We start from the raw sequence: 72,089 nt of genomic DNA, 5'->3' as shown, positions 1-72,089 counted from the left end.
TGGAGGGAAGGGGGGCGGGATCGGGGGCGGAACCGTTGGGAGCGCGCATGGGAGAGCGCGCGTGCATGGGGGGCGGCGGGCGGGCGCGTGCACGGGGCGGGAGCGGGAGGGAACCGCTACACTACAGAAAAATAAAGCTGGTAAAAGCTAAAAAAAAAAAGATTTCAAAGTTATAAATAACAGCTAAGGGATCTGGAAGGGGTGGGGGGTTGGTCTTGGGGGGGGGAAGCTACACTACAGAAAAGGGTATTTTTAAAACAAAAAAGGCACATTTGTTACTAAACTGGGTACTGGCAGACAGCTGCCAGTACCCAAGATGGCGCCCATTAAGGCAGAGGGGGAGGGTTAGAGAGCTGTTTGGTGGTGGTTCAGTGAGGTTGGGGACTAAGGGGGGATCCTAGACAGCAGCATATGTAAATATGCAAAAAAAAAAACAAAAAAAAGCCCAAGTATAGCTTTTATTTTAGTACTGGCAGAGTTTCTGCCAGTACTTAAGATGGCGGGGACAATTGTGGGGTGGGGGAGGGAAGAGAGCTGTTTGGGAGGGATCAGGTGGTCTCATGTTTCATGTGGGAGGCTGAGCTCTACACTAAAGCTAAAATTAACCCTGCAAGCTACATAATTAACCCCTTCAATGCTAGCCATAATACAAGTGTGAAATGCAGCGGCATTTGGCGGCCTTCTAATTACCAAAAAGCAACGCCAAAGCCATATATGTCTGCTATTTCTGAACAAAGGGGATCCCAGAGAAGCATTTACAACCCTTTGTGCCATAATTGCACAAGCTGTTTGTAAATGATTTCAGTGAGAAACCTAAAATTGTGAAAAATTTAACGTTTTTTTTAATTTGATCGCATTTGGCGGTGAAATGGTGGCATGAAATATACCAAAATTGGCCTAGATCAATACTTGGGGTTGTCTACTACACTACACTAAAGCTAAAAGTATCCCTAGAAGCTCCCTACATGCTCCATAATTAACCCCTTCACTGCTGGGCATAATACACGTGTAGTGCGCAGTGGCATTTAGCAGCCTTCTAATTACTAAAAAGCAACGCCAAAGCCATATATGTCTGCTACTTATGAACAAAGGGGATCCCAGAGAAGCATTTACAACCATTTAAGCCATAATTGCACAAGCTGTTTGTAAATAATTTCAGTGAGAAACCAAAAGTTTGTGAAAAAATTAGTAAAAAAGTGAACGATTTTTTGTCTTTTATCGCATTTGGCGGTGAAATGGTGGCATGAAATATACCAAAATGGGCCTAGATGAATACTTTGGGATGTCTACTAAAAAAAAATATATACATGTCAATGGATATTCAGAGATTCCTGAAAGATATTAGTGTTCTAATGTAACTAGCGCTAATTTTGAAAAATAATGGTTTGGAAATAGCAAAGTGCTACTTGTATTTATGGCCCTATAACTTACAAAAAAAGCAAAGAACATGTAAACATTGGGTATTTCTAAACTCAGGACAAAATTTAGAAACTATTTAGCATGGGTGTTTTTTGGTGGTTGTAGATGTGTAACAGATTTTGGGGGTCAAAGTTAGAAAAAGTGTGTTTTTTTCAATTTTTTCCTCATATTTTATAATTTTTTTTATAGTAAATTATAAGATATGATGAAAATAATGGTATCTTTAGAAAGCCCATTTAATGGCGAGAAAAACGATATATAATATGTGTGGGTACAGTAAATGAGTAAGAGGAAAATTACAGCTAAACACAAACACAGCAGAAATGTAAAAATAGCCTTGGTCCCAAACGGACAGAAAATGGAAAAGTGCTGCGGTCATTAAGGGGTTAAATAAAGCAACCCAAATCAAATTCTAAATTTAATCCACTTGGAGTAAGGGTCTTGAGCTCGAAAATCGATTTCGCTTCTAATTTTAAAAGTTAATTTTGTATATTGTACCCTCTCCAATTTGGTTTAACCTGATCTATCACAGTATAATTTAGATGTTTGGTATTGCCGTTGTTACATTTCTTAAAATGTCTGGGGATAGGAAGATCTCTATTCCTATCAAGATCCATATTTTCAGTCGAATTAATATGCTCTCTAATTCTGTCCCTCACTGGCCTTGTCGATTCCCCTATATATTGAACCCCGCACAAACACTCTAGAAGATAAACAACATTAGAATCTGGGCACCTATAGCATCTATTAATCTTAAAGACTTTTTTAGTGACTCCTGATTTAAATTCTTTACTTTTCTTTGAGTGTTTGCACGCCTTGCAGCTATGACAAGGAAAAAAACAGTGATATTGTTTCCTGTCAAGTCTTTATCTTTAAATGTACTCTTTTTTTATCATATCAGTGGGGGCTAAATAGCTTTTTAGATTCCTACACTTCCTATATACCATATTTGGAATACGTGGAATAACTGGGCTTAATATCTCATCAGATTTTAAAATGTGCCAATGTTTTTTTTATTTATTTTTCTAATATTGTAATATCATCATTGTATTGGGTTATGAAGGGGACCCTAATTTCACCATTATTAGACATATCTGGATTAGTACTATTAACATTTTTATTTTTATTTATCTTAGGTTCAAGCAAAACTTCTCTATTATTTTGGATGCTTCATCCCTTGCATTACTTATCAGTTCTAACTTATATCATTTGTTCAGAAATTTATTTACTAGAACTTCTGATTGTTCAATATAATCCTAATTGGTCATACAGTTTTTTCTGATGCGCATAAATTGACTTTTTGGAATGTTCTTTTTCCATTTATCCAAATGGCAATTTTCTGCATGAATGTATCCGTTAGCATCCACAGGTTTAAAAAAAGTTCTAGTTACAATTTGATTAATTCTAATATCTATTTGTAAATCTAAAAAATTGATACTATTACTCTTTATTTCATAAGTGAATTTTAAATTCTTGTCATTTGAATTCATTCTTGAAAAGAACCATTCTAGTTCTTCTTTGCTACCTCTCCATATAATTAGAATATCATCTATATAGCGTTTATAGGAGACCAGATTTGCCCCCAGATCAGTTGAGTCCAGGAAAATTCATTCCCATAGGCCCATGAAAAGATTAGCATAACTAGGGGCAATTCTGGTCCCTATAGCTGTACCACACAATTGTAGATAAAAATTCCCAATAAAATTAAAATAATTGTGTGAGAGGATGAATCTAATACTATCAATTAGAAATGTGTTTTGCTCTTCCAACAGATTAGTATCCTTCTTCAAATAGAAATCTATTTCTTCAATCCCAAGATCATGTTGAATGCATGTGTACAAAGCCGAAAAACATTGCATGTGGCCAGTAAAAAATAGGACTAGGCAAACCCATTTTTTAGAGAGGGACCAAAATTGGGGAGACGGAAATTTACATCATCCCCAACAAAACCAAAGAAAAAGAAGAGCTTCAGAAAACGGGGGGGGGGGGGGGGGGGAGGAAGAGGGAGAGGATTACAGAAATCCAAAAACTAAAAGATTTTAGTTAAAGATAAAAGTAATATTTTTAACCTTAGTGATGTTCAACTAACTGATAAACAGACAGAAGGTCTTAACAAAGGGTCATCTTTTGCCCCCCCACATAGAGTAAATAAATTCAATGCATTCATAGATGTGCATAAATTTGTGAGAAATTTGACAATCAAAAAATGTTTTTTGAAAAATCCCTATGAAAGAACCAATACGTTAAGATTGTATACGGATGATACACCCACTTATAAACATTCAAATCTAAGAGAGAAATCACGGTTTTACCCGAAACATATTAATAGAGGGCCTCTTATGAAATAGCCTATTGGCTTTGCTACATTGTCCTATTAAGGAATTACCACACAAGGTTAAAATGAAACTTACAATACTGCACACTATTAAAGCATGGCAATTCATTAGGACTTGTATGAAGGACACCCCACTAATTTCAGAATTTGTACCCATCGTAGGGAATCCGTGTTTTATTCCAGGTATTAGGAACAAATTATTCAGTAGATGGTTTAGGTTGGGTCTGCAACACTTAGTACAATTTAGGGATCCAGAAACTACTGGGGTACACACCTTCGCAACCTTAAGAACTCACTACCAACTTAAAAACACTGCTTTTTATGCCTATTTACAGGTGCGGCATTGGTACACTGTGATCATCAAAGACCCAGCTAGAGATCACTTGCATCCGGGTATCAAAATGGGTCTTGCCCTGTTCAAGGCAGGCAAGCATGCTATTAGTTATTGGTATAGGATGGTGCTTCTTGAGACCGGAGAAGCAAATCTTTTAGATATTCATTCAAAATGGAGTAGAGATATTCAAACCCTAGATCCTGATAAAATTAAACATAGCATAATTTTGGTGGAACACGCTACCCTATCTGTGTCTTGGCGAGAATCACACTTTAAACTCATAAACCATATTCACATAACCCGGCCAACCTAAATAGATGGTTTGGGAACTCGCTTCACTTGTGCCCTCGATGTAGCTCCTCTGATGCCGACCTGGTCCACATGATGTGGCGTTGTCCAAAGATCCAGCATTTCTGGCGAAAAATCCAATTCTGGTTGAATAGAGTACTCTCTATCCAGATAGTCTTAGAACTACAACATATTATTTTTCTAATAGATTGGAGCGATCTTGCGGAATATGTCCCCAATATTGAGTTAATAAATACAGTAATTTTGGGAGGGAGATATCTCATTTTGAAAAACTGGAAATCCACTAGGGCACCAACAATTAATAACCTAACCTTCCTACTACACTCTCAATATATAATAGAACAGCTTGATAGCTCTAACAATGGAACAACTCACCAAGATAGATTTGAATGCAAGTGGTTAGACTTTATCAGAAGCTACAGAAATAATTTAGAAATTTAGTTGAAAACGCCTTCTTTTTTTTTTTCTCTCTCTCTCTTCCTCTTCGTTTTTCTTTTATATTCCCTCCCTCCCTCTCTCTCCCGGCCAAGCGCCTCCCCTGCCTCCCTTAGCCCAACATGATTGTCTAACAGGTTTAGTATGAACATGGTTAGAAGACAATAGTCAATATTCACATCTGGTTTAACGAATTTTGATGCAGAAAATACTTGGTAGTAATCTTATGTCGAACAACGAACTAGCACAATACAAAGCTAACTTCTTGTTTTTTCTGTTTTGTTGTTTTCTTTTTAAATTTAATGAGGTTTGTTGTCTCTGCTATATATAAGAATGTCTATAACACTCTGTGGTGGAATTGATTGAGGATGTCCACGCAGATTTTTTGTTAGATTTATTAATATTTCGATGTAAGGATTTATACTGTGTGAATTTTGTTGACATTTGACAACGGTGACAAGGGTCTGTAAACCTCGAATAAACAATAATAAATTAAAAAAAAAACATATTAATGGAGGGCCATTAGAAACTTTTGAGAAACGTATTACTAATGATATCCAAAATTCAAAAATAGACAAATTAGGTAATAGGCGTTCTAATATAACAATAGCACAAGTAACGGATATAAAAGAACTTGAGGAAAATAATATGGTAGTGGTAAAGCCGGCGGATAGGGGGGGAATAGTTTTGATGAATAGAGATCTTATTTAAATATGTGCAATTTTCTTTTAAATGATAGTGAAACATATAAGGTTTTAAAAAAGAACCCTACTGATGATTTTCGAAAAGAACTAAAGCTTCTAGTCAATGGAGCCAGAGATTTGGGTATATTGAATGATAAAGAAACTGGCCAAAAATCCGAAAATTCCCCTTCTATACTGTCTACCTAAAAGCCACAAAAGTATAGAGGACCCCCCAGGGAGACCGATTGTTTCAGGCATCGATTCAATTACTGCAAATTTGTCTGAATATATAGATTTATATCTGCAAGAGTATGTTAAAGGCCTCCCCTCATATTTAAAAGATTCCACAGATGTCCTCAGGTTATTAGATAATGTAGAGTGGGATGACAATTTTTTACTGGCCACATGCGATGTTTCAGCTTTGTACACATGCATTCAACATGATCTTGGGATTGAAGCAATAGATTTCTATTTAAAGAAGGATACTAATCTGTTGGAAGAGCAAAAAACATTTCTAATTGATAGTATTAGATTCATCCTCTCCCATAATTATTTTAATTTTAATGGGAATTTTTATCTACAATTGTGTGGTACAGCTATGGGGACCAGATTTGCCCCTAGTTATGCTAATCTTTTCATGGGCCTATGGGAATGAATTTTCCTGGACTCAACTGATCTGGGGGCAAATCTGGTCTCCTATAAACGCTATATAGATGATATTCTAATCTAATGGAGAGGTAGCAAAGAAGAACTAGAATGGTTCTTTTCAAGAATTAATTCAAATGACAATAATTTAAAATTCACTTATGAAATAAAGAGTAATAGTATCAATTTTTTAGATTTACAAATAGATATTAGAAATAATAAAATTGTAACTAGAACTTTTTTTAAACCTGTGGATGCTAACGGATACATTCATGCGGAAAGTTGCCATTTGGATAAATGGAAAAAGAACATTCCAAAAAGTCAATTTATGCGCATCAGAAAAAACTGTATGACCAATTTGGATTATATTGAACAATCAGAAGTTCTAGTAAATAAATTTCTGAACAAAGGATATAAGTTAGAACTGATAAGTAATGCAAGGAATGAAGCATCCAAAATAATAGAGAAGTTTTGCTTGAACCTAAGATAAAAAATAAAAATGTAAATAGTACTAATCCAGATATGTCTAATAATGGTGAAATTAGGGTCTCCTTCATAACCCAATACAATGATGATATTAAAATCTTAGAAAAAAAATTAAAAATACATTGGCACATTTTAAAATCAGATGAGATATTAGGCCCAGTTATTCCACGTATTCCAAATATGGTATATAGGAAGTGTAGGAATCTAAAAAGCTATTTAGCCCCCACTGATATGATAAAAAATAGTAAATTTAAAGATAAAGACTTGACAGGAAACAATATCACTGTTTTTTTCCTTGTCATAGCTACAAGGCGTGCAAACACTCAAAGAAAAGTAAAGAATTTAAATCAGGAGTCACTAAAAAAGTCTTTAAGAGTAATAGATGCTATAGGTGCCCAGATTCTAATGTTTTTTATCTTCTAGAGTATTTGTGTGGAGTTCAATATATAGGGGAATCGACAAGGCCAGTGAGGGACAGAATTAGAGAGCATATTAATTTGATTGAAAATATGGATCTTGATAGGAATAAAGATCTTCCTATCCCCAGACATTTTAAGAAATGTAACAACGGCAATACAAAACATCTAAATTATACTGTGATAGATCAGGTTAAACCAAATTGGAGAGGGTACAATATACAAAATTAACTTTTAAAATTAGAAGTGAAATGGATTTTTGAGCTCAAGACCCTTACTCCAAGTGGATTCAATTTAGAATTTGATTTGGGTTGTTTTATTTACATGATAAATAATAATTTTTTAATTTTTTTTAATGTTTTTCATTTATGAGTTTTTAATAAATAAAATAGTGCTCTGAAATTATATGTCTTTTATAGAAATTTTATAATATATTTGATACATTATTTAGGTTGTGATAAAAGTTTTTTAAGTTTTTTATGAAGCTATTTGTGAACTTTGAGTTGAATAGAGTTGACCTCGCATTCTATTGGCTGATCCAATCAGCCAATCGGAATTCGAGGGATGCCATCTTGGATGACGTCATTTAAAGGACCAGCCATTCGTCGGGTAGTCGTCAGCCTAGAAGGATGTTCCACACCGGAGGTCTTCAAGATGGAGCCGTTCCTCGTCGGATGGATGAAGATAGAAGATGCCGCTTGGATTAAGATGTCTGCAGGTCCGGATGTCCTCTTCTGCCCGGATAGGGTGAAGACTTCTGCTGGTCCGGATGTCCTCTTCTGCCCGGATAGGATGAAGACTTCTGCCGGTCCGGATTTCCTCTTCTGCCCCATGACCAATGGTGCCCGGCTGGGTGAAGACGGCTCAAGGTAGGGTGATCTTCAATGGGGTAGTGTTAGTTTTTTTTAAGGGGGGATCGTGTGGGTTTTAGAGTAGGGGTGTGTGGGTGGTGGGTTGTAATGTTGGGGGGGGGGGTATTGTATTTCTTTTTTTACAGGTAAAAGAGCTGATTACTTTGGGACAATGCCCCGCAAAAGGCCCTTTTAAGGGCTATTTGTAATTTAGTATAGGGTAGGGATTTTTATTATTTTGGGGGGCTTTTTTATTTTATTAGGGGGTAGAAACGATCGTCTGGGGTTGTCATGTTCCTTGTTCAGAGGAGAATTGCCTGGTATTTCGGGGCTGGACTGACCTTACTTGGCGGATCAGACTGATATACTTCAGGAAAGTTTTCTTCTGTGAAAAGCACACTGGTCTAAAAGAGGCTGCCTCCGGGTGGTAAATCACCATAGAACAAGCCACTGAGCTGTTGTTCGTTCCTGGTAGAGCACTTCTCTCTTTGTATGCAAATTATTATGACCCTGGGGAAGTCTCCCTATGGGTGATGAGGGAAACCAGACGTGGACTCCTTGCCCAGTGTGCTTAGAGGAATGTGGCTGCACCTCACTGACGAGGCCCATAGGAGGCCAAAACGATCGTCTGGGGTTGTCATGTTCCTTGTTCAGAGGAGAATTGCCTGGTATTTCAGGGCTGGACTGACCTTACTTGGCGGGATCAGACTGATATACTTCAGGAAAGTTTTCTTCTGTGAAAAGCACACTGGTCTAAAAGAGGCTGCCTCCGGGTGGTAAATCACCATAGAACAAGCCACTGAGCTGTTGTTCGTTCCTGGTAGAGCGCTTCTCTCTTTGTATGCAAATTATTATGACCCTGGGGAAGTCTCCCTATGGGTGATGGGGGAAACCAGACGTGGACTCCTTGCCCAGTGTGCTTAGAGGAATGTGGCTGCACCTCACTGACGAGGCCCATAGGAGGCCGAAACGATCGTCTGGGGTTGTCATGTTCCTTGTTCAGAGGAGAATTGCCTGGTATTTCGGGGCTGGACTGACCTTACTTGGCGGGATCAGACTGATATACTTCAGGAAAGTTTTCTTCTGTGAAAAGCACACTGGTCTAAAAGAGGCTGCCTCCGGGTGGTAAATCGCCATAGAACAAGCCACTGAGCTGTTGTTTGTTCCTGGTAGAGCGCTTCTCTCTTTGGCCTAGATTTAGAGTTCGGCGGTAAAAGGGCTGTTAACGCTCCGCGGGTTTTTTTCTGGCCGCACCATAAATTTAACTCTGGTATCGAGAGTTCAAACAAATGCTGCGTTAGGCTCCAAAAAAGGAGCGTAGAGCATTTTTACCGCAAATGCAACTCTCGATACCAGAGTTGCTTACGGACGCGGCCGGCATCAAAAACGTGCTCGTGCACGATTCTCCCATAGGAAACAATGGGGCTGTTTGAGCTGAAAAAAAACCTAACACCTGCAAAAAAGCAGCGTTCAGCTCCTAACGCAGCCCCATTGTTTCCTATGGGGAAACACTTCCTACGTCTGCACCTAACACCCTAACATGTACCCCGAGTCTAAACACCCCTAACCTTACACTTATTAACCCCTAATCTGCCGCCCCCCGCTATCGCTGACCCCTGCATTACACTTTTAACCCCTAATCTGCCGCTCCGTAAACCGCCGCCACCTACGTTATCCCTATGTACCCCTAATCTGCTGCCCTAACATCGCCGACCCCTATGTTATATTTATTAACCCCTAATCTGCCCCCCACAACGTCGCCGACACCTACCTACACTTATTAACCCCTAATCTGCCGAGCGGACCTGAGCGCTACTATAATAAAGTTATTAACCCCTAATCCGCCTCACTAACCCTATCATAAATAGTATTAACCCCTAATCTGCCCTCCCTAACATCGCCGACACCTACCTTCAATTATTAACCCCTAATCTGCCGACCGGAGCTCACCGCTATTCTAATAAATGTATTAACCCCTAAAGCTAAGTCTAACCCTAACACTAACACCCCCCTAAGTTAAATATAATTTTTATCTAACGAAATAAATTAACTCTTATTAAATAAATAATTCCTATTTAAAGCTAAATACTTACCTGTAAAATACATCCTAATATAGCTACAATATAAATTATAATTATATTATAGCTATTTTAGGATTAATATTTATTTTACAGGCAACTTTGTAATTATTTTAACCAGGTACAATAGCTATTAAATAGTTAAGAACTATTTAATAGTTACCTAGTTAAAATAATTACAAATTTACCTGTAAAATAAATCCTAACCTAAGATATAATTAAACCTAACACTACCCTATCAATAAAATAATTAAATAAACTACCTACAATTACCTACAATTAACCTAACACTACACTATCAATAAATTAATTAAACACAATTGCTACAAATAAATAAAATTAAATAAACTATCTAAAGTACAAAAAATAAAAAAGAACTAAGTTACAGAAAATAATAAAATATTTACAAACATAAGAAAAATATTACAACAATTTTAAACTAATTACACCTACTCTAAGCCCCCTAATAAAATAACAAAGCCCCCCAAAATAAAAAATTCCCTACCCTATTCTAAAATACAAATATTACAAGCTCTTTTACCTTACCAGCCCTGAACAGGGCCCTTTGCGGGGCATGCCCCAAGAATTTCAGCTCTTTTGCCTGTAAAAAAAAACATACAATACCCCCCCCCCAACATTACAACCCACCACCCACATACCCCTAATCTAACCCAAACCCCCCTTAAATAAACCTAACACTACCCCCCTGATGATCTTCCTACCTTGTCTTCACCATGCCAGGTTCACCGATCCGTCCTGGCTCCAAGATCTTCATCCACCCCAAGCGGGGGCTAGACATCCACTGAAGAAGTCCAGAAGAGGGTCCAAAGTCTTCCTCCTATCCGGCAAGAAGAGGACATCCGGACCGGCAAACATCTTCTCCAAGCGGCATCTTCTATCTTCTTCCATCCGATGACGACCGGCTCCATCTTGAAGACCTCCAGCGCGGATCCATCCTCTTCTTCCGACGACTAGACGACGAATGACGGTTCCTTTAAGGGACGTCATCCAAGATGGCGTCCCTCGAATTCCGATTGGCTGATAGGATTCTATCAGCCAATCGGAATTAAGGTAGGAATTTTCTGATTGGCTGATGGAATCAGCCAATCAGAATCAAGTTCAATCCGATTGGCTGATCCAATCAGCCAATCAGATTGAGCTCGCATTCTATTGGCTGTTCCGATCAGCCAATAGAATGCGAGCTCAATCTGATTGGCTGATTGGATCAGCCAATCGGATTGAACTTGATTCTGATTGGCTGATTCCATCAGCCAATCAGAAAATTCCTACCTTAATTCCGATTGGCTGATAGAATCCTATCAGCCAATCGGAATTCGAGGGACGCCATCTTGGATGACGTCCCTTAAAGGAACCGTCATTCGTCGTCTAGTCGTCGGAAGAAGAGGATGGATCCGCGCTGGAGGTCTTCAAGATGGAGCCGGTCGTCATCGGATGGAAGAAGATAGAAGATGCCGCTTGGAGAAGATGTTTGCCGGTCCGGATGTCCTCTTCTTGCCGGATAGGAGGAAGACTTTGGACCCTCTTCTGGACTTCTTCAGTGGATGTCTAGCCCCCGCTTGGGGTGGATGAAGATCTTGGAGCCAGGACGGATCGGTGAACCTGGCATGGTGAAGACAAGGTAGGAAGATCATCAGGGGGGTAGTGTTAGGTTTATTTAAGGGGGGTTTGGGTTAGATTAGGGGTATGTGGGTGGTGGGTTGTAATGTTGGGGGGGGGGTATTGTATGTTTTTTTTTACAGGCAAAAGAGCTGAAATTCTTGGGGCATGCCCCGCAAAGGGCCCTGTTCAGGGCTGGTAAGGTAAAAGAGCTTGTAATATTTGTATTTTAGAATAGGGTAGGGAATTTTTTATTTTGGGGGGCTTTGTTATTTTATTAGGGGGCTTAGAGTAGGTGTAATTAGTTTAAAATTGTTGTAATATTTTTCTTATGTTTGTAAATATTTTATTATTTTCTGTAACTTAGTTCTTTTTTATTTTTTGTACTTTAGATAGTTTATTTAATTTTATTTATTTGTAGCAATTGTGTTTAATTAATTTATTGATAGTGTAGTGTTAGGTTAATTGTAGGTAATTGTAGGTAGTTTATTTAATTATTTTATTGATAGGGTAGTGTTAGGTTTAATTATATCTTAGGTTAGGATTTATTTTACAGGTAAATTTGTAATTATTTTAACTAGGTAACTATTAAATAGTTCTTAACTATTTAATAGCTATTGTACCTGGTTAAAATAATTACAAAGTTGCCTGTAAAATAAATATTAATCCTAAAATAGCTATAATATAATTATAATTTATATTGTAGCTATATTAGGATGTATTTTACAGGTAAGTATTTAGCTTTAAATAGGAATTATTTATTTAATAAGAGTTAATTTATTTCGTTAGATAAAAATTATATTTAACTTAGGGGGGTGTTAGTGTTAGGGTTGGACTTAGCTTTAGGGGTTAATCCATTTATTAGAATAGCGGTGAGCTCCGGTCGGCAGATTAGGGGTTAATAATTGAAGGTAGGTGTCGGCGATGTTAGGGAGGGCAGATTAGGGGTTAATACTATTTATGATAGGGTTAGTGAGGCGGATTAGGGGTTAATAACTTTATTATAGTAGCGCTCAGGTCCGCTCGGCAGATTAGGGGTTAATAAGTGTAGGTAGGTGTCGGCGACGTTGTGGGGGGCAGATTAGGGGTTAATAAATATAACATAGGGGTCGGCGATGTTAGGGGTAGCAGATTAGGGGTACATAGGGATAACGTAGGTGGCGGCGATTTGCGGTCGGAAGATTAGGGGTTAATTATTTTAAGTAGCTTGCGGCGACGTTGTGGGGGGCAAGTTAGGGGTTAATAGATATAATACAGGGGTCGGCGGTGTTAGGGGCAGCAGATTAGGGGTACATAAGTATAACGTAGGTGGCGGTCGGCAGATTAGGGGTTAAAAATTTTAATCGAGTGGCGGCGATGTGGGGGGACCTCGGTTTAGGGGTACATAGGTAGTTTATGGGTGTTAGTGTACTTTAGGGTACAGTAGTTAAGAGCTTTATAAACCGGCGTTAGCCAGAAAGCTCTTAACTCCTGCTATTTTCAGGCGGCTGGAATCTTGTCGTTAGAGCTCTAACGCTCACTGCAGAAACGACTCTAAATACCAGCGTTAGAAAGATCCCATTGAAAAGATAGGCTACGCAAATGGCGTAGGGGGATCTGCGGTATGGAAAAGTCGCGGCTGAAAAGTGAGCGTTAGACCCTTTCCTGACTGACTCCAAATACCAGCGGGCGCCCAAAACCAGCGTTAGGAGCCTCTAACGCTGGTTTTGACGGCTACCGCCGAACTCTAAATCTAGGCCTTTGTATGCAAATTATTATGACCCTGGGGAAGTCTCACTATGGGTGATGGGGGAAACCAGATGTGGACTCCTTGCCCAGTGTGCTTAGAGGAATGTGGCTGCACCTCACTGACGAGGCCCATAGGAGGCCGAAACGATCGTCTGGGGTTGTCATGTTCCTTGTTCAGAGGAGAATTGCCTGGTATTTCAGGGCTGGACTGACCTTACTTGGCGGGATCAGACTGATATACTTCAGGAAAGTTTTCTTCTGTGAAAAGCACACTGGTCTAAAAGAGGCTGCCTCCGGGTGGTAAATCGCCATAGAACAAGCCACTGAGCTGTTGTTCGTTCCTGGTAGAGCACTTCTCTCTTTGTATGCAAATTATTATGACCCTGGGGAAGTCTCCCTATGGGTGATGGGGGAAACCAGACGTGGACTCCTTGCCCAGTGTGCTTAGAGAAATGTGGCTGCACCTCACTGACGAGGCCCAAACGATCGTCTGGGGTTGTCATGTTCCTTGTTCAGAGGAGAATTGCCTGGTATTTCGGGGCTGGACTGACCTTACTTGGCGGGATCAGACTGATATACTTCAGGAAAGTTTTCTTCTGTGAAAAGCATACTGGTCTAAAAGAGGCTGCCTCCGGGTGGTAAATCGCCATAGAACAAGCCACTGAGCTGTTGTTCGTTCCTGGTAGAGCGCTTCTCTCTTTGTATGCAAATTATTATGACCCTGGGGAAGTCTCACTATGGGTGATGGGGGAAACCAGACGTGGACTCCTTGCCCAGTGTGCTTAGAGGAATGTGGCTGCACCTCACTGACGAGGCCCATAGGAGGCCGAAACGATCGTCTGGGGTTGTCATGTTCCTTGTTCAGAGGAGAATTGCCTGGTATTTCGGGGCTGGACTGACCTTACTTGGCGGGATCAGACTGATATACTTCAGGAAAGTTTTCTTCTGTGAAAAGCACACTGGTCTAAAAGAGGCTGCCTCCGGGTGGTAAATCGCCATAGAACAAGCCACTGAGCTGTTGTTCGTTCCTGGTAGAGCGCTTCTCTCTTTGTATGCAAATTATTATGACCCTGGGGAAGTCTCACTATGGGTGATGGGGGAAACCAGACGTGAACTCCTTGCCCAGTGTGCTTAGAGGAATGTGGCTGCACCTCACTGACGAGGCCCATAGGAGGCCGAAACGATCGTCTGGGGTTGTCATGTTCCTTGTTCAGAGGAGAATTGCCTGGTATTTCGGGGCTGGACTGACCTTACTTGGCGGGATCAGACTGATATACTTCAGGAAAGTTTTCTTCTGTGAAAAGCACACTGGTCTAAAAGAGGCTGCCTCCGGGTGGTAAATCGCCATAGAACAAGCCACTGAGCTGTTGTTCGTTCCTGGTAGAGCGCTTCTCTCTTTGTATGCAAATTATTATGACCCTGGGGAAGTCTCCCTATGGGTGATGGGGGAAACCAGACGTGGACTCCTTGCCCAGTGTGCTTAGAGGAATGTGGCTGCACCTCACTGACGAGGCCCATAGGAGGCCGAAACTATCGTCTGCGGTTGTCATGTTCCTTGTTCAGAGGAGAATTGCCTGGTATTTCGGGGCTGGACTGACCTTACTTGGCGGGATCAGACTGATATACTTCAGGAAAGTTTTCTTCTGTGAAAAGCACACTGGTCTAAAAGAGGCTGCCTCCGGGTGGTAAATCGCCATAGAACAAGCCACTGAGCTGTTGTTCGTTCCTGGTAGAGCGCTTCTCTCTTTGTATGCAAATTATTATGACCCTGGGGAAGTCTCCCTATGGGTGATGGGGGAAACCAGATGGGGATTCCTTGCCCAGTGTGCTTAGAGGAATGTGGCTGCACCTCACTGACGAGGCCCATAGGAGGCCGAAACGATCGTCTGGGGTTGTCATGTTCCTTGTTCAGAGGAGAATTGCCTGGTATTTTGGGGCTGGACTGACCTTACTTGGCGGGATCAGACTGATATACTTCAGGAAAGTTTTCTTCTGTGAAAAGCACACTGGTCTAAAAGAGGCTGCCTCCGGATGGTAAATCGCCATAGAACAAGCCACTGAGCTGTTGTTCGTTCCTGGTAGAGCGCTTCTCTCTTTGTATGCAAATTATTATGACCCTGGGGAAGTCTCCCTATGGGTGATGGGGGAAACCAGACGTGGACTCCTTGCCCAGTGTGCTTAGAGGAATGTGGCTGCACCTCACTGACGAGGCCCATAGGAGGCCGAAACGATCGTCTGGGGTTGTCATGTTCCTTGTTCAGAGGAGAATTGCCCTTACTTGGCGGGATCAAACTGATATACTTCAGGAAAGTTTTCTTCTGTGAAAAGCACACTGGTCTAAAAGAGGCTGCCTCCGGGTGGTAAATCGCCATAGAACAAGCCACTGAGCTGTTGTTCGTTCCTGGTAGAGCGCTTCTCTCTTTGTATGCAAATTATTATGACCCTGGGGAAGTCTCCCTATGGGTGATGGGGGAAACCAGACGTGGACTCCTTGCCCAGTGTGCTTAGAGGAATGTGGCTGCACCTCACTGACGAGGCCCATAGGTGGCCGAAACGATCGTCTGGGGTTGTCATGTTCCTTGTTCAGAGGAGAATTGCTTGGTATTTCGGGGCTGGACTGACCTTACTTGGCGGGATCAGACTGATATACTTCAGGAAAGTTTTCTTCTGTGAAAAGCACACTGGTCTAAAAGAGGCTGCCTCCGGGTGGTAAATCGCCATAGAACAAGCCACTGAGCTGTTGTTCGTTCCTGGTAGAGCAATTCTCTCTTTGTATGTAATTTAGTTTAGGATAGGGAATTCTATTATTTTTTATTTTTTTATTTTATTAGAGGGCTTAGATTAGGTGTAATTAGATTAAACTTCTTGTAATATGTTTTATTTTTTGTAATTTAGTGTTTGTTTGTTTTTGTAATATAGTTTAGTTTATTTAATTGTATTTTATTTTAGATAATTGTAGTTAATTTATTTAATTAATTTATTGATAGTGTAGTGTTAGGTGTATTTGTAACTTAGGTTAGGATTTATTTTACAGGTAATTTTGTAATTATTTTAACTAGGTAGCTATTAAATAGTTATTAACTATTTAATAGCTATTGTACCTAGTTTAAATAAATACAAAGTTACCTGTAAAATAAATATAAATCCTAAAATAGCTGCAATGTAATTATTAATTATTTTATAGGTAAGTATTTAGTTTTAAATAGGAATAATTTAGTTAATATTAATATTATTTATATTTATTTAAATAATAATTAAGTTAGGGGGGTGTTAGGGTTAGACTTAGGTTTAGGGGGTAATACATTCAATGTAGGTGTCGGCGGTGTAGGGGGGGTCAGATTAGGGGTTAATTAATTTAATGTAGGTGGTGGCGGTGTAGGGGGGTCAGATTAGGGGTTAATAAATTTAAAGTAGGTGGCGGCGGTGTAGGGGGGTCAGATTAGGGGTTAATAAATTTAATGTAGGTGGCGGCGGGGTCCGGGAGCGGCAGTTTAGGGGTTAAACACTTTATTTAGGTGCGGCGGGGTCCAGGAGCGGCGGTTTAGGGGTTAATACATATAATGTAGGTGGCAGTGGGCTAAGGGAGCAGCAGTTTACGGGTTAATACACTTTATTAGGTATTGCGGTGGGGGATTGCGGTTGACAGGTAGATAGACATTGCGCATGCGTTAGGTGTTAGGGTTTTTTTGCAGGCATTTTAGGGAGTTACGGTGCTCCAATACTCAGCGCAAGGCCTGCTACGGCTGCATTTTATGGCGAGGTGAAAATGGAGTACGTTTTCTCCTTTTTCGCCACGTAAGGACTTGCGCTGGATATTGGATACCAAATTGTGCGGGTTTTATATGTTAGTCTATGGGGAAAAAAACTACGTCCGACGGGTGAAATATACGTGCAGCATTTATATGCGGCGCTGTAAATAGCATACCAAACCCGCGCAAAAACCGGTGTCGCTGGCTTTTGCGGGCGACGCTGCATATCGGATTGGGCCCCATGTATTTATCTTTTAGCATATATATTCAGCACATTCTGATATATCAGTAGCTATATTTACATGTTTTTTTGGCAATTGCGGTTTATCTTCTGCGTTTGTCCAAACAACTTGTTGATACAATTAGTTTATTATAACTTTTGTTTGTTTTTTCATCTATCCAATACAGTTACACTTTACCTTATTTAGCGCTCCCTGTCTTATTTGCTTTGTATTTACTATTTATGTTAAGGATTTGAGAGATCTTTAGTGTTCAGTTGGAGTGTGTAACAGTTTTATTTTGGCACAGGTTCTCTTTCTCTTTTGTCTTTATACTTTGTGTTCATGCAGAGATACACGAGGTAGGGCATGCGCATAAGTCTAGAAGGGCATATTTGGTTAGGGGTATGTCGCCGAGTGGCCTGGTCTGTCATTGGTTGACAAAAAAATGTGACCAGACTAAAACAATGGCGGACGATCTACGGGAGGAGGGTGGAAATAAAAAATGTTGATATATAATCGCCAATATTTAGATATATACAGCGAATATGCAAATATGATGAATTAAACTCACATTATTTTGGGACTTCATTTAAGATCGCTAATTCGAGTTAGGCATAGTTAACCATCTCTGTACACATACATTTATATGTATATAGTCATATATATATACAATTTGCTGCCCATCGCTGCACTACTTACTTCCTTTGCTGCGTTAGTTCTCATGCCGTGTCTCATGGCATGAAAACAAGGCTCTCAATGGAGCCTATGGAAGCGTGCTCTCGTGAGTGCCATGACTACCAACATTAGTGTGCTCTGGTATCATTCAGAGTAGTGAAATGTCACTTTTACAAAAGTGATATTTAGTGCTCCACTTGTAGAAGGGGCCCTTATTTGTAACACACATTTTTCTTTAACTTACTCATTCTTGAAATCTCTGTGTGGATCTAACAACAAAGACTCCTCCCTCTGATTACCCAAAACTTATGCCTGAGCCACATGTTCTGGTAACAGGAGCAATGCCTGTTACAGTGGCGTCACTAGGGGGGTGCAAGGGGTGACACCACCAGAATTTATTGAAATTCAAAGAAATACAATGTATTAGAGGGGCCAGCATTTGTGAACATTAGTGGCACTGGTGAAGTTGTAGACACAATTAATTTTTTGCCCCTTGAGCCAGCGCTGCAATTTCCACAAATAGTTTTCCCGGCTGCTTTTGCTTGTTTGTACTTTGCTCCTCCCCTGCCCAATTTCACTATGAATGTTGTGGGCATGACATGGGGCTTGCAAAGTTGCGCTGCTAGCCTACACCTGCCTGCCTATCTGTGCTCACAGCTCAGCAACGTGTGGAGCAGTGGAGTCACTCACTGTTGTGCTGTCTCTCTAAACGGGAATTGGAAAATCGTGAGGGGGGTGCCTGGCACCTGACCGCATGACTGTCTGACACTGTCTATAAAGTGAAGGAGCTACATATAATGCCCACCAGACCGGTACGTTACGGTACACTAAGTGCACACTAAAGAGGTAGGAGGGGAGGACGGGCGGGGGTCTGGGGGTGGGCCATAAGAAGCGGTAAGCACACAGCCCGGGGCTGTGCACTGACAGACTTTGAACAGAGTCATAGAGCAGATTTTTCATAGTTTGCGCACCTAAACCTTTTCTTTAGTGCACTGTTTATCTTTCATTTGATGCTCTGCTGAGGCAGGGAGCAGCTCTAGGCATGAGCTTTATAATTAATGCAGTGCAGTTTACATATTTTGTATGTGTGTGTGTCTGAGTTTTTGTGGGTGTCTGAGTGTTTTTGTGTGTGTATGCCTGAGTGTTTCTGTGCGTGTGCCTGAGTGTTTTTGTGTGTGTGTCTGAGTGTTGTGTGTGTGTGTGTTTGTGTGTGTGCCTGAGTGTTTGTGTGTGTGTGTGTCTGTGTTTGTGTGTGTGCCTGAGTGTTTGTGTGTGTGTGTGTGTGTGTGTGTCAGAGTGTGTTTGTGTGTCTGTCTGAGTGTTTGTCTTTGCATCTAAATGTGTTTTTAAGTGTGTCTGAGTGTTTGTATGAGTGTGTGCTTGTGTTTTTGTGTTTGTGTGTGTCTGCTTTCTGGGGGGTGACACCATAACTTACCACTCCGGGTGACACCAACCCTAGTGACGCCACTGGCCTGTTAGAAAGTATGTTAGACTGGCACAAAGGGTTGCCCATAGAAATACTGGACAACCTAGAGGTGACTGGGTACAGTACAATGTCCCCCCAAAAGTTCAGTTTTAGGAAATTTTCTCCTTGGTTGCCAGTAAAACATGTACACAGTAGTGATTTGACCCCCTTGGCTGCCAGGAACACACACATCAATGATTAAACACCCCCATGGCTACCCGTAACACAAATAATAGAGAATTAACTGTGGCACGTATTTTTGGGACTTTTTTGTAATGCATATAAGCATAGGAGGCCCTTTACATTTAGCTGACATTTAGGACAGTGTCTAGTGTTTTGTATAGGTTTTACTGGACAGCCTGCTAGATTACTGAACAGTACAGATGAATAATGGACACCTGGCAACCCTATTGGCACAATGAGGATAGGAATGAGATACAAAATAAAGTCACAGAGAATATGAACATTTTATACATTGCAAATTGGAACTGGTTTGGTATGGAAGCAGTAGAGGTCAGTTCAGGGCCTCAATGTAGTCCCGAGAACATAGGTTAAACACCCTGGGCAAAGAGACTAGATATATAGTAAGCAGAGATGGCAAAGGGCAAGTAGCGCAAGGATGAGAGAAGATGAGGATAGAGAAGGCAGAAGCGTGTGAGCACCACAGTAACGGCAGAGTAAATGCAGCACAAGGATAGCAGAGGAAGAGAAGCATAAGAACTAAGGAGGCAGGGCAGTTCAGGGATAGCAGGGGGCGAGTAGCACAGAACTAAGGAGGTAGAGCAGTGCAGGGATAGCAGGGGAGAATAGCACAGGAAGTAAGGAAGTAGAGCAGTGCAGGGATAGCAGGGGAGAGTAGCACAGGAACTAATGAGGTAGAGTAGTGCAGATATAGCAGGGGAGAGTAGAACAAGAACTAAGGAGGTAGAGCAGTGCAGGGATAGCAGGGGAGAGTAGCACAGAAACTAATGAGGTAGAGTAGAGCAGGGATAGCGGGGAGAGTAGCACAGGAAATAAGGAGGTAGAGCAGAGCAGGGATAGTGGGGGAGAGTAGCACAGGAACTAAGGAGGCAGAGCAGTGCAGGTATAGCAGGGGAGAGTAGCACAGGAAAAGACAAAATGGAAAAAGGCAGCAGGGAGAGTAGCACAGGAACTAAGGAGGTAGATCAGTGCCGGGATAGCAGTAGAGAGTAGCACAGGAACTAAGGAGGTAGAGCAGTGAAGTGGTTGCAGGGGAGAGTAGCACAGGCACCAAGGAGGTAGAGTAGTGCAGATATAGCAGGGGAAAGTAGAACAAGAACTAAGGAGGTAGAGCAGTGCAGGGATTGCAGGGGAGAGTAGCACAGGAACTAAGGAGGTAGAGCAGTATAGGGATAGCAGGGGAGAGTAGCACATGAACTAAGGAGGTAGAGCAGTGCAGGGATAGCAGGGGAGAGTAGCACCAGAACTAAAGAGGTAGAGCAGTGCAGGGATAGTAGTGGAGTGTAGCACATGAACTAAGGAGATAGAGCAGTACAGGAATTGCAGGGGAGAGTAGCACAGGAACCAAGGAGGTAGAGCAGTGCAGGGATTGCAGGGGAGAGTAAAACAAGAACTAAGGAGGTAGAGCAGTGCAGCGATTGCAGGGGAGAGTAGCACAGGAACTAAGGAGGTAGTGCATAGATAGCAGGGGAGAGCAGCACATGAACTAAGGAGATAGAGCAGTGCAGGGATAGCAGGGAAGAGTAGCACAGGAACTAAGGTTGTAGAGTAGTGCAGGGATAGCAGGGGAAGAGTAGCACATGAACTAAGGAGGTAGAGCAGTGCAGGGATAGCAGGGAAGAGTAGCACAGGAAGTAAGGAAGTAGAACAGTGCAGGGATAGCAGGGCAGAGTAGCACAGAAACTAATGAGGTAGAGTAGTGCAGATATAGCAGGGGAGAGTAGAACAAGAACTAAGGAGGTAGAGCAGTGCAGGGATAGCAGGGGAGAATAGCACAGGAACTAAGACGGTAGAGTAGAGCAGGGATAGCGGGGGAAAGTAGCACAGGAAATTAGGAGGTAGAGCAGAGCAGGGATTGTGGGGGAGAGTAGCACAGGAACTAAGGAGGTAGAGCAGTGCAGGTATAGCAGGGGAGAGTAGCACAGGAAAAGGCAAAATGGAAAAAGGCAGCAGGGAGAGTAGCACAAGAACTAAGGCCTAGATTTAGAGTTCGGCGGTAGCCGTCAAAACCAGCGTTAGAGGCTCCTAACGCTGGTTTTGGGCGCCCGCTGGTATTTGGAGTCAGTGATTAAAGGGTCTAACGCTCACTTTTCAGCCGCGACTTTTCCATACCGCAGATCCCCCTACGCCATTTGCGTAGCCTATCTTTTCAATGGGATCTTTCTAACGCCGGTATTTAGAGTCGTTTCTGCAGTGAGCGTTAGAGCTCTAACGACAAGATTCCAGCCGCCTGAAAATAGCAGGAGTTAAGAGCTTTCTGGCTAACGCCGGTTTATAAAGCTCTTAACTACTGTACCCAAAAGTACACTAACACCCATAAACTACCTATGTACCCCTAAACCGAGGTCCCCCCACACCGCCGCCACTCGATTAAAATTTTTAACCCCTAATCTGCCGACCGCCACCTACGTTATATTTATGTACCCCTAATCTGCTGCCCCTAACCCCGCCGACCCCTGTATTATATTTATTCACCCCTAACCTGCCCCCCACAACGTCGCCGCCAGCTACTTAAAATAATTAACCCCTAATCTTCCGACCGCAAATCGCCGCCACCTACGTTATCCCTATGTACCCCTAATCTGCTGCCCCTAACACCGCCGACCCCTATATTATATTTATTAACCCCTAATCTGCCCCCCTCAACGTCGCCGACACCTGCCTACACTTATTAACCCCTAATCTGCCAAGCGGACCGCACCGCTACTATAATAAAGTTATTAACCCCTAATCCGCCTCACTAACCCTATCATAAATAGTATTAACCCCTAATCTGCCCTCCCTAACATCGCCGACACCTACCTTCAATTATTAACCCCTAAACTTCCGATCGGAGCTCGCCGCTATTCTAATAAATGGATTAACCCCTAAATCTAAGTCTAACCCTAACACTAACACCCCCCTAAGTTAAATATAATTTTTATCTAACGAAATAAATTAACTCTTATTAAATAACTTATTCCTATTTAAAGCTAAATACTTACCTGTAAAATAAATCCTAATATAGCTACAATATAAATTATAATTATATTATAGCTATTTTAGGATTAATATTTATTTTACAGGCAACTTTGTAATTATTTTAACCAGGTACAATAGCTATTAAATAGTTAAGAACTATTTAATAGTTACCTAGTTAAAATAATAACAAATTTACCTGTAAAATAAATCCTAACCTAAGTTATAATTAAACCTAACACTACCCTATCAATAAATTAATTAAATAAACTACCTACAATTACCTACAATTAACCTAACACTACACTATCAATAAATAAATTAAACACAATTGCTACAAATAAATACAATTAAATAAACTAGCTAAAGTACAAAAAATAAAAAAGAACTAAGTTACAGAAAATAAAAAAATATTTACAAACATAAGAAAAATATTACAACAATTTTAAACTAATTACACCTACTCTAAGCCCCCTAATAAAATAACAAAGCCCCCCAAAATAAAAAATTCCCTACCCTATTCTAAATTAAAAAAGTTACAAGCTCTTTTACCTTACCAGCCCTGAACAGGGCCCTTTGCGGGGCATGCCCCAAGAATTTCAGCTCTTTTGCCTGTAAAAGAATAAATACAATACCCCCCCCCCAACATTACAACCCACCACCCACATACCCCTAATCTAACCCAAACCCCCCTTAAATAAACCTAACACTAAGCCCCTGAAGATCTTCCTACCTTGTCTTCACCATCCAGGTATCACCGATCCGTCCTGGCTCCAAGATCTTCATCCAACCCAAGCGGGGGTTGGCGATCCATAATCCGGTGCTCCAAAGTCTTCCTCCTATCCGGCAAGAAGAGGACATCCGGACCGGCAAACATCTTCTCCAAGCGGCATCTTCGATCTTCTTCCATCCGGTGCGGAGAGGGTCCATCTTGAAGCAGGCGACGCGGATCCATCCTCTTCTTCCGATGTCTCCCGACTAATGACGGTTCCTTTAAGGGACGTCATCCAAGATGGCGTCCCTCGAATTCCGATTGGCTGATAGGATTCTATCAGCCAATCGGAATTAAGGTAGGAATTTTCTGATTGGCTGATGGAATCAGCCAATCAGAATCAAGTTCAATCCGATTGGCCGATCCCATCAGCCAATCAGATTGAGCTCGCATTCTATTGGCTGATCGGAACAGCCAATAGAATGCGAGCTCAATCTGATTGGCTGATTGGATCAGCCAATCGGATTGAACTTGATTCTGATTGGCTGATTCCATCAGCCAATCAGAAAATTCCTACCTTAATTCCGATTGGCTGATAGAATCCTATCAGCCAATCGGAATTCGAGGGACGCCATCTTGGATGACGTCCCTTAAAGGAACCGTCATTAGTCGGGAGACATCGGAAGAAGAGGATGGATCCGCGTCGCCTGCTTCAAGATGGACCCTCTCCGCACCGGATGGAAGAAGATCGAAGATGCCGCTTGGAGAAGATGTTTGCCGGTCCGGATGTCCTCTTCTTGCCGGATAGGAGGAAGACTTTGGAGCACCGGATTATGGATCGCCAACCCCCGCTTGGGTTGGATGAAGATGTTGGAGCCAGGACGGATCGGTGATACCTGGATGGTGAAGACAAGGTAGGAAGATCTTCAGGGGCTTAGTGTTAGGTTTATTTAAGGGGGGTTTGGGTTAGATTAGGGGTATGTGGGTGGTGGGTTGTAATGTTGGGGGGGGGGGTATTGTATTTATTCTTTTACAGGCAAAAGAGCTGAAATTCTTGGGGCATGCCCCGCAAAGGGCCCTGTTCAGGGCTGGTAAGGTAAAAGAGCTTGTAACTTTTTTAATTTAGAATAGGGTAGGGAATTTTTTATTTTGGGGGGCTTTGTTATTTTATTAGGGGGCTTAGAGTAGGTGTAATTAGTTTAAAATTGTTGTAATATTTTTCTTATGGTTGTAAATATTTTTTTATTTTCTGTAACTTAGTTCTTTTTTATTTTTTGTACTTTAGCTAGTTTATTTAATTGTATTTATTTGTAGCAATTGTGTTTAATTTATTTATTGATAGTGTAGTGTTAGGTTAATTGTAGGTAATTGTAGGTAGTTTATTTAATTAATTTATTGATAGGGTAGTGTTAGGTTTAATTATAACTTAGGTTAGGATTTATTTTACAGGTAAATTTGTTATTATTTTAACTAGGTAACTATTAAATAGTTCTTAACTATTTAATAGCTATTGTACCTGGTTAAAATAATTACAAAGTTGCCTGTAAAATAAATATTAATCCTAAAATAGCTATAATATAATTATAATTTATATTGTAGCTATATTAGGATTTATTTTACAGGTAAGTATTTAGCTTTAAATAGGAATAAGTTATTTAATAAGAGTTAATTTATTTCGTTAGATAAAAATTATATTTAACTTAGGGGGGTGTTAGTGTTAGGGTTAGACTTAGCTTTAGGGGTTAATCCATTTATTAGAATAGCGGTGAGCTCCGATCGGAAGTTTAGGGGTTAATAATTGAAGGTAGGTGTCGGCGATGTTAGGGAGGGCAGATTAGGGGTTAATACTATTTATGATAGGGTTAGTGAGGCGGATTAGGGGTTAATAACTTTATTATAGTAGCGCTCAGGTCCGCTCGGCAGATTAGGGGTTAATAAGTGTAGGTAGGTGTCGGCGACGTTGTGGGGGGCAGATTAGGGGTTAATAAATATAACATAGGGGTCGGCGATGTTAGGGCAGCAGATTAGGGGTACATAGGGATAACGTAGGTGGCGGCGTTTTACGGAGCGGCAGATTAGGGGTTAAAAGTGTAATGCAGGGGTCAGCGATAGCGTGGGCGGCAGATTAGGGGTTAATAAGTGTAAGGCTAGGGGTGTTTAGACTCGGGGTACATGTTAGGGTGTTAGGTGCAGACGTAGGAAGTGTTTCCCCATAGGAAACAATGGGGCTGCGTTAGGAGCTGAACGCTGCTTTTTTGCAGGTGTTAGGTTTTTTTTCAGCTCAAACAGCCCCATTGTTTCCTATGGGAGAATCGTGCACGAGCACGTTTTTGATGCCGGCCGCGTCCGTAAGCAGCTCTGGTATCGAGAGTTGCATTTGCGGTAAAAATGCTCTACGCTCCTTTTTTGGAGCCTAACGCAGCATTTGTTTGAACTCTCGATACCAGAGTTAAATTTATGGTGCGGCCAGAAAAAAACCTGCGGAGCGTTAACAGCCCTTTTACCGCCGAACTCTAAATCTAGGCCTAAGGAAGTAGATCAGTGCTGGGATAGCAGTAGAGAGTAGCACAGGAACTAAGGAGGTAGCACAGTGCAGGGATTGTAGGGGAGAGTAGCACAGGAACCAAGGAGGTAGAGTAGTGCAGATACAGCAGGGGAGAGTAGAACAAGAACTAAGGAGGTAGAGCAGTGCAGGGATTGCAGGGGAGAGTAGCAAAGGAACTAAGGAGGTAGAGCAGTATAGGGATAAGAGGGGAGAGTAGCACATGAACTAAGGAGGTAGAGCAGTGCAGGGATAGCAGGGGAGAGTAGCACCAGAACTAAGGAGGTAGAGCAGTGCAGAGATAGCAGTGGAGTGTAGCACATGAACTAAGGAGGTAGAACAGTACAGGAATTGCAGGGGAGAGTAGCACAGGAACCAAGGAGGTAGAGCAGTGCAGGGATTGCAGGGGAGAGTAGCACAGGAACCAAGGAGGTAGAGCAGTGCAGGGATTGCAGGGGAGAGTAGAACAAGAACTAAGGAGGTAGAGTAGTGCAGGGATTGCAGGGGAGAGTAGCACAGGAACTAAGGAGGTAGAGCAGTGCACAGATAGCAGGGGAGAGTAGCACATGAACTAAGGAGGTAAAGCAGTGCAGGGATAGCAGGGAAGAGTAGCACAGGAACTAAGGTTTTAGAGCAGTGCAGGGATAGCAGGGGAGAGTAGCACATGAACTAAGGAGGAAGAACAGTGTAGGGATAGCAAGGGTGAGTAGCACAATAACTAAGGAGGTAGAGCAGTGCAGGGATAGCAGGGGAGAATAGCACAGGAATTAAGGAGGTAGAGTAGTGCAGGGATAGCAGGGGAGAGTAACACATGAACTAAGGAGGTAGAGCAGTGCAGGGATAGCAGGGGAACATAGCACCAGAACTAAGGAGGAAAAGCAGTACAGGGATAGTAGGGGAGAGTAGCACATAACTAAGGCGGTAGAGCAGTGCAGGGATAGCAGGAGAGAGTAGCACCAGAACTAATGAGGTAGAGCAGTACAGGGATAGTAGGGAAGAGTAGCACAGAACTAGGGAGGTAGAGCAGTGCAGGGACAGTAGGGGAGAGTAGCACAGAACTAAGGAGATTGAGCAGAACAGGGATAGCTGGGGAGAGGTAGATCAGTGCAGGGATAGTAGTGGAGAGTAGCACAGGAACTAATGAGGTAGAGCAGAGCAGGGATAGCAGGGGAGAGTAGCACAGGAACCAAGGAGGTAGAGTAGTACAGATATAGCAGGGGGGAGTAGTACAAGAACAAAGGAGGTAGAGCAGTGCAGGGATAGCAGGGGAAAGTAGCACATGAACTAAGGAAGTAGAGCAGTGCAGGGATAGCAGGGGGAAAGTAGTACCAGAACTAAGGAAGTAGAGCAGTACAGGGATAGCAGTAGAGAGTAGCACATGAACTAATGAGGTAGAGCAGTGCAGGGATAGCATGGGAGAGTAGTACCAGAACTAAGGAGGTAGAGCAGTACAGGGATAGCATCGGAGAGTAGCACAGCAACTAATGAGGTAGAGCAGTGCAGGGATAGCATGGGAGAGTAGCACAGGAACTAAGGAGGTAGAGCAGTGCAGGGATAGCAGGGGAGAGTAGCACAGGAACTAAGGAGGTAGAGCAGTACAGAGATAGCAGGGGAGAGTAGCACAGGAACTAAGGAGGAAGACCAGAGCAGGGATAGCAGGGGAGAGTAGCACCAGAACTAAGGAGGTAGAGCAGTACAGGGATAGCAGGAGAGAGTAGCACCAGAACTAAGGAGGTAGAGCAGTACAGGGATAGCATGGGAGAGTAGCACAGGAACTAATGAGGTAGAGCAGTGCAGGCATAGCAGGGGAGAGTAGCACCAGAACTAAGGAGGTAGAGCAGTACAGGGATAGCAGGGGAGAGTAGCACAGGAACTAAGGAGGTAGAGTAGGGGAGAGTGACACAGGTATGGCAGTGTGACAGATAGATGGTAGAAGGCAGAGTGAGAGAGCACAGAGTTGAAAGAAGGGGATTAGAAGTAGATGCATTGCATAGGGATGGCAGAAGAAGAAGAGTTGATGATTGACAAAGGGAGAACAATACAGGTATGCAGAAGAGTGTAGGATTTGGATGGAAATGGGAAGACAGCACAGGAATGGCAGCACTTAAGTAGTACATGGATGTCAGCTAGAGAACAGCACAGGAATGGCAGCTGGAAAACAGCACAGAGAGGGTGGAGGGAAAGCAGGACAGAGGGAGAGAAGTATAGAGACGTACAGGAACACCACAGATGGCACAGAAGGGGCATCACAGGAATGGTGAGGGAGACCAGCACATGGGTGGCAAAGCATGAGCAGTACAGCAATGACAAAGGGAGAGCAGGAGCAGCACAGGGTTAGATGAGAACAAGCAATACAGAAATAGCAGAGTAGAGCAGCATAGGGAGGGAGAGTAGCTTAAGGAAGAAAGAAGGATGGTAGAGGGAGTGTAGGATTTGAATGAAGGAGGAAAATCAGCACAGGGATAGCTGGGGGGAGCCAATCACATGTATGGCAGGGGGAGGCAATCACATGTATGGCAGGAGAGGCAATCACATGTATGGCAGGGGGAGGCAATCACAGGAGGAGGCAATCACATGTATGGCAGGGGGAGGCAAGCACATGTATGGCAGGGTGAGGCAATCACATGTATGGCAGAGGGAGGCAATCACATGTATGGCAGGGGGAGGCAAGCACATGTATGGCAGGGGGAGGCAATCACATGTATGGCAGGGGGAGGCAATCACATGTATGACAGGGGGAGGCAATCACATGTATGGCAGGGGGAGGCAAGCACATGTATGGCAGGGTGAGGCAATCACATGCATGGCAGAGGGAGGCAATCACATGTATGGCAGGGGGAGGCAAGCACATGTATGGCAGGGGGAGGCAATCACATGTATGGCAGGATAGCAGAGGAAGAGAAGCATAAGAACTAAGGAGGCAGGGCAGTTCAGGGATAGCAGGGGGCGAGTAGCACAGAACTAAGGAGGTAGAGCAGTGCAGGGATAGCAGGGGAGAATAGCACAGGAAGTAAGGAAGTAGAGCAGTGCAGGGATAGCAGGGGAGAGTAGCACAGGAACTAATGAGGTAGAGTAGTGCAGATATAGCAGGGGAGAGTAGAACAAGAACTAAGGAGGTAGAGCAGTGCAGGGATAGCAGGGGAGAGTAGCACAGAAACTAATGAGGTAGAGTAGATCAGGGATAGCGGGGAGAGTAGCACAGGAAATAAGGAGGTAGAGCAGAGCAGGGATAGTGGGGTAGAGTAGCACAGGAACTAAGGAGGCAGAGCAGTGCAGGTATAGCAGGGGAGAGTAGCACAGGAAAAGACAAAATGGAAAAAGGCAGCAGGGAGAGTAGCACAGGAACTAAGGAGGTAGATCAGTGCCGGGATAGCAGTAGAGAGTAGCACAGGAACTAAGGAGGTAGAGCAGTGAGGTGGTTGCAGGGGAGAGTAGCACAGGCACCAAGGAGGTAGAGTAGTGCAGATATAGCAGGGGAAAGTAGAACAAGAACTAAGGAGGTAGAGCAGTGCAGGGATTGCAGGGGAGAGTAGCACAGGAACTAAGGAGGTAGAGCAGTATAGGGATAGCAGGGGAGAGTAGCACATGAACTAAGGAGGTAGAGCAGTGCAGGGATAGCAGGGGAGAGTAGCACCAGAACTAAAGAGGTAGAGCAGTGCAGGGATAGTAGTGGAGTGTACCACATGAACTAAGGAGATAGAGCAGTACAGGAATTGCAGAGGAGAGTAGCACAGGAACCAAGGAGGTAGAGCAGTGCAGGGATTGGAGGGGAGAGTAAAACAAGAACTAAGGAGGTAGAGCAGTGCAGCGATTGCAGGGGAGAGTAGCACAGGAACTAAGGAGGTAGTGTATAGATAGTAGGGGAGAGCAGCACATGAACTAAGGAGATAGAGCAGTGCAGGGATAGCAGGGAAGAGTAGCACAGGAACTAAGGTTGTAGAGTAGTGCAGGGATAGAAGGGGAAGAGTAGCACATGAACTAAGGAGGTAGAGCAGTGCAGGGATAGCAGGGAAGAGTAGCACAGGAAGTAAGGAAGTAGAACAGTGCAGGGATAGCAGGGCAGAGTAGCACAGAAACTAATGAGGTAGAGTAGTGCAGATATAGCAGGGGAGAGTAGAACAAGAACTAAGGAGGTAGAGCAGTGCAGGGATAGCAGGGGAGAATAGCACAGGAACTAAGACGGTAGAGTAGAGCAGGGATAGCGGGGGAAAGTAGCACAGGAAATTAGGAGGTAGAGCAGAGCAGGGATTGTGGGGGAGAGTAGCACAGGAACTAAGGAGGCAGAGCAGTGCAGGTATAGCAGGGGAGAGTAGCACAGGAAAAGGCAAAATGGAAAAAGGCAGCAGGGAGAGTAGCACAAGAACTAAGGAAGTAGATCAGTGCTGGGATAGCAGTAGAGAGTAGCACAGGAACTAAGGAGGTAGCACAGTGCAGGGATTGTAGGGGAGAGTAGCACAGGAACCAAGGAGGTAGAGTAGTGCAGATACAGCAGGGGAGAGTAGAACAAGAACTAAGGAGGTAGAGCAGTGCAGGGATTGCAGGGGAGAGTAGCACAGGAACTAAGGAGGTAGAGCAGTATAGGGATAGCAGGGGAGAGTAGCACATGAACTAAGGAGGTAGAGCAGTGCAGGGATAGCAGGGGAGAGTAGCACCAGAACTAAGGAGGTAGAGCAGTGCAGAGATAGCAGTGGAGTGTAGCACATGAACTAAGGAGGTAGAACAGTACAGGAATTGCAGGGGAGAGTAGCACAGGAACCAAGGAGGTAGAGCAGTGCAGGGATTGCAGGGGAGAGTAGCACAGGAACCAAGGAGGTAGAGCAGTGCAGGTATTGCAGGGGAGAGTAGAACAAGAACTAAGGAGGTAGAGTAGTGCAGGGATTGCAGGGGAGAGTAGCACAGGAACTAAGGAGGTAGAGCAGTGCACAGATAGCAGGGGAGAGTAGCACATGAACTAAGGAGGTAAAGCAGTGCAGGGATAGCAGGGAAGAGTAGCACAGGAACTAAGGTTTTAGAGCAGTGCAGGGATAGCAGGGGAGAGTAGCACATGAACTAAGGAGGAAGAACAGTGTAGGGATAGCAAGGGTGAGTAGCACAATAACTAAGGAGGTAGAGCAGTGCAGGGATAGCAGGGGAGAATAGCACAGGAATTAAGGAGGTAGAGTAGTGCAGGGATAGCAGGGGAGAGTAACACATGAACTAAGGAGGTAGAGCAGTGCAGGGATAGCAGGGGAACATAGCACCAGAACTAAGGAGGAAAAGCAGTACAGGGATAGTAGGGGAGAGTAGCACATAACTAAGGCGGTAGAGCAGTGCAGGGATAGCAGGAGAGAGTAGCACCAGAACTAATGAGGTAGAGCAGTACAGGGATAGTAGGGAAGAGTAGCACAGAACTAGGGAGGTAGAGCAGTGCAGGGACAGTAGGGGAGAGTAGCACAGAACTAAGGAGATTGAGCAGAACAGGGATAGCTGAGGAGAGGTAGATCAGTGCAGGGATAGTAGTGGAGAGTAGCACAGGAACTAATGAGGTAGAGCAGAGCAGGAATAGCAGGGGAGAGTAGCACAGGAACCAAGGAGGTAGAGTAGTACAGATATAGCAGGGGGGAGTAGTACAAGAACAAAGGAGGTAGAGCAGTGCAGGGATAGCAGGGGAAAGTAGCACATGAACTAAGGAAGTAGAGCAGTGCAGGGATAGCAGGGGGAAAGTAGTACCAGAACTAAGGAAGTAGAGCAGTACAGGGATAGCAGTAGAGAGTAGCACATGAACTAATGAGGTAGAGCAGTGCAGGGATAGCATGGGAGAGTAGTACCAGAACTAAGGAGGTAGAGCAGTACAGGGATAGCATCGGAGAGTAGCACAGCAACTAATGAGGTAGAGCAGTGCAGGGATAGCATGGGAGAGTAGCACAGGAACTAAGGAGGTAGAGCAGTGCAGGGATAGCAGGGGAGAGTAGCACAGGAACTAAGGAGGTAGAGCAGTACAGAGATAGCAGGGGAGAGTAGCACAGGAACTAAGGAGGAAGACCAGAGCAGGGATAGCAGGGGAGAGTAGCACCAGAACTAAGGAGGTAGAGCAGTACAGGGATAGCAGGAGAGAGTAGCACCAGAACTAAGGAGGTAGAGCAGTACAGGGATAGCATGGGAGAGTAGCACAGGAACTAATGAGGTAGAGCAGTGCAGGGATAGCAGGGGAGAGTAGCACCAGAACTAAGGAGGTAGAGCAGTACAGGGATAGCAGGGGAGAGTAGCACAGGAACTAAGGAGGTAGAGCAGGGGAGAGTGACACAGGTATGGCAGTGTGACAGATAGATGGTAGAAGGCAGAGTGAGAGAGCACAGAGTTGAAAGAAGGGGATTAGTAGTAGATGCATTGCATAGGGATGGCAGAAGAAGAAGAGTTGATGATTGACAAAGGGAGAACAATACAGGTATGCAGAAGAGTGTAGGATTTGGATGGAAATGGGAAGACAGCACAGGAATGGCAGCACTTAAGTAGTACATGGATGTCAGCTAGAGAACAGCACAGGAATGGCAGCTGGAAAACAGCACAGAGAGGGTGGAGGGAAAGCAGGACAGAGGGAGAGAAGTATAGAGACGTACAGGAACACCACAGATGGCACAGAAGGGGCATCACAGGAATGGTGAGGGAGACCAGCACATGGGTGGCAAAGCATGAGCAGTACAGCAATGACAAAGGGAGAGCAGGAGCAGCACAGGGTTAGATGAGAACAAGCAATACAGAAATAGCAGAGTAGAGCAGCATAGGGAGGGAGAGTAGCTTAAGGAAGAAAGAAGGATGGTAGAGGGAGTGTAGGATTTGAATGAAGGAGGAAAATCAGCACAGGGATAGCTGGGGGGAGCCAATCACATGTATGGCAGGGGGAGGCAATCACATGTATGGCAGGAGAGGCAATCACATGTATGGCAGGCGGAGGCAATCACAGGAGGAGGCAATCACATGTATGGCAGGGGGAGGCAAGCACATGTATGGCAGGGTGAGGCAATCACATGTATGGCAGAGGGAGGCAATCGCATGTATGGCAGGGGGAGGCAAGCACATGTATGGCAGGGGGAGGCAATCACATGTATGGCAGGGGGAGGCAATCACATGTATGACAGGGGGAGGCAATCACATGTATGGCAGGGGGAGGCAAGCACATGTATGGCAGGGGGAGGCAATCACATGCATGGCAGAGGGAGGCAATCACATGTATGGCAGGGGGAGGCAAGCACATGTATGGCAGGGGGAGGCAATCACATGTATGGCAGGGGGAGGCAATCACATGTATGACAGGGGGAGGCAATCACATGTATGGCAGAGGGAGGCAATCACATGTATGGCAGAGGGAGGCAATTACATGTATGGCAGAGGGAGGCAATCACATGTATGGCAGGGGGAGGCAATCACATGTATGGCAGAGGGAGGCAATCACATGTATGGCAGAGGGAGGCAATCACATGTATGACAGGGGGAGGCAATCACATGTATGGCAGGGGGAGGCAATCACATGTATGGCAGGGGGAGGCAAGCACATGTATGGCAGAGGGAGGCAATCACATCTATGACAGGGGGAGGCAATCACATGTATGGCAGGGGGAGGCAATCACATGTATGGCAGGGGGAGGCAATCACATGTATGGCAGGGGAGGCAAGCACATGTATGGCAGGGGGAGGCAATCACATGTATGACAGGGGGAGGCAAGCACATGTATGGCAGGGGGAGGCAATCACATGTATGGCAGGGGGAGGCAAGCACATGTATGGCAGAGGGAGGCAATCACATCTATGACAGGGGGAGGCAATCACATGTATGGCAGGGGGAGGCAATCACATGTATGGCAGGGGGAGGCAATCACATGTATGGCAGGGGAGGCAAGCACATGTATGGCAGGGGGAGGCAATCACATGTATGACAGGGGGAGGCAAGCACATGTATGGCAGGGGGAGGCAATCACATGTATGGCAGGGGAGGCAAGCACATGCATGGCAGGGGGAGGCAATCACATGCATGGCAGGGGGAGGCAATCACATGTATGGCAGGGGAGGCAAGCACATGTATGGCAGGGGGAGGCAATCACATGTATGGCAGGGGGAGGCAAGCACATGTATGGCAGGGGAAGGCAGGCACATGTATAGCAGGGGGAGGCAATCACATCTATGGCAGGGGAAAGTGGCACAGGGATGGCAGAGAGAGGCAATCACATGTATGGCAGGGGGAGGCAATCACAGGAGGAGGCAATCACATGTATGGCAGGGGGAGGCAAGCACATGTATGGCAGGGGGAGGCAATCACATGTATGGCAGAGGGAGGCAATCACATGTATGGCAGGGGGAGGCAATCACATGTATGGCAGGGGGAGGGAATCACATGTATGGCAGGGGGAGGCAATCACATGTATGACAGGGGGAGGCAATCACAGGTATGGCAGGGGGAGGCAATCACATGTATGTCAGAGGGAGGCAATCACATGTATGGCAGGGGGAGGCAATCACATGTATAGCAGGGGGAGGCAATCACATGTATGGCAGGGGGAGGCAATCACATGTATGGCAGGGGAGGCAAGCACATGTATGGCAGGGGGAGGCAATCACATGTATGACAGGGGGAGGCAAGCACATGTATGGCAGGGGGAGGCAATCACATGTATGGCAGGGGAGGCAAGCACATGTATGGCAGGGGGAGGCAATCACATGTATGGCAGGGGGAGGCAAGCACATGTATGGCAGGGGGAGGCAGGCACATGTATAGCAGGGGGAGGCAATCACATCTATGGCAGGGGAAAGTGGCACAGGGATGGCAGAGAGAGGCAATCACATGTATGGCAGGGGGAGGCAATCACAGGAGGAGGCAATCACATGTATGGCAGGGGGAGGCAAGCACATGTATGGCAGGGGGAGGCAATCACATGTATGGCAGAGGGAGGCAATCACATGTATGGCAGGGGGAGGCAACCACATGTATGGCAGGGGTAGGGAATCACATGTATGGCAGGGGGAGGCAATCACATGTATGACAGGGGGAGGCAATCACATGTATGGCAGGGGGAGGCAATCACATGTATGGCAGAGGGAGGCAATCACATGTATGGTAGGGGGAGGCAATCACATGTATGGCAGGGGGAGGCAATCACATGTATGACAGGGGAGGCAAGCACATGTATGGCAGGGGGAGGCAATCACATGTATGACAGGGGGAGGCAAGCACATGTATGGCAGGGGGAGGCAATCACATGTATGGCAGGGGAGGCAAGCACATGTATGGCAGGGGGAGGCAAGCACATGTATGGCAGGGGGAGGCAGACACATGTATAGCAGGGGGAGGCAATAACATCTATGGCAGGGGAAAGTGGCACAGGGATGGCAGAGAGAGGCAATCACATGTATGGCAGGGGGAGGCAATCACATGTATGGCAGGGGGAGGCAATCACATGTATGGCTGGGGGAGGCAAGCAATTGTATGGTAGGGGAGAGTGGCACAGGGATAACAGAGGTAGGCAATCACATGTATGGCAGGGGGAGGCAGCCACATGTATGGCAAGGGCAGGCAGCCACATGTATGGAAGGGGAGAGTGGCACAGGGATGGCAGATGGGGAGCAAAGACAAAAATAGAAAAGGAAAGACATGGACAACAGAGGGAGGGCAGCACATGAATTCAATGGATAATTTAAAGGGACATGTTCAATTAAAAAACTTTACTTTGATTATTAAATTTACTTCATTCCCTTGATATCCTTTGTTAAAAGAAAAAAACCCATACAAACAGGTATGAAGAGCGTTAACATGTTGGGTGCCCTATACGGCAGCAGTTTTGCAATAAAGCGTTTAACATGAGCAGCTCATAAATGTCAGATAGAGAGCAGCACAGGAATGTCAGGTACAGATTAGCACAGGAATGTCAGGTACAGATTAGCACAGGAATGTCAGGTAGAGAGCAGCACAGGAATGTCAGATAAAGTCAGAGCAGCACAGGCAAGTCAGATAGAGATCAGCACAGGAATGCAAGATAGAGAGCAGCACAGGAATGTCAGGTAGAGAGCAGCACAAGAATGTAACGTAGAGTGCAGCACAGGAATGTTAGGTAGAGAGCAGCACCCGGATGGAAGAGGGAGAGCAGTACAGGAATGTCAGATAGAGAGCAGCACGGGAATGTCAGCTAGAGAGCAGCACAGGAATGTCAGGTAGAGAGCAGCACCCGGATGGAAGAGGGAGAGCAGCACGGGAATGTCAGGTAGAGAGCAGCATGGGAATGTCAGGTAGAGAGCAGCACGGGAATGTCAGCTAGAGAGCAGCACGAGAATGTCAGGTAGAGTGCAGCACAGGAATGTCAGCTAGAGAGCAGCACAGGAATGTCAGCTAGAGAGCAGTACAGGAATGTCAGCTAGAGAGCGGTACAGTAATGTCAGCTAAAGAGCAGCACAGGAATGTCAGATAGAGAGCAGCACGGGAATGTCAGCTAGAGAGCAGCACAGGAATGTCAGGTAGAGAGCAGCACCCGGATGGAAGAGGGAGAGCAGCACGGGAATGTCAGGTAGAGAGCAGCACGGGAATGTCAGGTAGAGAGCAGCACGGGAATGTCAGCTAGAGAGCAGCACGAGAATGTCAGGTAGAGTGCAGCACAGGAATGTCAGCTAGAGAGCAGCACAGGAATGTCAGCTAGAGAGCAGTACAGGAATGTCAGCTAGAGAGCAGTACAGGAATGTCAGCTAGAGAGCAGTACAGGAATGTCAGCTAGAGAGCAGCACAGGAATGTCAGCTAGAGAGCAGCACAGGAATGTCAGCTAGAGAGCAGTACAGGAATGTCAGCTAGAGAGCAGCACAGGAATGTCAGCTAGAGAGCAGCACAGGAATGTCAGCTAGAGCAGCACAGGAATGTCAACTAGAGAGCAGCACAGGAATGTCAGCTAGAGAGCAGCACAGGAATGTCAACTAGAGAGCAGCACAGGAATGTCAGCTAGAGAGCAGCACAGGAATGTTAACTAGAGAGCAGCACAGGAATGTCAGCTAGAGAGCAGCACAGGAATGTCAGCTAGAGAGCAGCACCAGGATGGAGGAGGGAGAGCAGTATAGAGATGGCAAAGGTACAGGAGCACAAGGATGGCAGAAGAAGGGCAGCACAGGTATGCAGAGGGAGAGATGGCAGTTTAGATTAGTATAAGAGATGTCAGTAATGCTTTTAGCAATGTTATGCATTATTAAACAGACAGTAAACTCTGAAATTATTTATCCAATTTTGTATATGCACCATGTATTAAAGTTATGGTAAATTTCAGACTATAAGAATGCTGCAATAAAAAATATATTAGTTTGTATGTAAAACCACATAATTATTTTTTAAGAAAGTGTATATTTTATAATAAAAGATTTATAATCCTTTTTGGCATTGTCTGTTCCTCCACCCCCCTTCATTTCCTCTTTTGGCTGGGCTGGGATGTATAGAACAGTCAAATCCACTCTCTACATAGGCTTTCTAAGGACTTTAAATGGGCTGGACTCCAAGATTGTCATATGACACACCTGCTGATTGGCTGTTCGCTGGAATTGTCATAAAAAAAAAAAGTTAATCCAAGAGGGCCGGCATAACATTGCAAAAGAAGCATTATTATATGCACTAATTTAACCATTTCACAGATGGATTAAAAACAAAAAAGGTACACATATACTTTTTTAATGGCAAAGATTAAATCTATGGCGTTTGATTAGTTAAGGTTTACCATCACTTTAAATATAAGTTTCATTCATTGTTTTTAATAAATCAGCACTGTGAATTATTACCTGGCTGCCCTCACCTCCGGTCCTTTTTTGAGGTTGCCTTATCATTATAACCTTGCTCGCTCTGTTTGTGTATTTCATGCATGCACGCTTGCTGACATCACAACCGCCTGTGCTGTGGATGTAATGGGTATGTGCAACCTCTCACGCTTTCAGCGCTAAACTTGGGAACCAATGCATAGGTATTGACGAGATGTGCAGATATTGCAAATCATGCACAGTGGGAGGAAATGTAGGGATGAGAAAAAATACTGTTGTCTGAACTAACGAGGTATAACAACTTACATGTAAGGTGCGACTTAGGGGGTTGGAGAAGTATCGTTCAGTAAAGTTTTTTTAATTCATAGCAAGCAACACTAAGTAACATTTTAAAGATGCAAAATTTACTGACCCTTTAGAACACTGTTGCTATCTAATGTTTAAAATTCTTCTTGCAAAACTGCTGCCATATAGTTCTCCAGCCACGTGGATGCTACATACCTAAGTATTCTTTTTAACAACAGTAACATAAGGACAACATTAATATGATAATAGAAGTACATTGGATTCTGGTTTGGATTGAGCAGCTATGATTACAGCCCCAGTCGAAACGCGTCAGCTGTTCTCAGATGCTCTGGGGGTTCCCATGTAGTGTATCCTAGTTTTGAGAAATGCTATACGTTTTTAATATGGAATAATAAAGTTTGGATTTTATTTTACTCCAGTGCTGCTCTATACTTTCTTTTTGGCTCTATCTAAATCATGAAAGAAAAATCTTTTGGATTGACATCCCTTTAAAGGGACAGGAAAGACAACATTTTCCTTTCATGATTCAGATCGAGCATGCAATTTTAAACAACTTTACAATATATTTTTGTTATCAAATTTGCTTTGTTCACTTTGTATCTTTTATTGAAGAGTACAACTAGGTAGGCTCATAAGAGCTCAGGAGTGTGCACGTGTCTTTAGTTCTATAGGCCAGCAGTGTTTGGCAACATTATTTGTAGATTTGTTATACAATGTTTCAATACACTGCAGGCATAGAGTTATAAAGACACGTGAACACTCCTTAGCCGTTTTGAGCCTACCTAGTTTTACTCTTCAATAAAAGATAACAAGAGAATGAAGCAAATTTGCTAACAGAAGTAAATTGGAAAGTGGTTTAAAATTACATGCTCTATCTGAATCATAAGTTTAATTTTAACTTTACCGTCCCGAATAAAGACAAACAAGCCTAAAGTTGCAAAAATAAAGTTTAAAGTGCACTTTGCAAATAAACAGCTTACTTCCAGAGCTGTGTGGACACAAACTCATAGCTATAACGCAAGGATTTCAGGTCATCTGTTAGCTGGCAGATTAAAATAGCCCAATGTGTTGTGGACACAAACATATATTTATGGTGCTTGTTCTCAGAACCTGTTCATTAAGGTAACATAAACTCCCACACTATCCCAAGAGAGGAAAGAGACTGAGACAGAGTTTAGTGAGACCTACTGAGGTCAGACACTGCGAAAGACTCCGATGAAGAGAGATATTTTACAGAAAGAGAGAAAAACCAGGACAAATTATACTTGTGCAAAAAATATACAGAATTATACAAGAATACATAGAAAGTAAGAAAGAGGGAGGAAAAGGAATATATAAGCGTGAGACAAAGCGGTAAAAAAGAGGGGTTCTAAAGAGGGGCAGGAGAGAGAGAAAGGTGAAGGGAAAAGTGACAGAGGGAGAGAGAGAAAATAGAGAGGGAGAGAGAAAAAATAGAGAGGAAGAGAGAACCAAATAGATAGAGAGTGAAAGTGAAAAGGAAGGGAAGAGGGAGGGAGAGGAAAGGCGTCTGCAAGAAATAGGGAAAGTGAGATAGAGTGAGGGAGAGAAAGGGAGGGAGAGAGAGCAAGAAAGAGAAAGAACGAGAGCGAGAGAAAGAGGAGGAGTGAGATGAAGAGAGGGAGGAAAAGACAGCAAGAGAGAGCAAGAGAGTGAGGGAGTGAGACAGAGAGAGAAGGAAGGGGGTGAGAGAAAACAAGAGAGGGATAGAGAACAAGGGAGGTTGAGAGAGAGAGACAAAACTGAGCAAGAGGGAGAGAGAAATAGAGTGTGTGAGAGTTGGAGAGAGAGTGAGGAAGAGAGGGGAGAGAAAAAGAGATTAGGAAAAGAAGGGAGAGAGGTAAATAAAGATTCAAAGAGAGAAACAGAAACTGATAAAAAAAAACTGCAAAACAAAGAGCCAAAAAGTCAGAATGTATTAATAATATCACAGAGAGGAACTGGAAGAATAAGCCTAGTGATCTTATCTAAATAGGTACCAGAGAAAACAGTGCACTCCAGTTTCCCAGAGCCAAGAGCAGAAGACACAAATGCATAATAATAATCATGAGAAAGGTCTGAGAGATGCAAGTTAGAAACAGGGATAGTGATAAAGGAAGGGGAAAGGGGGCAGAGAAGGTATGTTAGGGGGCGTGCAAACACAAATAGTCTGTAAGAAATTAGCTAATTGTAATCAAACGCTGCAGGGGAAAGGGAGGAACTGGGAGACAGTCAGACAAGCATAAAGGAATAGGGAGGGGGGTACCAGACAGAAATGCAAAAAAAGAAATACAAATATTGTTAATAAAGGAGAAATTAGTTAAAGAGAAAAAAGGCTGAAAAGAGTAAGAGAGGACGGAGAGGAATAATTTATTCAAGTGAGCAAAACTTAGATTAGTAAGTGAATGAAACAGAGGAGAATTCACAGGAAGGAGACATTCAGCGCAGAAGGAATGAGACTGACAGCAGCACAGAGGCCACACTGAGGAGGTGAGTGTGGGCACTAAGGGTGGAACTGTCTAATTAATAGGGGGCTACTCAATAGTCTTGTGTTTGTGAATAGTTTTTGAATATCTGACACATTTCACATAAAACAGAAACTACGTGGCTGTAAATATTCTGAGATGCCCAAACACTGCCTATATTTCTTCTTGTTGCCCTGTTTAACCTCTCCCTATGTCACCTCCTATTGCTCTAAATAACATCTCTCAATAACTCCTCCCATTGCCCCAAATAACTCCTCCTATAGCCCCATATAACTGCTCCCTAGAACTCCTCCTGTTGCTCCATATAACTGCTCCCTATAACTCCTCCTATTGCCCCATATAAAGGCTCCCTATAACTCCTCCTATTGCCCCATATAACGGCTCCCTATAACTCCTCATATTGCCCCATATAACTGCTCCCTATAACTCCTCCTATTGCCCCATATAACTGCTCCCTATAACTCCTCCTATTGTACCATATAACTGCTCCCTATAACTCCTCCTATTGCACCATATAACTGCTCCCTATAACTCCTCCTATTGCCCCATATAACGGCTCCCTATAACTCCTCATATTGCCCCATATAACTGCTCCCTATAACTCCTTCTATTGCACCATATAACTCCTCCTATAGCCCCATATAACTGCTCCCTAGAACTCCTCCTGTTGCTCCATATAACTGCTCCCTATAACTCCTCCTATTGCCCCATATAACGGCTCCCTATAATTCCTCCTATTGCCCCATATAACTGCTCCCTATAACTCCTTTTTTGCACCATATAACTGCTCCCTATAACTTCTCCTATTGCACCATATAACTGCTCCTTATAACTCCTCCTGTTGCACCATATAACTGTTCCCTATAACTCCTCCTATTGCACCATATAACTGCTCCCTATAACTCCTCATATTGCCCCATATAACTGCTCCCTATAACTCCTCTTATTGCACCATATAACTGCTCCCTATAACAACTCCTATTGCCCATATAACTGCTCCCTATAACTCCTTTTTTTTTGCACCATATAACTGCTCCCTTTAACTCCTTTTTTGCACCATATAACTGCTCCCTAAAACTCCTCCTATTGCCCCATATAACTGCTCCCTATAACTTCTCCTATTGCCCCATATAACTGCTCCATATAACTCCTCCAATTGTACCATATAACTGCTCCCTATAACTGCTCCCTATAACTTCTCCTACTGCCCCATATAACTGCTCCCTATAACAAATCCTTTTGCACCATATAACTGCTCCCTATAACAAATCCTTTTGCATCATATAACTGCTCCATATAACTCCTCCAATTGTACCATATAACTCCTCCAATTGTACCATATAACTACTCCTATTGCACCATATAATTGCTCCCAGTATAACTCCTCATATTGCACCATATAACTGCTCCATATAACTCCTCCAATTGTACAATATAACTGCTCCATATAATTAAAAAGGGACACATATGAAAAATACATATGTCATGTCATGGCTGTTTAAAGAAATGTTTTGTACAAGAGCCCTTATATATGTATTTTTAATATGTGTCCCTTTTTAAAGCGGCAATATGGTCACCCAACCTAAAATGCCTCCTACTGCCCCATATAACTGTTCCCTATAACTCCTCATATTGTCCCATATAACTTCTCCTTTTGCACCATATAACTGCTACCAATAACTCCTCCTATTGCCCCATATAACTGCTACAAATAACTCCTCCTATTGCACCATAAAACTGCTCCATATAACTCCTCCTATTGCCCCATATAACTGCTCCCTATAACTCCTCCTATTGCACCATATAACTGCTCCCTATAACTCCTCATATTGCCCCATATAACTGCTACCAATAACTCCTCCAATTGCACCATAAAACTGCTCCATTTAACTCCTCCTATTGCCCCATACAACTGTTCCCTATAACTCCTCCAATTGCACCATATAACTGTTCCCTATAACTCCTCCTATTGGCCCATACAAATGTTCCCTATAACTCCTCCTACTGCCCCATATAACGTTTCCCTATAACTCCTCCTATTGCACCATATAACTGCTCCCTATAACTCCTCCTGTTGCTCCATATAACTGTTCCCTATAACTCCTCCTATTGCACCATATAACTGCTCCCTATAACTCCTCCTATTGCACCATATAACTGTTCCCTATAACTCCTCCTATTTAGGCTGACCATATTTCCTTGAGACAAAAACGGGACATTGAGATGTCAAAAACGTGACGGGGTTAATATTCTTTATTCATAGGGAAAAAAGTAAGATTTTAACAAAAGTTCTTTTATGACATGAATATAAACTATTGAGCCAACAATTATCCTTAGCTGAATTGACCAAAATCATTGTTACATGGTGGAAGAACTGAGAAAAATGTGGAAATAGTTACTTGATAATGATAATTGTTATTTCTAACGTCTGTACAACCAGCACTGCAGCAGCATAATAATAAGGATAATTAATGACAATTTAATTGATTGACAGGCACAGACACTGGTCTTACCTTGGCCGTGCACAATTCTTGCAGAACTTAGACATTTGATCTACTTGATCACTATGTTTGTATGTTCACACAGTGACACAAGAAGATGGTAAGAATTATCTCTCTGGTGATGGTCAGCCACTAATTCGGGTGATGGCAGAGGCAGATGATCATCACATCAGATGATGACAGACAGCTCACGACTGAGTACTGACATGCTGTCAATTGTTTTCAATGATCACGCTCCTAATTTTGAGTGCGGACGGCATAGACGCGGTGCTGTGGATCATGTGGGCATGGCCACCCAACCCAAACCCTGCAGTTAAAAAAAAACTGCCCTTTCTGCCAGTAGGGAGTTAGTAAGTGGTGTGTGTGCTAAAAAATTACACTTGCGCTGGCCGCACGGTCTAATAACCCTCAAAACGGGACAAAATGAATACTATTAAAGAAACGACAGGACAGGGGAAGAAACATAAAATAACGGTACTGTCCCTTTCAAAACTGGACATATGGTCAGCCTACTCCTATTGCCTCATATAACGGCTCCCTATAACTCCTCATATTGCACCATATAACTGCTCCCTATAACTTCTCCTATTGCCCCATATTATAACTGCTCCCTATAACTCCTCTTATTGCACCATATAACTGCTCCCTATAACTCCTCATATTGCACCATATAACTGCTCCCTATAACTTCTCCTATTGCCCCATATTATAACTGCTCCTTATAACTCCTCTTATTGCACCATATAACTGCTCCCTATAACTCCTCCTGTTGCACCATATAACTGTTCCCTATAACTCCTCCTATTGCACCATATAACTGCTCCCTATAACTCCTCTTATTGCACCATATAACTGCTCCCTATAACTCCTCCTATTACCCCATATAACTGCTCCCTATAACTCTTATTGCACCATATAACTGCTCCCTATAACTCCTCCTATTGCACCACATAACTGTTCCCTATAACTCCTCTTATTGCCCCATATAACTGCTCCCTATAACTCCTCCTATTGCCCCATATAACTGCTTCTTATAACTCCTCCTATTGCCCCATATAACTGCTCCCTATAACTCCTCCTATTGCACCATATAACTGCTCCCTATAACTCCTCCTATTGCACCATATAACTGCTCCCTATAACTCATCCTATTGCATCATATAACTGCTCCCTATAACTCATCCTATTGCATCATATAACTGCTCCCTATAACTCATCCTATTGCATCATATAACCTTTCCCTATAACTCCTCCTATTACACCATATAACTGCTCCCTATAACTCCTCCGATTGCACTATATAACTGTTTCCAATAACTCCTCCTATTTCCCCATATTTCTGCTCCCTATAACTCCTCCTACTGCACCATCTAACTGTTCCCTATAACTCCTCCTATTGCACCATATAACTGTGTCCTATAACTCCTCCTATTGCCCCATATTAATGCTCCCTATAACTCCTATTGCTTCATACAACATTTCCCTTTAAAAAAATATTCTTCTGAAAAAAAAGTTCTCTTTTGCAATATATGCTTATATACATATATATATTTTATTTGTTAATATGTGTATATACACACATTAACACATATATATATAAGCATATACATATATATTTATAATTAGCTCCCATCGCTGTGTGACTTACCTCCTTCGCTGCACTTTGGTTCTGTGCCATGTATGACGGCATCAGAACGAGGCTCCCATTGGAGCCTATGGAAGTGCGCTTTTGTGAACGCAATGCTTCCCAGCAATGCAAACGTGAGCTTGCGTTTACATTGCTGTCAACTTGTAATACCAGCGCACATTAGCATGTGCTGGTATTACTCAGTGGAATGCAAATATCGACTTTACAAAAGTGATATTTAGCGTTCCACTTGTAATCCCTATGTGTTTAATTCTTTCACAGGAGTTAAATATACAGTCAAAGTTGCACTTCAAGAACATCCAATTTCTGTTCCAAATGAGGATACAAGCAGTGACTGGGGAATATGCATGTGTGCCTGCATCTCATCTGCATCTTCATTAAAGGGACACTGAACCCACATTTTTTTCTTTCATGATTCAGATAGAGCATGCAATTTTAAGCAACTTTCTAATTTACTCCTATTATCAAATTTTCTTCATTCTCTTGGTATGTTTATTTGAAAAGCAAGAATGTACGTTTAGATGCCGGCCCATTTTTGGTGAACAACCTTGGTTTTCCTTGCTGATTGGACAGCACCAATAAACAAGTGCTTTCCATGGTTCTGAACCAAACATTTGCTGGCTCCTTAGCTTAGATGCCTTATTTTTCAAATAAAGATAGCAAGGGAACAAAGAAAGATTGATAATAGAAGCAAATTAGAAAGTTGCTTAAAATTGCATGCTTTATCTGAATCGTGAAGGAAAAAATTTAGGGTCAGTATCCCTTTAACACAGAAGCATATCTTACACTATGGAGAAGATATACACACATTAATAGAAATTTGTATAGAAATAAAATATTTTAACAAAACAATAGTACAGTAGAATACAGTAGAATATCCCTAAAGTTTAAATCCTTACAAGGCTCCATATAACCTCACTCTAAACTTGTTCTATCGCTTTATATACCCTTCACTGTGACTTCTATTGTAACATATATTTCAAGATTTATGACAGGGCAAACGCCCGTCCGGTTGCCGTCTTGCTCATTTGAACCGCTGCTTCATAAACCCTCTCTGCTAAACTAGAGTTGGCGGATGAAAATCACCCAGGATTCATTCAATCGGGGTGATTGACGAGTGCTACTCTCACGCAATTGGGGTAGGGGCGACATTGCACGAGTGTTCCCTTGTGTACTGATAAATATGGGGAACAAATTCTCCCCACAATTTGCGATAAGATGCAGACAGGTTCACTACATGGGAATTCTGTTAGCTCTCAAATTGATAAATCTTGCCCTTAAAGGGCCATAATACCCAAATGTTTAAACACTTGAAAGTGAAGCAGTATAGCTGTAAAAAGCTGACTAGAAAATATCTCCTGAACATCTCTATGTAAAAAAGAAAGCTATTTTACCTCAAAAGTTCCTCAGTAGCCACCTCCCATTGTAAAGGATTTCTAAGCAGCATTTCAGTGTGTCTGTCCTAGGACAGCTTAGGGGATGAGCCTCGTGAACTCTCATATTATTTCACCAATCAGGTAAAGGAAGCTTACTATGAAATCTCATGAGAGTTAAGTCAAATCTCATGAGATCACAGTAGGAGTTCATGACCTCAGCACTGCTGATGCTGATTGGCTGCTGTTCATTTCTTCATTTTTTTTTTAATTTTTACCTGCAGCTGGGAGCAGGTGAAGTATAACTTTTTACACAGAACTTACTCTGCTGAGCTGAGGAGATTGTGAGGTAAAATATCTTCCTTTTTTACATAGAGATGCTCAGGTGATATTTTCCTGTCAGCGTTTTACAGTTATACTGCATCAGTTTCAAGTGATTTAGCATATGAGTATTATGTCCCTTTAATGTCTCCATATAACTCACGTTGCTCCATATAGTCTACACAATGACTTTATTTCCTTATATTGCTTCATATAACTATGCTCAATAACTCCTCGTTTTTCTTTTCCCAGTGAGACACAATTAGTCAAAAACAATTTTTGCCTGTGCACGTTTAATAAAATCTTACCTTATAACCCTTCCTATTGCTCCATATAATACATATGGATGCTCTATATATTATATCAATTTAACTGCTCATGTTGTTCTGTATAACCACTACCTATATTGCCATTTGCTTTATCAAATAACTCTATTGGGCCAGATAACCTTCTTTTGTCCCATTGCTTCATATAACATTCCTAAGATGATTCCTATTGTTCTATATAAATATTCTATTGTGCCTATATACAGTACATAAACATTATTTCTCCTTGTTTATCTTAGGTGTTTGTCCAATGCCCCAGGAGACAAATGGTCCTTCCCCTGACCCCTGCGCCCCGAGCCTGAAATCAGGTAAACTTGAGATTTGCAGGAATCGGCAATATATAAATATATATATATATATATATATATATATATATATATATACTGTATATAAAAATGGGCATAAAGCTTCAATAAGTAAATGCCCTAGCCCTAATGAGTTACAGCATTTTCTTATTGAGCTATTGCTTATCTATACCACAAAGGGGTTAAAGTCAGCTCTGGAGTAGCAATACACTTCCAATCCAGAGCTGAAAATAGTGATTGGTGGCTATGCATGTATGCCCCTTCCCATTGGCTTGCTATTGGCACCAGAAATGCATTGCCAGCTCACAGCTGTCTTAAACTATGTATTTAATCGCTTTGTGGAAGTTCAACCCAAGGTATAGGCAAGCCGTGGTACAGTAATAAATACTGTAATGCATTAAAATATATTTTTTCAATTTCAGATTTATGTCCTTATAAGGTTAAATGGACATGAAACCCAATTTTTCTCGTTTATGGTTCAGATAGAGAATGTGATTTTTTAACAACTTTTCAATTCACCTCTATTATCTAATTTGTTTTGCTCTCTTGGTGTCCGGTGTTGAAAATGATACCTATTTAGGCTCAGAAGCTTCTGATTGGTGGATGCACATATCTGCTTCAAATAATTGGCTCACTTAATGCATTCAGCTAGATCCTAAAAATGCATTGCTGCTTCTTCAACAAAGGATACCTAGTGATTGAAACAAATTAGATAATATAAGCAAATTGAAAAATTGTTTAAAATTGTATTTTCTATCTCAATCATGAAAGAAAAAATTTGAGTTTCATATCCCTTTAACTAGTTGCATGCACTTTTATATAATATATTTAAGTGGCTTATAAACTGTGGTGAATCAAGAAGGGTGCAGATATTATTATGAACCTGCAATCATTATCAGAGGACCCCAAAACCTTCTAAAATTGTTAACAGCCATACTGCAACCTCTGCAATATATAGAAGCATGAGTACATGAAATTGGTTGTTTAAAGGGATACTAAACCCACATTTTTTCTTTCATGATTCAGATAGAGCATGCACTTTTAATCAAGTTTCTAATTTATTCCTATTATCAATTTTACTTGCTATCTTTATTTGAAAAGCAGGAAACTAAGCTTAGGAGCTGGCCCATTTTTGGTTCAGAACCTTGGGTAGAGCTTGTTGATTGGTGGCAACAATTAGAAAAAAGGTTGGGTTTAGTATCCCTTTAATAAAGACACAAATTGCAACACCACTTTTTAGAAATACTATGAAGTCCTCTATCCATGCACTTAATGGAAATAAACTATTAAATACTTTTTAGATGGTGTTACACTCTAAGCCGCAATAGAAAATGTTGAAGTGGACATCCAAAAAGTAACATGTACCATATGTGGAGGAAATGTTATATAATAACAATTTCTGAATTTAGTTCTAACAGAAATGGAAACAGTCATTATAGCAGTAATTGATTACTATCTTTTAATCTGGCTTTTAAATAGATATCCCTAAAAATTAAATGCTCCTCAGAAATCTTTATTACACATTTGAATGAATAGTGTTAAATTTGTCATCACTAAATACTGGAATTGTTCAGAGTCTTCTTATTTGTTTAAGTGAAAGAAGAAGTTTTCTGAAATTCTATTCCATAAGGAATATAGATATTTTCTCCATGAGTCTATGGACAAATATGCTTTGATATCAGAAATGTGGAAGTTTAACCTGAGGGTCAACTATTGCTCCCCACTACAGCTTTGGCACCATAAATGTTTTCATTTCATTCACCTTTTGTAAAATATTATATATGCTCAACAGAGACTTATATCTCCTGAAATCTGAAGAGGGTAGATTGTACCTTAGATACACTCAATTAATTACTTGGTTTTGTATTCATCTGAGAGATGACTATATCAATCTGGCATGCATTACTTTACTTTTCTCAATGTATAAGAATTTCTATGCAAAATATTGTTAAAATTCTATTTTACTTTTTTTTAGTCTAATGGTTTTTTTGGGGGGTTTATGTTAATTTTGAAAATTATTCAACTCTTTTATAGGTAATTTTTTTTATTGTTTTTTTATTTTGTCAATTTCTTGTACTGCTTTCTTATTGTCTTCTTCTGTATCATTTGGCATAAGAAAAATAAAGTTGTATTGAAGACAAAAATTAACAGCCATATATTATTAAGGCAACCTGTTTTTTTTTTTTTTTACATGTCCTATATGATAGCTATGTCACCACACTCAGGACAAGAATATTAGACATTAGGGGAATGTGTTCCTCATTCTGAGTGTGCTTTTTATGATTTACCGTACAACATGCTTTAAAGTGATGGTACATTTCAGACTATAAGGGCTCCATTACATATGCGGCTTTGCCCGCAAAAGCTGGCGACGCCGGTTTTTGCGTGGGTTTGGTATCCTATATACAGCGCCGCATATAAATGCGGCACGTATATTTCACCTGTTGCACGCAATTTTTACTCCCATAGGCTAACATGGGCCGGCGTCGTAAATCGGTATCCAATATCCAGCGCAAGGACTTACGTGGTGAAAATGGAGAAATCTTACTCCATTTTTACCTCGCCATAAAAGGCAGCCGTAGCAAGCCTTGCGCTGAGTATGGGAGAAACGTAACTCTTGAAAATGCCTTCAAAAATAAACTAACACCTAACGAGTGCGCAATGTCTATCTACCTGTCAACCGCAATCTCCCACCGCAATAACTAATAAAGTGTATTAACCCCTAAATCTGCCATCAAACCCACACCGCAAGTAATAACTCAATTATTAACCCCTAAATCTGCCAAACCCAACATTGCAAACTACCTATTAAAACTATTAACCCTTAATCTGCCATTAACCCACAACGCAATAAACCTATTAAAGTATTAGCCCCTAAACCGCCATAACCCACAACGCAATAAACCTATTAAAGTATTAACCCCTAAACCACCATAGCCCACAACGCAATAAACCTATTCAAGTATTAACCCCTAAACCGCCATAGCTCACAATGCAATAAACCTAACCTCCTCTAACCTAACCCCCCTAACCTAACACCCCCTATATTAACCCAAATTACCTAATTAACCAAATACTAAAGTTACTATAAAATTAGAAAAAACTAACACTACTTTAAAAATAAAAATAAACTAAGTATAAATTAAAGGGACAGTCTAATCAAAATTCTGGAGTCGTCTGTCCCTTTAAGCTACAATTACAGAAAATAACAAAAATCTAAGATTACAGAAAATAATAAAGAAAATTACCAAATTTTACATAAATTATAACAAATCCCTATGAAAATAAAAAAGTCCCCCCCAAATAAAAACACCCCCTAATCTAATAAATTAAAAGGGCTTTTTGCAGGGCATTGCCCCAAGTTAATCAGCTCTTTTTCCAAAAAATACACAACCTCCCACCCCTAACAGTAAAACCCCCACCCACCAAACCCCCCCAAATAAAATAACCTAACACTAAAAACCCTAAACTACTCATTGCCCTGAAAAGGGCATTTGTTGGGCATTGCCCTTAAAAGGGCATTCAGCTCTTTTACTGCCCACCCTATCTAAATAAAATAAACCCCCCAAAACCCCTTAAAAAACACTAAGTCTAACCTGTCCTGAAGTCCGGCAGAGAAGGTTCTGTTCCAGGCGGTGAAGTCTTCTTTCAAGCAGCGACCTCTTCTTTCTTCTCCCAGGAACCAACCGGCGCGGAGCGGAGGGCGGAGTTGAAGACCAATGACCGTGGAGCTGAAGACCGGCGACCCTGGAACTAAAGACTGAATAGCCAATAGAATTTCAGTAGCTCTTATCCTATTGGCTGATTTGAACAGCCAATAGGATTTCAGTAGCTTCCATCCTATTGGCTGATTTGAATTTGATGGCTCAAATCAGCCAATAGGAATTCAAGGGACCCATTTTTGATCGCTTACCTTGAATTCCTATTCAGTGTACGGCGGAGATCGTATGAAGAGGATCCTCCACGCTCCATGGCTCCGCGGTCGCCGGTCTTCAGTTTCAGGCTCGCTGGTCTTCAGTTCCAGGGTCGCCGGTCTTCAGCTCTGCGGTCATCGGTCTTCAACTCCGCCCTCTGCTCTGCGCCGGCTGGTTCCTGGAAGAAGAAAGAAGAGGTCCTTTGTAATCTATTTAATCATGTGTTTTATGATTTTTTTACTGTGAATGTTTCAATGTTCCTCACTTAGAAGAAAATGTTCATTGTATTTTTCAATATATACTGTATATCTATACCTGTATATATTCATATATATATATATATATAGTCATGGAGAGATCTCAAAACAGCAGTTGAGAAAAGGAACCCTTCCAATCTGAGAGACCTGGAGCAATTCCAGTAGAGAGGTGTAAGAAACTCATTGATGGTTAAAGGAAGCTATTGATTTAAGTTATTTTTTTCCAAGGGGTGTGCGACCAAATATTAAATTGAGGGTGCCAATAATTTCGTCCAGTCCATTTTTTGAGTTTTGCGGGGAATGTGTCAGATTTGGCTTTTTTTTATCCACTTTTTTTGTGTCATACCAATACAAACAAAAGTAATAAACATGAGAATGCCTAAACATTTGTAATTGCAAAAGGCCCTTTTAAGGGCTATTTGTAATTTAGTATAGGGTAGGGATTTTTATTATTTTTGCGGGATTTTTTATTTTATTAGGGGGATTAGAATAGGTGTAATTAGTTTAACATTCTTGTAATTATTTTCTGTAATTTAGTGTTTTTTTTCTTAATTGAAATTAATTGTAGTTAGTTTAGGTAATTAATTTAATTATAGTGTAGTGTTAGATGTAATTGTAACTTAGGTTAGGATTTATTTTACAGGTATATTTGTATTTATTTTAACTAGGAAGTTATTAAATAGTTAATAACTATTTAATAACTATTGTACCTAGTTAAAATAAATACAAAGTTGCCTGTAAAATAAAAATAAACCCTAAGATAGATACAATGTAACTATTAGTTATATTGTAGCTAGCTTAGGGTTTATTTTATAGGTAAGTATTTAGTTTTAAATAGGAATAATTTAGTTAATGATAGGAATATTTATTTAGATGTATTTAAATTATATTAAGTTAGGGGGGTGTTAGGATTAGACTTAGATTTAGGGGTTAATAACTTTATTATAGTGGTGGCGGAGGCATATTAGGGGTTAATAAGTGTAGTTAGGTGGCGGCGACATTGGGGGTGGCAGAGTAGGGGTTAATAAATAAAAAGTAGGTGTCAGCGATGTTGGGGGCAGCAGATTAGGGGTTCTTAGGGATAATGTAGGCAGATTAGTGGTTAATAATGTTATGCAGGTGTTGGCGATGTCGGGGGCGGCAGATTAGGGGTTAATAAGTGTAAGATTAGGGGTGTTTAGACTCGGGGTTCATGTTAAGGTGTTAGGTGTAGACATAAAATGTATTTCCCCATAGGAATCAATGGGGCTGCGTTAGAAGCTGAACGCTGCTTTTTTGCAGGTGTTAGGTTTTTTTTCAGCCGGCTCTCCTCCATTGATTCCTATGGGGAAATCGTGCACGAGCACGTATTACCAGCTCACCGCTACCGTAAGCAGCGCTGGTATTGAGGTGAGATGTGGAGCTAAATTTTGCTCTCCGCTCACTTTTTTGCGGCTACTGCCGGGTTTAAAAAAACCTGTAATGCCGGCATTGTCTTAAGTGAGCGGTGAGAAAAAAATGCTCGTTAACACCGCAAGCCTTACCGACAAAAACTCGTAATCTAGCCGTATATATTTAAAAATAAAACGAACATTTGTATGTGAAGAATATTGAAATGTAAAATATTTTTAACTACCTTCAGGTTTAGGGCTATAGGTCTAAGGCGGTGTCGGATTAGTGCGCAAGCAATAAGCGTTAATTTTTGTTCTCTAGCGCTCTCTATTGAAATTAACATGGTTGAGATAGCCGTCCAGCTGTTAGCGCAAATCAAGTTTCACTTGTGTTCAAACAATTTACTTTCAACTTGAAATACAAGCTCTAACCTGCCCATGTTAAAAGTTTACTTCTAGCGGTATTTGTGCTCGAGTGGAAAAAAAACAGCGTCCCATTTGTATTCTGGACCATAGCTGGTACAAATGAGGTTGCAAGGGCTATACATCTGAACTGAGTTAGCAAATAGTTCACATGTAAAGTTGGCTCTGAAAAATTAAAGGATTGTTTAAACCAAATTTTGAACTTCATTTACTGTGAATGCTGCTTTGGAGCCCATACAGTGCTGGCTAGCTTATCTCCTCTCAGAGTTTTTACAGATAAATCACCTCAAACTTGTTTGTTCAGGGTGATTGACAGGCCCTTCTCTAATGCTATTGGTTGAATAAGAGCAGAGGACAGGACTGCAAAAGCAGTTGCATATACTAAAATAAATATGAGCAGAGGACGCTGCTCATTCGGTGCACACCCAACCCCAAATGCAAGTGGAGCAGCTCCCTAGTCAACCCACTATTTAGTAAATTGAACCCATAGTAGCTGGTTCAACAAATATTGAGCTGCTATCAGTATGAAGCTGTCAATGTTTTTTGCTTCAATCTTGAAAATTATTTGAAATCCAGGAACAAATTTAGCTATGATTCTGGATTTTCTGATGGATTTTAAGACAATTGTATATGTTCTGATAAAAGCATTTCCCAATCTATTATAGTTAATCTGTATGTTTTGTGTAGTGACAACGTGTTCTATGCAGATTAAGCCTTTTGCTGTAGAGGAAGGATCTGTATTTAACATATATGCCCTTAAATTTGATTCTACTAAATATTCAATCTTGAAGCTTTAATTACACAAATATTGAGTTGAGGAGTGCTCCAGAGGAGAGAAAGGGCAAGAGCCGACTGCCCTTCAAATTAATATTTTAAGGGGACAGAAAACTCAAAATTAAAATCCACATATATTAGAAGACAGTTATGTTTCGGTAATCGGTTGATTCTCTGTGAATCTGCATTCAAACACTTTGCCTACTCAGTAACCATATATTATGTTTGTGGTGACTCAATTTCCATCATTGCTGACAAATAAACGCCACAAACCAGCTCACTGAGCTGTAATTTTTGGTTAGAGTTAAAATTTGGGTTATAATTAAGGCTAGGAATTGGAGTTATATATTTTAACTCTTTGAAAGAGAGGGAAGCAACATATTTCAAGGCTTTAAATTGCAACCCTATTAGACATCCAAAGTGTAAACAAGACTTCCCATTACTTCCACATTTAAGGTTCAAGCAGCAATGTCATCTTCTGCATTGTTGGGTCATGACATTGCTGCATTGATATTTTGCCCATCACACACTGCAACTGCAACATTTCCACTGCAAGAATGTTTCAAACCTAGCTCCATCATCATCATCATGAGTAGTTAGACCATGGTTGAGCCTGCTGTAATTTCCCTAATTAAAATTTAATGTAAAGGCCAGACTCCCTCAAGCCTTATCTAGATTAGTTTATGGATGCATCATCAAACCTTAAAGAGATTTTCTACTGGAGGAACCACATTGGCCAGTGATTACTATGGATTCAAATAATCTGGAACTGGAGTAATTTCCAGTTAATGTCCCACCCATGGATTGTTTTTTTTTTTTCTGCAAATGTTCTAGAATCATAAGTTAACAAATAAGGAGTGACACAACATCGTTATAGTCATTTACATAGCCAGCAACACCGTTTTCCAGGACATCAATGTAGTTCATCTGACATTTTTTTTTTTTACTGTTTTACTGCAATTTGCTTTTTGTTGTAGTGATTTTATTTGACTTACACCTTACTGTGAAAAATGAATTACCTTTCTTGACTCAAGAACCATAGCTATGTTTATTAGAATTACTTATATTAGGGGGAATCTGACCTCCTGACTTATGTTGGGCAATGGCATTCAGAGCTAGGCTTGGAATTTGACTCGCAGGAATGGCAGCGGATTTTCCGGGCCTCTAGGAATGTGTTGGTTTCTGCACGTATCCAGGAGTCACATTACAAATTACTAAGTCGCTGGTACCTGACACCATCCCGCCTAAAGAAAATATACCCTAACTCCTCAGACAGGTGTTGGAGGGGCTGTGGTTCCATAACACACATCTGGTGGGATTGCCCAAGGCTAGATGAGTTCTGGACGGGGGTGTGGGATCACATCCAGTCCATACTAGGTATGGAGGTCCCAAAATCAATGGAGACATTACTGTTCCATTTCCCAACTCGGATCCCAGACTCCACAAAAAAAACGCTACTGTTATTAATGTTGACGAGCGCCAAAAACCTAGTTCCGGCCAGATGGAAATCAAACAGGATCCCCCAGATCTCAGAATGGAGACAGGGGGTAGATAATATGAAAAGTCTGGAAAGATACTACTACGCCCGGGTTGGGAAACTAGATATCCATGAAATCATAATCCAACTCTGGAAACATGGTACCTTATGAGGAACTGACTCATGTCGAAATTGAAGTGTCTCTGGCCATGCCTCCCCTCCTCCTCTTTTTTTTTTTCTCTCTCTCTCTCTTTCTTTCTTCCTTCCTCTCCCTCCCCTTTCCCTTACTATGCTCCCCCTTCCCTCCTCCAACCCCTTTTCCCTCTTGATTATATAAAAAGTAGAGTATTTGTTTATAGAACCATAGAAACAATGGATTGCAGGTTAACCTTTATGCCTTAATAATATAACATGGCTTCGACTAGCTGATTGCAGTATGCTACTATTGTATTATTATATGTTATTATTACAGGTTTATATCGTGTATTAACTGTAAGTTGTTTATCTTATATCTGATCTGCTCTTTGGAGCACCTGTTATGCCCAATGATAATGTTTTTGTCTTTTTTGGATTGATGTAATAATTTTTGCACAGCAAAACTCTAAGAAAAAGTGAAAATTTGGAGCCTGATAATATGGAACTAGCAGGCCACCAACTTATTGGACATGAATTCCATCTGACTTTAAACGTTTTATCTAAAGCCTACCAATGAGAGGTTCAGGTTGTTCTTATGCTTAATTGTGTTGTGTCTATAACCAAAGTTATTGTTAACGAATATGTGTATGTACCTATATTTTTCAATAAAGCTCCTTTAAAAAAAAACAAAAAAACAATTACTTATATTAGAAGGGTGAATGTTCTTGGGCATTTTAAAATTGTACCAAGTTCATTTGAAGGAACTGCCTTAAAATGGCACAAAAAGCCAGAGACTTTCAGTTAAAAAACATTAAACAACTTATCAACCTCAAAAGTCTCAATTTTCAAGAGATCCCCCTCCTTAGCCTGTACTACTTCAATTACTTTAATTATAAGCGATGATGAGTAAACGGGGCATGAAATCCCAAATTATTTTTTCATGATACAGAGAGAGCACTTTTTACCTCTGGGATCACCTTGTATTTAAGCCTCTGCAGACTTCCCCCTTATCTCAGTTCTTTTGGCAGACTTGCATTTTAGCAAGTCAGCGCTGATTCATAAATAACTCCATGTGAGTGAGCACAATATTGGCTTTATGGCACACATGAACTAGCACTGTCCAGTAGTGAAAAGCTGTCACAATGCACTGAGATAAGAGGTGGCCTTCAAGGACTTAGAAATTAGCATATGAGCCTACCTAGAAATTTGTTTAATATTGCGTGCCCTATCTAAATTTTAAGTAGATTCTCCCTTTAATATTTTTTAATATTTCATATTTAATAAATACATAACACACCTTAATATAACTCATGTCAGGTTAGTGCAAATGAAGAATTAGTTTACTCCTGTTGAGTTTTGTGCACATAAATTTCCATATATATCTTATAATGTAAAATATAAATATATACCTATATATATACAGTCATGGCACCCCTGCATTTCTGTCAGATAATGCATCACTTCGCCCAGTGTTGCAATTACAAATGTTTAGGCATTCTTATGTTTATTTTTTTGTTTGTATTGGTATGACACAAAAAAAGTGGAGAAAAAAAAAGTCAAATCTGACACATTCCACGCAAAAACTCCAAAAATGGACTGGACAAAATTATTGGCACCCTCAATTTAATATTTGGTAGCACGCCCCTTGGAAAAAATAACTGAAACCAATAGCTTCATGTAACCATCAATGAGTTTCTTACACCTCTCTACTGTAATTTTGGACCACTCTTCTTTCACCAACTGCTCCAGGTCTCTCAGATTGGAATGGTTCCTTTTCCCAAAATGCTGTTTTGAGATCTCTCCACAGGTGCTCTATGGTTTTAATATCTGGACTCATTGCTGACAGTTCAGTACTCTCCAGTGCTTTGTCTTAAACCATTTCTGGGTGCTTTTTAATGTGTGCTTTCAGTCATTGTCCTGCTGTAAGACCCATGACCTCTGATGGAGACCCCATGACCTCTGAAGGAGACCCAACTTTCTGACACTGGGCATCACATTCTTTGGTAGTCTTCAGATTTCATAATCCCATGCACACAGTCAAGACATCCAGTGCCTGAAGCAGCAAAGCAACCCCAAAACATCAGTGAACCTCCACCATGTTTGACTGTAGGGACTGTATTCTTTTCTTTAAAAGGCTCATTTCTTTTTCTGAAAACAGTAGAAAGATGGGATTTACCAAATAGCTGTAATTTTGTTTAATCTGTCCACAGCACATTCTCCCAAAATGATTTTGGCTTCCTCAGGTAAGTTTTGGCAAACTCCAATCTGGCTTTTTTATGTTTCTGTGTCAGCAGTGGGGTCCTCCTGGGTCTCCTACCATAGCGTCCCTTTTCATTCAGATGGCAATATAAAGTGCGAGCTGACACATTTGTACCATGTGCCTGAAAGTCGGTTTGAATTTGTCTGGATGTTGATCGAGGTTCTTTATCCATCATTCGAACAATACTTCATTGCAATCTTTGATCAATTTTTCTCTTTCGTCCACGTCCAGGGAGATTAGCTACAGTGCCATAGGCTGTAAACTTCTTTACAATGTTGCACACAGTGGACACAGGAACATTAAGATCTCTGGAGATGGACTTGTAACCTTGAGATTGTCCATGCTTTTCCATAATTTTTGTTCTCAATTCCTGAGACAATTCTTTGCTGCTCTTTCTCTTCTCCATGCTCGGGGTGGCACACAGAAACTCACAACAGAAAGGTTGAGTCAATTTTTCACCATTTTAACTGGTTGCCGGTGTGATTTCTAAATTGTCAGCACCTGTTAATTGATACAGGTGAGTTTAATTACAAATTACCGGAGCATCACAAACTTAGAATACAATTATTTATTACAATTTTGAGAAGGTGCCAATCATTTTGTCCAGTCCAGTTTTGTGTGGAATGTGTTAGATTTGGCTTTTTTCTCTCCACTTGTTTTGTGTCATAACAATACAAAAAAAAACCAAATAAACATGAGAATGCCTGAACATTTGTAATTGCAATAATTTTCTGGGCGAAGTGGTGCATTATCTGGCAGAAAAGCAGGGGTGCCAATATTTTTGGCCATGACTGTGGACTGTATATAGGGATATATAGGTGTATATATATATATATATATATATATATATATTGTATATACACAGTATATATAGAAATATTTATTTAAAATAAAAATAAAATTTTCCTGCATATGAAGAACTTTGGAATGTTAAACATATTTTACATTGATCTTCACATGGATTTTTTTTTAAATTTATTAAATATATATATATATATATATCGCTGATAATGTTAATGTAAAATATATATCTAGAGATAGATACATAGGTATAGCTATATGCAGATATATATAGAAATATCTATTTTAAATCAAAATAATATTTTCCTGTATATGAAGAACATTGAAATGTGAGATATTAATAACTCTTTTGTGGATAGCACGTGAGCGATAACAGTTAGTGCGGTCGTGATATCTGAAGTCCATTAGTTAGCACACGCCAAGTTTCGCTCATGTGCAAAAGTTTTATTTTCAACTTGCAATACACGCGCTAACCCGCACACACAAAAAGATTACTTCTTGCGGTATTGACGCTCAAGCAAAAAGTGCTAAATAGCACGCCGCATGTAATCTGGCCCTCTGTAAATAAAAAAACATCTTAAGCTGTACAATTAATAATAATAATTATCTCAACAACTGTCCAATACTTTTGTGGCTAAAGTTTATTTTTACAATTTTAAAGCAAATCTTCATATAGATGAATCAAGGAAAATAGTTTCAGAATAATTTTGTAACCTGATAAATATTATACTTGTCTCATCTTTTTCTGGTTTATCAGAGCTCCTCACCCTTGCGCAGGGGGAAGATCTTGAGCTACCACAACTCAAGCCACCTATTGATGGCTCTCCTTCAGAATTAGCCGTCACAGAGCCCCCCAAGAGTGCATGTAAGTGTTTCTTGTATTCACAATATATAAAACATAATCTGATAATATTGTTAATTAAAATACTCCCCTTTTACAAATGTCATTTTAAAAGCCCCTCCCCTGCAGAGCTTTTTGGCATGTTATCCCCTTATTAACCATTGTCGTACAGAGTGTCCATCTTTATGTTAAAAAAAGACAAATATTAAACAATAGATAATAATGATGACTATAAAGACTGAGGACCCCTATAGTATTGTGGTAAGTGTGGCATATTTTAAGTGTTTGTTTGTTTTTTAATTGTTTTATAGTAGCTCTCTCCTTGACAACCCCTGTCACACAAGCTCCAAGGGCACAGAATGGTACACCCCACGAACAGGCAGCAAATGGATATTCTTCAAAGAAATTGAGTCTAAAAAAACAAAATTCCAAACCCCGCCTGGAAAAGCAAAGCAGTGGAGTGAGCAGCAATGAGAGTGAGCCTCCCATTCTACCACCTGGAGCACGGGAGGGTTTGTATGACTCCAGATATTCTCACATTTTTACTCTGTATAATTTGTGATATTTAACCAGTTCACAGGCGTTTAGTGGGAGGATGGAGTATTTATTTTTTCTATTCAGCATATTATGTGAATAAGTAACACATCAGTCCACAAAACAATTATCACACTGGTACACTTTTTTTCATATATAACCAGACCTTTATCATTTTGAGTCTGAATATTTTTATAAGTACATAGATGGATCACATTTTGCCAGAAATACCTGGTTAAGAAGCAATATGAAATAACTAACCAAAGTTGTAATAAATTGAACTTTCTCTGTTCACCTCTTCATCTTTTTTTTCTCCCACAGATTGCTGTGTGCACTGCGCACTCGCTATCCTCTTCTGCCAGTTCCTGTCTATGTGCCATTTATTACTGGATGTAGTCTCCTGCGGTTCCTGCTCAGCTGACTCCGCTGAGCTATGCTGTTCTTGTTGCTGCTCTATGGGATGTCCGGATTGTAGTGACTCTTGTGCTGACTGTGGCATTGTGGATGCCTGCTGTGAGTCAGCTGACTGCTTGGAAATTTGCATGGAATGTTGTGGCCTGTGCTTCTCCTCCTGAGGGGCATAGCATATACAGATGGATAGAGAGATACCAGCATAGATTCTATTCCCTTTTGCTTTTTCAGTGTAGTAATTAGGAGGCAAACATGATGCATCTTCAGGTTTCAACAGGTAAATCTTGTCACACACCAATAAGATTGGCATACACTTCTTACTAGAACTATATAGAAATATATTCCTTTATTTGTGTGGTAAAAGGATCCAGTCTGTCAAGCTAACTAACACTCCTGGCATATCCAATAATCATATATAGGGACACACAAAAGTCAAAAGTAAAGGGGCCACTAATAATTGCCAATAGCAAAAACCTACTAATGAAATAATGAAGTCTTCACCAATGTGTGCCCATATATATATATATATATATATATATATATATATATATACGCACAGGCATACCTCAGAGATATTGCAGGTTCCGTTTCAGACCCCCTCAATAAAGCAAATATAGCAATAAAGTGAGCCACACATATTTTTTTTGTTTGCCTGTGCATATAAAAGAAATGTTTACACTATACTGTAGTCTATTAAGTGTGCAATAAAAAAAAACAATATAAATAAATTAAAGGGACAGTCTAGTCCAAAATACACTTTCATGATTCAGATAGGGCATGTAATTTTAAACAACTTTCCGATTTACTGTTATCTCCAATGTTGCTTTGTTCTTTTTGTATTCTTAGTTGAAAGCTAAACCTATTAGGTTCATATGCTAATTTCTTAGACCTTAAAGGCCCATTTTATCTTAATGCATGTTGACAGTTTTTCCCCACTAGAGGGTGTTAGTTCATGTTTGTCATATAGATAACATTGTGCTCACGCACGTGGAGTTACCTAGGAGTCAGCACTGATTGGATAAAAGGCAAGTCTGTCAAAAGAACTGAAACAAGGGGGCAGTTTGCAGAGGTATAGATACAAGGTAATCACAGAGGTAAAAAGTGTATTAATATAACTGTGTTGGTTATGCAAAACTAGGAAATGGGTAATAAAGGGATTAGCTATCTTTTAAAACAATAAAAATTCTGGTGTAGACTGTCCCTTTAATTAAAAAATACTTTATTGCTAAAAAATGCTGACCATCATCTGAGCTTTCAGTGAGTCATAAATCGTTTTGCTGGTGGTGTGTATTGTATATGTATATATATATATATATATATATATATATATATATATTAATTCATGTGTATTTATGGGTTAATATGAGTATATATATATATATATATATATATATATATATATATATATATATATATATATATATATATATATATATATATATATATATATATATATATATATATATATATATATATATATATAGAAAAATGGCACCAATAGACTTGCTCCACACAAGTTGCCACAAACTTTCAATTTGTAAAAAGAGCAATATCTGTGAAACGCAATAAAACGCGGTATGTCTGTACACACACACACACACATATATTTTTTATTTTTTTCCCCCTGAACTTATGCTTCCCAAATTGTTATCATGAACCTTTGTTATGGTGTTGCTCTTTTTATGAAAAATGCTTTCATCCCTCTCTTTATTAAAAGGACATGAAACCCAAATATTTCCTATCATGATTCAGATAGGACATACAATTTTAAATTTACTTCTATTATCAAATTTGCTTAATTCTCTTGGTATTCTTTGCTGAAGGAGCAGAAATACTCTACTGGGAGCTAAGCTAAATACTTCACATGAGCCAATAACAAGAGGCATATATGGGTAGCCACCTATCAGTAGCTACCTCCCAGTAGTGCATTGCTGCTCCTGAGCCTACCTCTGTATGCTTTTAAACAAAAGTTACCAAAAGAATGAAGCAAACCAGATAATTGAAGTAATGTAGTTACAAATGCATCTACCATGAGATGCATACTGAGCTCTCCTATACGCTCCTTACTAACTTACGACTAGATTACGAGTTTTGCGTTATGAGTAAAAATATCAGCGTTTAGGCTCAAAGCGCTGCTTTTTCACTACCGCTGCTATTACGAGTCGTGTAGGTACAGCTGTTCCGCAAACTTTTTTGCCCGTACCGCAAATTAACTTACGCAATTTTCGTAAAGTCTTTTTTCAATGGGACTTCCATTGCGCCGATATTACAAGCTTTTTTTTGGAAACCAAAAAGTGAGCGGTACAGCCTATCCCGCAAGATTTGTAACATTCTAAAGTCAGTAGCTATGAGTTTTACACTAAAAAAGTTGTAGCATAAAACTCATAGGCCTAGATTTGGAGTTTGGCGGTAAAAGGGCTGTTAACGCTCCGCGGGCTTTTTTCTGGCCGCACCATAAATTTAACTCTGGTATCGAGAGTTCAAACAAATGCTGCGTTAGGCTCCAAAAAAGGAGCGTAGAGCATTTGTACCGCAAATGCAACTCTCGATACCAGAGTTGCTTACGGACGCGGCCAGCCTCAAAAACGTGCTCGTGCACGATTCTCCCATAGGAAACAATGGGACTGTTTGAGCTGAAAAAAAACCTAACACCTGCAAAAAAAGCAGCGTTCAGCTCCTAACGCAGCCCCATTGTTTCCTATGGGGAAACACTTCCTACGTCTGCACCTAACACTCTAACATGTACCCCGAGTCTAAACACCCCTAACCTTACACTTATTAACCCCTAATCTGCCGCCCCCGCTATCGCTGACCCCTGCATATTTTTTTTAACCCCTAATCTGCCGCTCCGTAAACCGCCGCAACCTACGTTATCCCTATGTACCCCTAATCTGCTGCCCTAACATCGCCGACCCCTATATTATATTTATTAACCCCTAATCTGCCCCCCTCAACGTCGCCGACACCTGCCTACACTTATTAACCCCTAATCTGCCGAGCGGACCTGAGCGCTACTATAATAAAGTTATTAACCCCTAACCCGCCTCACTAACCCTATCATAAATAGTATTAACCCCTAATCTGCCCTCCCTAACATCGCCGACACCTACCTTCAATTATTAACCCCTAATCTGCCGAGCGGAGCTCACCGCTATTCTAATAAATGTATTAACCCCTAAAGCTAAGTCTAACCCTAACACTAACACCCCCCTATCTTAAATATAATTTACATCTAACGAAATAAATTAACTCTTATTAAATAAATGATTCCTATTTAAAGCTAAATACTTACCTGTAAAATAAATCCTAATATAGCTACAATATAAATTATAATTATATTATAGCTATTTTAGGATTAATATTTATTTTACAGGCAACTTTGTAATTATTTTAACCAGGTACAATAGCTATTAAATAGTTAAGAACTATTTAATAGTTACCTAGTTAAAATAATAACAAATTTACCTGTAAAATAAATCCTAACCTAAGATATAATTAAACCTAACACTACCCTATCAATAAAATAATTAAATAAACTACCTACAATTACCTACAATTAACCTAACACTACACTATCAATAAATTAATTAAACACAATTCCTACAAATAAATACAATTAAATAAACTAGCTAAAGTACAAAAAATAAAAAAGAACTAAGTTACAAAAAATAAAAAAATATTTACAAACATAAGAAAAATATTACAACAATTTTAAACTAATTACACCTACTCTAAGCCCCCTAATAAAATAACAAAGCCCCCCAAAATAAAAAAATTCCCTACCCTATTCTAAATTAAAAAAGTTACAAGCTCTTTTACCTTACCAGCCCTGAACAGGGCCCTTTGCGGGGCATGCCCCAAGAATTTCAGCTCTTTTGCCTGTAAAAGAATAAATACAATACCCCCCCCCCAACATTACAACCCACCACCCACATACCCCTAATCTAACCCAAACCCCCCTTAAATAAACCTAACACTAAGCCCCTGAAGATCTTCCTACCTTGTCTTCACCATCCAGGTATCACCGATCCGTCCTGGCTCCAACATCTTCATCCAACCCAAGCGGGGGTTGGCGATCCATCATCCGGTGCTGAAGAGGTCCAGAAGAGGCTCCAAAGTCTTCCTCCTATCCGGCAAGAAGAGGACATCCGGACCGGCAAACATCTTCTCCAAGCGGCATCTTCGATCTTCTTCCATCCGGTGCGGAGCGGGTCCATCTTGAAGCAGGCGACGCGGATCCATCCTCTTCGTCCGTTGTCTCCCGACTAATGACGGTTCCTTTAAGGGACGTCATCCAAGATGGCGTCCCTCGAATTCCGATTGGCTGATAGGATTCTATCAGCCAATCGGAATTAAGGTAGGAATTTTCTGATTGGCTGATGGAATCAGCCAATCAGAATCAAGTTCAATCCGATTGGCTGATCCAATCAGCCAATCAGATTGAGCTCGCATTCTGTTGGCTGTTCCAATCAGCCAATAGAATGCGAGCTCAATCTGATTGGCTGATTGGATCAGCCAATCGGATTGAACTTGATTCTGATTGGCTGATTCCATCAGCCAATCAGAAAATTCCTACCTTAATTCCGATTGGCTGATAGAATCCTATCAGCCAATCGGAATTCGAGGGACGCCATCTTGGATGACGTCCCTTAAAGGAACCGTCATTAGTCGGGAGACAACGGAAGAAGAGGATGGATCCGCGTCGCCTGCTTCAAGATGGACCCGCTCCGCACCGGATGGAAGAAGATCGAAGATGCCACTTGGAGAAGATGTTTGCCGGTCCGGATGTCCTCTTCTTGCCGGATAGGAGGAAGACTTTGGAGCCTCTTCTGGACCTCTTCAGCACCGGATGATGGATCGCCAACCCCCGCTTGGGTTGGATGAAGATGTTGGAGCCAGGACGGATCGGTGATACCTGGATGGTGAAGACAAGGTAGGAAGATCTTCAGGGGCTTAGTGTTAGGTTTATTTAAGGGGGGTTTGGGTTAGATTAGGGGTATGTGGGTGGTGGGTTGTAATGTTGGGGGGGGTATTGTATTTATTCTTTTACAGGCAAAAGAGCTGAAATTCTTGGGGCATGCCCCGCAAAGGGCCCTGTTCAGGGCTGGTAAGGTAAAAGAGCTTGTAACTTTTTTAATTTAGAATAGGGTAGGGAATTTTTTATTTTGGGGGGCTTTGTTATTTTATTAGGGGGCTTAGAGTAGGTGTAATTAGTTTAAAATTGTTGTAATATTTTTCTTATGTTTGTAAATATTTTTTTATTTTTTGTAACTTAGTTCTTTTTTATTTTTTGTACTTTAGCTAGTTTATTTAATTGTATTTATTTGTAGGAATTGTGTTTAATTAATTTATTGATAGTGTAGTGTTAGGTTAATTGTAGGTAATTGTAGGTAGTTTATTTAATTAATTTATTGATAGGGTAGTGTTAGGTTTAATTATATCTTAGGTTAGGATTTATTTTACAGGTAAATTTGTTATTATTTTAACTAGGTAACTATTAAATAGTTCTTAACTATTTAATAGCTATTGTACCTGGTTAAAATAATTACAAAGTTGCCTGTAAAATAAATAATAATCCTAAAATAGCTATAATATAATTATAATTTATATTGTAGCTACATTAGGATTTATTTTACAGGTAAGTATTTAGCTTTAAATAGGAATCATTTATTTAATAAGAGTTAATTTATTTCGTTAGATGTAAATTATATTTAAGTTAGGGGGGTGTTAGTGTTAGGGTTAGACTTAGCTTTAGGGGTTAATACATTTATTAGAATAGCGGTGAGCTCCGCTCGGCATATTAGGGGTTAATAATTGAAGGTAGGTGTCGGCGATGTTAGGGAGGGCAGATTAGGGGGTTAATACTATTTATTATAGGGTTAGTGAGGCGGGTTAGGGGTTAATAACTTTATTATAGTAGCGCTCAGGTCCGCTCGGCAGATTAGGGGTTAATAAGTGTAGGCAGGTGTCGGCGACGTTGAGGGGGGCAGATTAGGGGTTAATAAATATAATATAGGGGTCGGCGGTGTTAGGGGTAGCAGATTAGGGGTACATAGGGATAACGTAGGTGGCGGCGCTTTGCGGTCGGAAGATTAGGGGTTAATTATTTTAAGTAGCTGGCGGCGACGTTGTGGGGGGCAGGTTAGGGGTTAATAAATGTAATACAGGGGTCGGCGGGGTTAGGGGCAGCAGATTAGGGGTACATAAGTATAACGTAGGTGGCGGTCGGCAGATTAGGGGTTAAAAATTTTAATCGAGTGGCGGCGATGTGGGGGGAGCTCGGTTTAGGGGTACATAGGTAGTTTATGGGTGTTAGTGTACTTTAGGGTACAGTAGTTAAGAGCTTTATGAACCGGCGTTAGCCAGAAAGCTCTTAACTCCTGCTATTTTCAGGCGGCTGGAGTTTTGTCGTTAGAGCTCTAACGCTCACTTCAGAAACGACTCTAAATACCAACGTTAGAAAGATCCCATTGAAAAGATAGGATACGCAATTGACGTAAGGGGATCTGCGGTATGGAAAAGTCGCGGCTGAAAAGTGAGCGTTAGACCCTTTAATCACTGACTCCAAATACCAGCGGGCGGCCAAAACCAGCGTTAGGAGCCTCTAACGCTGGTTTTGACGGCTACCGCCGAACTCCAAATCTAGGCCATAAAGTGTTAAAAAGTACACTAACACCCATAAACTACCTATTAACCCCTAAACCGAAGCCCTCCCGCATCGCAAACACTAAAATAAAATTATTAACCCCTAATCTGCCGCTCCGGACATCGCCGCCACTAGAATAAACATATTAACCCCTAAACCGCCGCACTCTCGCATCGCAAACAGTAGTTAAATATTATTAACCCTTAATCTGCCGCCCCTAACATCGCCACCACCTACCTTAATTTATTAACCCCTAATCTGCCGCCCCCAACGTCGCCACCACTATACTAAATTTATTAACCCCTAAACCTAAGTCTAACCCTAACACCCCCTAACTTAAATATAATTAAAATAAATCTTAATAAAACTTACTATCATTACCTAAATAATTCCTATTTAAAACTAAATACTTACCTATAAAATAAACCCTAAGCTAGCTACAATATAACTAATAGTTACATTGTAGCTATCTTAGGGTTTATTTTTATTTTACAGGCAAGTTTGTATTTATTTTAACTAGGTAGAATAGTTACTAAATAGTTATTAACTATTTACTAACTACCTAGCTAAAATAAATACAAATTAACCTATAAAATAAAACCTAACCTGAGTTACACTAACACCTAACATTACACAATAATTAAATAAAATTACCTAAATTACAAAAAAAAACCCCACTAAATTACAAAAAATAAAAAACAAATTAGTAGATATTTTAACTAATTACAATAGCCCTATCAAAATAAAAAAGTCCCCCCAAAATAAAAAAAAAACCCTAGCCTAAACTAAATAGCCCTTAAAAGGGCCTTTTGCGGGGCATTGCCCCAAATAAATCAGCTCTTTTACCTGTAAAAAAAAAAAAAAACAACCCCCCCCAACAGTAAAACCCACCACCCACACAACCAACCCCCAAATAAAATCCTAACTAAAAAAACATAAGCTCCCCATTGCCCTGAAAAGGGTATTTGGATGGGCATTGCCCTTAAAAGGGCATTTAGCTATATTGCTGCCCAAACCCTAACCTAAAAATAAAACCCACCCAATAAACCCTTAAAAAAAACTAACACTAACCCCCGAAGATCCACTTGCAGTTTTGAAGAGCCGACATCCATCCTCAACGAAGCCGGGAGAAGTCTTCATCCAAGCCGGCAGAAGTGGTCCTCCAGACGGGCAGAAGTCTTCATCCAGATGGCATCTTCTATCTTAATCCATCCGGCGCAGAGCGGGTCCGTCTTCAAGACATCCGGTGTGGAGCATCCTCTTCTTACGACGACTCCCGATGAATGAAGGTTCCTTTAAGTGACGTCATCCAAGATGGCGGCCCTTAGATTCCGATTGGCTGATAGAATTCTATCAGCCAATCGGAATTAAGGTTGAAAAAATCCTATTGGCTGATGCAATCAGCCAATAGGATTGAACTTCAATCCAATTGGCTGATCCAATCAGCCAATAGGATTGAGCTTGCATTCTATTGGCTGTTCCAATCAGCCAATAGAAAGTGAGCTCAATCCTATTGGCTGATTGCATCAGCCAATAGGATTTTTTCAACCTTAATTGCGATTGGCTGATAGAATTCTATCAGCCAATCGGAATCTAAGGGACGCCATCTTGGATGACGTCCCTTAAAGGAACCTTAATTCGTCGGGAGTCGTCGTAAGAAGAGGATGCTCTGCGCCGGATGACTTGAAGATGGACCCGCTCCGCGCCGGATGGATGAAGATAGAAGATGCCATCTGGATGTAGACTTCTGCCCGTCTGGAGGACCACTTCTGCCGGCTTGGATGAAGACTTCTCCCAGCTTCGTTGAGGACTTCTTGCCGCTTTGTTGAGGACTTTTCCCGGCTTCGTTGAGGATGGATGTCGGCTCTTCAAAACTGTAAGTGGATCTTCAGGGGTTAGTGTTATGTTTTTTTAAGGGTTTATTGAGTGGGTTTTATTCTTAGGTTAGGGTTTGGGCAGCAATAGAGCTAAATGCCCTTTTAAGGGCAATGCCCATCCACATGCCCTTTTTTAGGGCAATGGGGAGCTTAGGTTTTTTTAGTTAGGGTTTTATTTGGGGTTTGGTTGTGTTGGTGGTGGGTTTTACTGTTGGGGGGTATTTATATTTTTTTTACATGTAAAAGAGCTGATTGCTTTGGGGCAATGCCCCGCAAAAGGCCCTTTTAAGGGCTATTGGTAGTTTAGTTTAGGCTAGGGTTTCTTTTATTTTGGGGGGTGATTTTTTTTTGATAGGGCTATTAGATTAGGTGTAATTAGTTTAAATATCTTGTAATTTGTTTTTTTATTTTGTGTAATTTAGTGGGTTTTTTTTTTGTAATTTAGGTATTTGTATTTAATTTAGTTAATTGTATTTAATTTAGGTAATTTATTTAATTGTAGTGTAAGGTTAGGTGTTAGTGTAAGACAGGTTAGGTTTTATTTTACAGGTAAATTTGCATTTATTTTAGCTAGGTAGTTATTAAATAGTTAATAACTATTTAGTAACTATACTACCTAGTTAAAATAAATACAAACTTGCCTGTAAAATAAAAATAAACCCTAAGCTTGCATTCTGCCTAACAATTTGAAAATGGCAACAACCATTTGATATCATGGAAGTATCCTGCATTGTTCTCTCAGTTAAAACCAGTTACATTTTGAACATAAATAAATTATTTTATTGAGACACATTTCCTGTTCACTGGTTAGAACTGTCCTTCTGTATTAACGTCAGGCTGTATAGCTGCTTTCTGTATAGTACTAATAATATAAATATAATATTCACAACAGATATCACTTTACAATAATGTACATTAGTAGTTATTAACTATAAACTCACAGAGTAATCTGTGACGTTCAATTGCTCTTTCTCTGCAGATCAGATCGGTCTTTGCTGCTCACGAGCCGCCCACCCCCAGTCCCAGTCAAGCACCACCAAAAAGGGGCACAGACATCTCCAACTTTCTTTTACGCATGTCCACCATCACAGCATGCTGGGAACTGTAGTTTTACAGCTACAGAGCTACTAAGAGTTTCAGATACTGAATCTGATATCGCTGAGATGGACATAAAAATAATATCAGCCTGAGCATTGCACATATATAATAAAATAAATAAATAACTCAACAGTCATGATTAAAAAAAAGCAACATCCCGTAACAAAATACTGGGGACAAAGTGACAGTGTGTTAAAAACAAGACAATTCCCGTTAAACCTGGCTTGGTAACTCTAGATTACGCCGATTAGTATGTGTGCTTCACGCACAGAGATCTGTACTACACATGTGCATGTAGCGCCAATCTAGGCTTTAAAAAGTCGAAAGAAGCATTGGCGCAGATACTTTACTGTAGTATACTATGGCTGTACTGCTCTAGCATATTACATCTCTTTATGTCCCTTTAAGAAGAGATTTTTGATAATATAAAAAAAATGCAGTCTCAATGTGAATTCCTCAACTATTTTACCCCTGTGAGATCACCCAGTCATATTTAGATCCTTTTGTTTATGTGATATGAATACACATCACACTGGTTGAACATATGCAATGGCTTTCATTTCCCTAATTACCAATTAGCAATAAGCACCCTGCTAATTATGTTATGCCAAATAATTAAGCCGCTAATTAGCTCAATGTAAGCTGAGAATTAATTAGCAAATTCTGCAAAGATCACAGCACAGCTGTACGGTAGGTTCAGAGGTTGACATCATATGAATAGTAAATAATGATCATGCTTGAAAGAAATTGAATGATAATGTCACTGCCTTTAAATGACAGAGACATTTATATATATTTGTTTAAAGTACGTCCATATTTAAGTATTGTATTACTATAAGTGCATTGAGTGCATATAAATATATCACGCACCTATTCTTGGAATCCAGTCAAAGTCAAATCAAAACACTCACAGGTCGTTTATATTATAATTTTATTGCATTTTTTTTTAGGGGTCAAGTCTTCTTCCATGTCAGTTGTTGATTGATTGTCATGAGGATCCTTAACCCCAGAAATGTTACAATACAATTATAAAAGTCCTGTGAGTTTGATTTGACTTATTCTCTGGATTTAAAGACCATAAAACTCTTTCTTTAAGAGTAAAAATGCTACATACATGTGTGTGTGCACTATATATGGCAAAAATATCACTTAAAATTTACAAGCCAGGTGAAAAAAAAATGTAAAAACATATTACATAGCTGTAATATCTTCATAGTCTGGAACTATTGACATTTCCAGTCTCATATGTGTGTGTGTCACAGATCAGTTTACAATAAAAATAATGAATCACAGATTAGAAATATAAAAATTATATTATTTATTATTTTATAGTAAAAAGGCACCTCTTCCTCAGTACAACACATTAATTAAATTGAACAATAAAATCCAATTTACTTATAGAAATATTTATGAAAAACACCTTGTTAGAGCTATTTCTTATTAATTCAGTTTTTCTTAAAACTGTCAGTGTCATAAATCACATAGGAAGAGCATGCAGTGCCTGAATAGTATACTCTAATTAGTGTGTATACTAATGAGATATTGTATACTATTCCCTGCCTACAAATATGATGCAAACTTGATGACCTTTAACATTTTTGTTTTGTATCAAAGGACCATGTGTTAATAAAATCTTGCAGTAACCCAGCAGTGTGAATGTTGTGTTATATCACTCCACCTCTCTCAAATTATTGTTTGAAGGTAGTCTCGGAAAGAGGCAATTTAGTGCACTGGGGAATTCATGGGTTCTCTGCCAGTTGCGGAATGTTTAATGCAGCCCCACCAGGTACAGCAAAGGTTTACTGTAAATGATCCCTTTAGACAGTGTAATGACAATACAATTTATATGTGTGAACTGAAACAAACTCTTTAGTTTCAAAACAATAGTTAAAATTGTAAAAGAACAATAAACGTATCTGAGCTTGGCATTGTTGATATATTGTGCATTTATATTTGGTGTATTATAATGTAAAATTGTATATTACGCATTTTAAACAAGTTTATTAAAATAAACATTTTTAATTTTAGCGTTTGTTTTTTCTGTGAACAAGATTTTGTGTATGGGCTATTAACAGCACACTTACAGCACTGGGGCACAGAATCACAGACCTGCAAGTCCTCATCAATACTTCAAATCAACATAGATTACAGCCTCCAAATTATTTTAAAAGGACATTTATTGTCTCATGATTGGGTCCATAGGAAAAATACATTTCAGGTCCTTAGTCATGTATAGTCATGACTAAGGGCCTATTGCAGGCCTGAAATGTTGTATTTTTCCTATGGACCCAATCATGAGACAATAAAGGTAATTTTAAAATAATTTGGAGGCTGAAATCTATGTTGATTTGAAATATTAATAACTGGGCTTTTTAAAGTTTGCACTTGGTAAATCGTATTTTT

At 40.9% G+C, this 72,089-nt stretch overlaps 1 long non-coding RNA gene across 1 annotated transcript; it reads left to right on the top strand.

Moving 5' to 3' along the window:
• Nucleotides 1-39,538: 39,538 nt before the first annotated feature.
• On the top strand, nucleotides 39,539-59,124 carry LOC128651723 (uncharacterized). The gene is made up of 3 exons (XR_008401173.1): nucleotides 39,539-40,398; nucleotides 46,803-46,871; nucleotides 59,037-59,124. It is a non-coding gene; the product is annotated as an uncharacterized LOC128651723 (long non-coding RNA).
• The last annotated feature ends 12,965 nt before the right edge of the window (nucleotides 59,125-72,089 follow it).

The sequence above is a fragment of the Bombina bombina genome, chromosome 3, assembly GCF_027579735.1.
Source record: "Bombina bombina isolate aBomBom1 chromosome 3, aBomBom1.pri, whole genome shotgun sequence".
Lineage (NCBI taxonomy): Eukaryota > Metazoa > Chordata > Amphibia > Anura > Bombinatoridae > Bombina > Bombina bombina.
Note: the sequence above shows the minus strand (reverse complement) of the source record. Positions and strands in the feature narration are given on the sequence as shown.